This window comes from Meles meles, chromosome 19 (assembly GCF_922984935.1).
Source record: "Meles meles chromosome 19, mMelMel3.1 paternal haplotype, whole genome shotgun sequence".
Lineage (NCBI taxonomy): Eukaryota > Metazoa > Chordata > Mammalia > Carnivora > Mustelidae > Meles > Meles meles.
The window spans coordinates 20,459,177-20,531,265 of NC_060084.1; positions in this window are offsets into that span (position 1 = coordinate 20,459,177).

Sequence of the window (72,089 nt, forward strand, 5' to 3'; positions counted from 1 at the left end):
AAAACAGGCATAAAAATCACACCATCCACTTGAGAATATTGTGTAGGTTGAGCTAATGCCTGCAAAGTGCTTAGTACAGTGGCCGGCACATCCCAAGCATCTTTACTGTTCATGTGTATTTGATGCCCTGCCATACACCTCGGGTCCTTAACCAGTCCCACAGAGGTGTATTTGGTGCCAACAGCAGATATCTATTCAGCTGTGGATTCAGCTGTGGCCATCTGGCAGGCAGTGTCTGGGAGTGCTAGAGAGTGAGGTGGCTTCTGCGTGGGGATCAGCAGCATCTGCTTCTGGGAGAGAGCTTTCCATGCCCCCTGGCATGTGCTCCTCTCACAAATTCTCCCAGAAATGGGGACGCAGCTGAGCCCCACCATTTGTGGAAGCAGCCACACTCCCTTTCTCTCTGCTTTATCTGTTTGGAGCTGGGGCCATGGCACCACTTGGCTTGACATGTGGCTGCTGGCTTGTAATGGCTTTCCCAGCAGAATCTCTGCAGGCATCACTGTCATGGTTCCTAGAGGAGAAGGGAGCCTATTGCTAAAAGACAGCCATAGAGAAAGGAATGTTATTTAAACAGGTGTAGGTAATTTAATTTTCCTCTCTAAAAATATTCAATGACTCCTGTGGTACGCAGAATGGCTTACCAAATGTGTCCATGCCCTAATCCCTGGAAACTATGAATATGTTGCCTTAATAGCACGAGGGACTTTGTTGATATAATTAAGGTTACTTTGAATTTTGAAACAGTGAGGTAACCTGGATTATCCAGGTGGCTCCAATCTAATTACATAAATCTTTAAAAAATGGAGAAATTTTTCTAGTTGGAGCTAGACGTTTCTAACAGAAGGAAAAGCCAGGGTGATTCACAGTATGAGAGGAACTTGGCCCCTTTTGCTGGAGCTGGTTGCTTGGAAAGCAAGAGAAAAAATGCGGACAACATCAAGGACCAAAGATAAGTCCCCCGCCAACAATACCAAGGAAATAGATATTTCAGTGATACAACCTCAAGACTTTGATTCAGCCAACAACCTGAATGAACTTGAGGATAGATCATTCTCTGGCACCAGCAGGTAAGAACCCAGCCCAGGTGACACTGCTTGGCTCTCTCTCTCACTCACTCTATCTCAAATAAATAAAATCTTAAAAAACAAACAAACAATAAACCCCAAAACGAAGACCAAACCAAGTTCAGCTGGACTTACAAATGACAAAATGGTGGGATCATAAAGCTGAGTTATTCTATATTGCTAAATTTGTGGTACTTTGTTATAGCACCAATGGAAACAAATGCAACTTAAAAAATAAATTTCACATTCTTTAGGATGGTGATAAGAAGGCCTGTCCTGGTCTAGCTCTGATTTTCTCTATTGCCTCATTCCATACTATTCCATGCAATGTCAAACTTCTCCCCAGATCACCACCTCTGACTGCCATTCTCTGGCCCTGATTTTTACTGAGGACTTTCTTGGAATTTGGGACAGGACCTTATTCCCATGCATTGCAAAACTTTCAGTATCCTTGATTCCCTGGATTCTAAATGCCAGTGGTGTTGCCCAGTCATTGTGAAAACAACAACAACAACAAAATCTCCTGGGAGCACTCAGTTTGAGCACCACTATTAGCGATACATAAATATTCCATGAGTATGTTTTGAACAAGTACTAAACTCTAGGAAGTCTTGTTATACGGGATAATCTGAGTGAACCAAACAGAGCTCCTGCCTTGAAGGGAGTTACACTGTGATAGATTAAAAAATATATATATGCAGAGAAACAGATGAGCTCTTTTAGCAGTTTTCAACATTACAGAGTTGTGACAGGATGATACAATGGGGAACAAAGGGGTGTAGCGTGTGTTTTCTCTGGGGGGATCAGAAAAGAACTCTCCATGGTTGCATTGATTTGAGACCTAATACTGAAAAGGAATATCCACCTCAAGGTTAAGAGAAAGAAAAATCCCAAGTAGAAGTATAAGCAAGTTCAGAGCCCCTGGAGACAGGGAGAGCTTGGTGTCTACGAAGGACAGAAAGGTGCATGACGCTGGAGCACAGTGAACAATAACGAGAGAGAAGCACACAGAGATGTGGGAAGCAGGATGGGGCCCGATCATCCATGACATTGCAGACTATGGTGGGAAATCTGTATTTCATTCTGGTTTCAGTGGCAATCCACCAGTTGTCGCCCCCCCCCCCGACATTTTTTATGCACAAGGTCAAAGGTAAGTGGGTAAATTCCCCCCCCCCAGACATTTTTTATGCACAAGGTCAAAGGTAAGTGGGTAAAATAGTATAAGTTACCCAGTATTAATGTGATGAATCATCCTGCTTTCCCAGGGAAGCTATTTATTTATTTATTTACTTATTTATTTATTTATCAGAAAGAGAGAGAGAACAAGCAGGGGGAACAGCAGGCAGAGGGAGAAGCAGGCTCCCTGCTGAGCAAGAAGCCTGAGGCAGGGCTTGACCCCAGCATCCTGGGATCAGGACCCGAGCCAAAGGCAGATGCTTAGCCAGCTGAGCCACTCAAGCATGACATCCCCCAGCCCAGTCTTGTCTATACATATCCCCATTCACTTTCTTCACTCTAGATTACTCTGAAACAAATTCCAGGCATACATAAAAAATCATCTCTAAATATTCCTATTTTGAATATTGTTTTTAAAATTTTTTTAATTTTTAAATTTTTTTAGAGAGAGCAGGAGTAGGGGCAGGGGCAAAAAAAAAAAAAAAAAAAAAAAAGAGAGAGAGAGAGCATCTTAAGCAGACTCCATGCCCAGAGTGGAGCCTGATGTGGGGCTCAGTCTCGCGACCCTAAGATCATGACCTGAGCCAAAGTAAAAAGTCAATGCTTAATCAACCAAGATACCCAGAGCCTTTCCTGTTTTGAAGTGTTCTAAATACAACTTCTTTTTAGATGTAACATTAATGTCATTATTTAATCTTTAATGAACAAAACTTAGGTCATGCGATCAACTCTACTACAGGGGTTTAAGCAGGAGAAAAAACTAATTGGAGGTGAGGGGGGGATGGGAGCCTGTGCAGTCCTCGAGGTCAGAGACCATCACAGACTGGATGGAGTGTTAGCAGTGGGTGGTGATGGCTCAGATGTGGACTGAGAAGGAGAACGAGGGGTTGAGGATGACTCCTCTGGTTTTTGGTCTGAGTGACCAGGAGGTCATGGGGATATCCATAGACCAGGAAAGGTGGTTTGGGGGTGGGGCATCAATAATACTAAAACCCTAGCAACACAGGCATTTCTCCATGGGTCACGCACATGCTTGACTGCAATCCTCACTCCCACCATCTCCCACACCATCACTTTAATTCTCCAGGGCAATCTAGGCCAAACTCCCAAGCTTTCTCTTCCTTTGAGTCCCTTTAATTCTCCCATCTAATACTTGATGCTTTTCTGTCTATATCTAAATTAAAAAAAAAAAAGAGCTTAATAAATGCATGTGGTTAAAAATCTTAAGTCGGTGAAAGGCTTGTTATAGAAACCAACGTTGTCCCCATTCCGGCTCTGTTGTGCATTAGCTCTCTGACTGCTCCCACTTGGTGAGCATTTCTCCTCAGCTACACAATGAGATCATTTCTGGCCACCTTACAGGGTGGTCAGAGAACATAACATCTAATTAATACAAGGCTTTTTCATACCTACTGGGCCCTGGTCAGAGATGATGCACCACAGCTGTCATTGTCATAGTTCTCACTGTTACTTGTCACTGAAGAGGGGATAGTGGCTTTCAGCTGGGATGTGCCACTTGTTCTGGGCTCCAAAGGCAATCCAGTGGACTCTGCAATCGCTGTAAGGATGTACTTAGGGAAACAAACTGCCAAGCTCTACACACCTGAATGGCTCTTCAAAGACACTGGGTGGAAGGCTTGAACATAATCCACTTCGGGTCTGAATGAACAAAGGACTGCCATTACTTGAAGCTGTAGACTTTTGTATTAGCCTAATTTTTGTAAACAACCTGCCTCTCCTGCTCCCTGACACACATAGGCCTACCCCCCCCCACCACAACCCCAACACACTTGGCAGTATGGAGCTGTATTTGACCTATCCCCACAGTCATGAAGGCTTTGGTTGGCTATTATTTAAGAGTTCAAGAGAAATCTCAGAATTTTCCTATGCAGACATTTTTATCACAGCCACCCATAAATCCTAATTAGGCAGCTGGTAGCAGGCTGCTAGAAGAAGCACGATTTCTATTTGTTCCCAGTGTCTCATTAATGACATGCCTTCACAATGGGTTACAGATGGCAGTGATGTCTCCAAACAGGATTGTTAGCAGATGGGTGGAGAGTGGGGTCACAGGTTACTCTTTGCTCTGCTGCAAAGTTATGCAAAGGCAGGAGGCTGCCGACCAACCTAAGACTGGAATTTGGGACACACAGACCACAGCTCTCTTCTCTCCTCTCAACACTGATTTCTGACGGAGACCTGATTCTGAACCCAGCCTTTAACACTGACTACTTCAGAACCTCAGCAATGCCTCTGAACCTCTCCAAGCTTTCAGGATTTTCTTTTATGGAAAAAGTGGGGAACATTGCATCTCAGGTGCTATTTTTGTAAAGATTAAGCAACAAAAGGTGAAGCACTTAGCACAGTGTCTGGAACACCATTTTGTAAATAAAAGCAAATTCTCACTATTTTTCCTTTCTTATTCCTGACTTTCTTTGGCTATAAATGAAGGAGCCTGGTTCCAACAATATTATTTGACAAGAGAACCCTATGGTATGAACAAATGAAGTCACACACACACACACACACACACACACACACCCTCTTTCTAAAATGAACTTTGCTATTTTGTAATTTAAAAGTTGTTCTAGAACACTAACTTCTTAGAGACACAGACTTAAACTGTCAAATGAGTACCCATGCGTCAATGTGGAAGTAAAAAACCAAAGACGGGAGCAGTGAAAAAAGACAGTAAACCATATCCGAAATTGAACAACTGGAAAAGAACATTCCACTAGACCACTTTAAACTCCTACTAGACAAATACTTGACTTGACTCCTGCTTTCCTGGGATAGTCCCACCATTCTTTCACAGTTTGCGTAAGAGGCAGTGAAGATGCCAAGAGCCTGAAGTCACGCAGATCAAATGCTAAGAGTGGGCTTGGGACCCAGGTGTGACATGTTCAAGAGAGCAAGTGTTTTTCCATTATACAGAGCTGGCTCCCTTTTAATGATGTGCTATTTTGTATTAATTACCAGGGTTTCTTTGGCCCGAGTCTTTTTGTTGTTAATTAACTAATTAGCTAATAACTGATTCCATGAACATTTGAGTTCCCGCTATGAGTTGGATGCTTCCATGCCCTTCGGGAGCTCCCAGTAAAAGGGAGTGGTATGAACAAATCAACTCAGATCAAGCCTGAGAGATGAGATGACCTAACTGTGACTAAAAGGTGGGACTCTGGGGTGGTTTCAGGAAAAGGTTATGCTTTTACTGCATTCGGAGAGATGAGCTGCCAATCAATGAACAACAGAAGAAATAAACTTCTCTTTTTGTTCCCATAGAGAGAGTCAGAATTGGGGAAGGAAAGTTCCACAGAACATAATCAGTCACTTTTTTTTTCGTACACTAGAACTTTTTGGTATCAATAGTATTATTTTCCTCAACAAAATATCTGTACATTTCATGATGAAAAACTTAGAGAAAGAAAAGAAACATTCTCTTAATTTGATTTCCTAGTAATAGTTACCTTTAACATATTGGTGACTATTTTATCCATGGTTTTCTTTCTGCATATGTGTATGCATACATGTTATTCATGTCATGAAAAATTAGACTCATGCACTACCTAATTTTACCACAATTCTTTCTCACAGGTCTTTAATCATCAGTATTTAATCTCTAAAACCATGTTTTCAGATGTCTTCATTATAATGTCATTGCCATAGTTAATTAACATTCCTCACTGGGACAGAACAGTATGTACTTAGTCAAGGCTATACTTCAGCAAGGTAAAGACCTCACTTCTATCCCCCCCCTTTACCATCGGATCCCCAGCACCTCACTCAAGGCCTTGCACATAGGAGGCACCCAGTGACTGTCTGTTAACTGACTGTAGTTGGATAACGTGATTTTTTTTCCTTATATCCGTACACATGCATGTACATGGCCACAGCCCTACAGTGAAAATTTTTCAACCCAAATCTTAGTCTGGCTTTTCATTTTTTTCTTAAAGTTAATTTACTAGAAGTGGATTTTTTGGATCAAAGGCCAAGGTAAACTTGCAATCCTTTGCCAGATGTTGCCAAATTTGCATTACACTGAGGCTGTAAACATTTTTTCCTCCTACCACTATGTATGACAAAGTCCTTCCCTGTACTCCTGCCAACAGTGAGTATTATTTATTTTTTAATCCTTGCTAATTAGAGAGGTACGAAATGGTATCTTATTTCATTAATGAGAAGTAAGGCTGAACATTTGCTTATGGGTTTATAGTCATTTGTAGCTCCTCAGTGAATTCTGTTCTTTTTTTATGTGACTTTGAGTCCTAGGTTATGAATATTAATGTGAACAGAACTGTGCCTGATATATAGTCATGTTTTATATAAAATATATATTTCATTATATGCATATTTGTGTGTATATAGGTCTGCGTGTGTGTAGTTATATGTGGGTTTGTAGATACATGTTAGCTATTGAGAAAAGCCAAGTTTGTGAATAATTATGTGTAGGTATAAGTTTTAAATAAGGATACAGTGAAATAATGCATGTAAGTAATCCCTGAAATGTCTATTTTCAGTTGCAAGAGAGAAATAATGGCGTGGGAAGCTTATAGGATTACAATTAAGAACACACACTCTGGATCAAGACTTTTTGGGTTCAAATCCTGACTCCTCTACTTAGTTATAAGGCATTGGTAAATAAAACAGTTTCAGTAAATCTGTTACTTGGTCTAGGGAAAAGGTGTGGATTATGCCATCAACTCTATGCTGGTGGAATGAGGATCAAAGGTTTTAATAACTATAAATACACAGAAATTGGTGACACATAATAACTGTTCAATTTTAGCTAGCTTGAAAAGGAAACAAACAGATTAAGCATACCTGGCAGTAATTATACAAAGGAGGTGCTCAGCTTTGTGTCATGGAGAATATTGTCAACGGAATGGGGATTGGGAGAAAAGTAAGGCTTACAGCAGCTGGTTAAGGAAGACACCTCCATGAAGTGGCTAGTTGAGGAGAAAGACAGGTAAACAATGTGGGAAAGGAAGGGTTAGATATAGGAAACAGAATATGCAAATATCCTGCAGTAGAAGGAAGTAAAAGGAGGTCAGAAGAGGGGGGCAAAGGAGCAGGAAAGTGGGCAACATTAAATAGAAAAGGTGGCTTGAGGCCAGACTATTCAGAGTCTTAGAGATCATCATAAAAAATTTTTGATGCAAGTTTATTTAGTAAAAGAATAATATTAATACTTTAGATAAGAAAGTTCAACTTTTAGAGGAGATACAAAGATGATGTTTTGAACTGAATTTAGTATACATATTTGTAGCAAGATAAAGGATGGCATTTTAACACCGATACCCACAAATGTCTTTTAAGTCCTAATGAAGGTACAATCCTGGTTGTGAACTCTCTTTGCAGAGAAAAACTCCAGCCACCTATTAGCAAGCTGAAAGCCTCCCAACCCCTTATCTCCTGGGACAGCGCTTGTGCTGTGTGCTGCCATTGCTCTCCCAGGTTGTAGGCATCTTTTCCACGTTTCCCTCTCCCGCTAAGACTTTGCACCCTCTCCACAACTTGGCCCAACTTTAATCTCCCCTCTCTCGGCATAGTTTAGTCATTGGGATGACATCTATTTTATGTTTGTTGTTTTATATCTTTGGAATCCAAAGGCAGCAGCAAGAAGGTTGGGTCACCATCAAGGTTAATCATAACAGAAAGAAGACAGGACAAAACAAAAACATTGTTTGGGAACAGATGTCTCTTTGAGGAGGCTCAGCCCTAACCAGCTTCTTCTGCTAAACCCATATTTCATTAAGCTTGGAAGGATGGCTTCTAATTTCTTCTTTAATCTCATTTGTTGAGCTGGCCAGCAAGTGGATAATATAATACTTTCATCTTTATCCCAGGATTTGAGAGAGATATTAATCAGTATATTTCTTCTTTAATCCTCGAACATCTGTGTTACAAAGATGTTAATTGACATCTACTGAAAGAGTCGCCATTCCAGGAATACATCCACTAAGGTAATCAAATAATATTGCTGATGTTTATGTTGTGTTTAAAAAACCAGAGCAGCTTACAAGATATGTAGGATACATAATTTATTGACCATAACACATGTATCATGTTCATTTCCACCAGGAATTTAGAGTCAGTTGTAAAATGTTTGAAAATATAACTCAAGGCAATATTGCAAGAGCAACAGAAAGAACTCAGACTTTTCAGATCCACTGGGTTTGAACTCTACGTTTGCCACTTGCTAGATGCAAAGAATTTGAATATCTCATTCTCCTTTATTCTCTCTCTCTGGTCTCCTCATATCATTTCAAATAAAGTTATTGTCAATGCCTCATTTTGGTATTGCTCTAAATAAATATTACTGAGTTCATATTACTGACTGGGCATTGTTTACACATTTCTCATTCAGACCTCACAATAATCCCAGGAAGTTGGTTTCATTTTCAAGTAAGGGAACCGATACTAGATGGCTGGCCCAGAGGAATCAGGGTTGAACTCAAGTCTGACAATCTCCAAATTTCAACCGTCTGCCAATCCAAAGAGCAGACTTACACATGGAACAGTCCTCCCACCATGCCTGCAAATTCCCTCTAGCCTTCCTCCAGGACCAGAAGTTAATCTCTAGCAAACCAGGATGACTGATTATAAACCTAGAAGAGATGTGCACTCTCAAATGCCCTCAGAGGACCATGTTTTTTGCAATCAAACGAGATGGACATCTAATTTCGCTTTTACCCTCTTTGCAGTTGTTGCCCACATCTAAGGAAGTGTGAGCTCCTGTCATGTGTCTCTAAGATATTTCTAACCATTTCCCCTTTGTATGTCTGTCTCAGCTGTTAAATTAATTCTCATATAATCTCTAGTATGGATTAGTAACCTCACCACCCCCAATATTCTCCCCTCAAGAGGATCATGTCACTGCCATCAAGGTGACTTCTGTAATACAGAGCAGGTATGTTCCATTTGTAAAGCTGGAATTACTCCACGAGTGATCCCAAACTTAAACACCAAGGCCTGGCATTCTGTACTCTGGCCCCTCCTCCCCTTTCATGTCTTTCTCCTCCTTAGCACTGTCCCCCTGCAGGTACCAAGTGTCATAGTCTCCTGCTCTCCGCTCCATTCCCACACCTGTTTAATCCATATAGATGCATCTTCCCTTGGTAACCAAATCCTACCTGAGCTGAAAGGCATGGTCTGTACTTTACATGCTCTGCCTTCTACAACTGAGCTCAGATTGAAGAACAAATGGAAATGTATCATTTTTCCTCATTGCATTTAAGTTATTAAGGATGTATACACATTTTTTTCTTTGGTGTTTTATTGCCAAGTCTCTTATAAAGAATGCTTGCCATTTCTCCAGAGATCTCTCATGGTGCTCAGCACCTGAAGGTGAACATGGAACACACACACACACATGTGCGCGTGCACGCACACACACACACACACACACACACACACACACAGAGTAATCCCTAAATGATTGAACCCATGAATGAAAGTTCTTCAAAGAGCAGAGGTCTATTGGAGACTCTCTAGCACAACGCCTGAACTTTTGACACCTAGGACTTATTTAGCCTGGTAACTGCTTCTGAATGTTCCTTTGGAGTGAGAAATCCCCTTTAGTTCATTATAATATCTTTATGTGGGATTCCATCAATCAACATATCATGCTACATGTTTCTAGGGATTATGTGAATGGTTCAGGAATGGGCGGGTCATTCAACTAAAGTCAGTGATTGCCCGAGAGAATCTGATTCTCACGTCCTAACAGGGAAGTGATGGTAATCCCTTTCTAACCATTAGAGGAGACTGTCTCCCATTGTGGATTCAACATAAGAGAAACAGAGCCGAAACATGGAGGGAATCCCGTTCTGATTATACTATTTGTGCCCAGTCACATCCAAACCTAATTCCAGCCAGTACTCCCCTCATGCTTAATTTACTTGAAAAAAAAAAACAGAGTTCTTCTTTCTGCTCAAACCAGTTTGAGTCTAGTTTTCTGTCACTTGCCACCAACCAAACCAACCAAGTCTTATGTGTTAAGTAGGTATTGGTTAATTTGTTGAAGAGATTCTCAAGGCAGTAAACAAAGCTGCCATTCATGGCCCATGGAGGAGCCCTTAACAAGGAGCCTTTGATATTGGAGAGAGGATCTGAATATTAATGCCAGTTCTCCAGTGAGGGCAGTGAATCTTGGTTCTGACCTTCGGTGAAAGCTAAACAAACAAGACTCTATCAACTCCTCACAAGTTCCTGTCAAACACCATTAAAAGCACAACACTGCATAGCAATTGATGTGCAGATCTTTTACAGTGTAGAACTGCTCATCAATGATATATTTAGGGCACCATGGGGTAAAGGCCAGAATGAGGAGTACAAGGTTAGAGGATATGGTTATTTAAATGATACAGTTAAATGGCCAATAAGAACCTAGGTGGACCTGTGACAATGAGAGAGTATTTATTGTCTCTCTGTCTTTACTATTGTATCTCAGTCTCAATGTTGCCATCTATAAGATGGGAATAATAAGCTAATGCTTGTAAACTTTTAGAAAATCATTTGACATCCTGGACTCCCTCATTCAATGATGCTCAAACTTTGATGATAGCCCATCTCCACTCAGGATATACTCTGAAACACAGATTTCAGAAAACAGTCCTTATTCTTATAATGCATAAAGCATTTTCATTTCAAAGGTGATATTCTATTATTAAATATTCAAAATAAAGTAATCAATTATGACTTATTTTTATTTTGAGATGACCATGATCTACTAAACTGATTTCATACCCATCAATGGGTCTTGACCTATAAATTGAAAATTTTGGGATCAACATATACTACGAAATACATTCTAGGTAAATGTCCATTACATCTAAGCTTTGGCCCAACATCCTTATAAAGTCTCTGACCCTAACGAACAAATCTGCACCACAACTGACTTTAACTTATCCTTGGTCTCAGAGTTATATTGGGGTGGAAGGAAGAACCTGTTCCATACTCCCTTTCTCCTCTCACTCTCACTCTTCTCCAGGTCTTTCTTCTCAACTGTTTTGTTGTATGAGAGGGTTCATTCAAAGTGAAGAAATTGCAAGGCCATGAGAGGCTCAGAATCTCACAGTTTAGTTGGTATATGAATCTCTCACGGAGTTCTAAAATACTTTAGGATGCTCGAAGATTGTATTTTGATAAATTTGGCAGGGGTTCTAGGCTCTGAATGTTTAATAAGCACCAAGGGGTTTTTGATGGAAGGGCAGGGACATGCAGTGTTCGGATAAATACTGCCACTAAGAGAGAACACAAGGTTACCCTAAACTCCATTTGAAGCTGGAGATGTAGAATCATGCCATTTGCAGCCAGCAGCAAAAATGGGAAGATTTCCATAAAACTGAGGATGGAGGATGGGGAGGCAGAAGATGCCGGTTGCCTCTGTCTTCAGCACAAACTGAAAATGGAATGGGAGAGACCACACACAGAGCAGTTCCCTGTCCACACACACACACCCTCTTCCCCTTCAGCCCAGCTGGCTTACTTTGTTAAGCCAAACAGGTGGCTGTCTTTATTAAATGATAAGCAGATCTAAGGATGTGAAGAGGTGGCTGGGATGGGGGGCAGTGAAAGCAATACAGCAGTCTTCAGTCTTGTTATTTTTAAATGTGGGTGTTCCATATGTCGGATCCTAGTGGGCGGCAGCTTCTCTGTACCCAGGGGAACTGTATTCTGTATTTGCACCAGCAGGAGAGGCTTACTGTTTCTTCATTATTTCTCCGAACTCCTGCAAATCTATTCAAGTGAGACCTGTTGAGCATTTGTTAGAATCGTGTTTAGAGAAATCACTTGAATAGTCAGAGCAGTAACTCAGTCCCTGGAAAACAGAGAAGAGGGAACTCAGCTTTCTACTCTTCATTCTCTGATTTGGTCACTTAGCTGCAGGTTACTGTGTTATGTCCTTTGGACTGGATGGTTTCCAAGGTCCCCTCCAACACTAAAGTGTCTAGAAGTCTGTGAGTTACCGGGATACAAACACAATTTAGTTCAAAGTCTTAAGTAAGAGGCTGAGGAACACCAGAAATGTGCTCGAAATAAAATTTGGCCAAGGAGTCCCAAGGGTACAGGTGTCTGAGTCAGCCTGAGAAATAGCAACAGATGGAAGAAAAGAAAGTTGTGGGAGGGTGGCAAGAAACTCAGCTTGGAACCAGGACTGACTGAGATAAAAACCAAGTTCTCTAAGCTCTTAGCTGCACGGCCTCAAGGGAGCCACTAAACTTCTCCAACTCGGTTTCATTATCTATAATATGGAAATAATACTGTTCTAAGCTGAAAAAATGTACATGTTCCTTGGACTATGTATCCATTCATGTATTCGCTCATTGAGCAAAGTTAAGTATTTACTATGTCTTATTTCTGAAGTAACATTGTTTGATCCAATGAGGGAAAGTAGGTGAGCATGTCTAGTTTAGGAGAATATATGATAAATTATTGCCTGTGCTTATATGCAAAATTTTCTTCCTCAGTAGCCTTCCTTGTAATGTTCTCTCATACATTCTCCTTGTCCCGAATCTCTACAGGTCTTACAGTCTCCTTTACAATAGAAGTCAATGATTTTAGTATTCCTAATCTGATGCTTTCTTTATCTCCTCCTCTGATCTCTCTTTTTTTTTTTCCTTCAAAGAACCCCACTATTCTTTGAGAAACCATTCTGCCATCACTGCAGGTAGTCCTGGTGAAGCTGTCAATCACAGCACACAAGCCCACCTCACAGAGGTAGGAAAATGACCCAGGCTGTCCAATCAGAGTACTCTTATCTTTCCTGGCCATAGCAGTTGGTCCTGGGAAGACACCTAATCCAGGAAGAGCTGGCCATAGCCTTCTCTAAGATTTATTATATTAATTCCGGCAAAGAAATCTCTCTTTTCTTTGGAATACTGAGTCACAAAATTTTGGACTTAAGTATGGCATGGTTTTCCTGACACAGAGAGGGAGTTAGAACTCAGAAACAAAGATGTCAGAACCTTTAAAACTTCATTTGTGCACCTGGATCCAGTTATCCTTGAAGCCATACTTGAGGTTTCCCTTTTTACCTTAACTTTGCTGAAGATCAGTTTTTCTCACTTGCAAGTCAGAGTCCTGAATACTCCATCCATTAAAATCATACTCCATTTTTACTTTCTCATACCATCTTTGATCTCCTTAGCCAGAGGATACCCGCAGAACTCAATTTTCTTCCCCTTCTATTGAGATTTTCCCTTTTATTAACAGGTTTTATGGTTAATTGCATGCACGCCCGTGCCCTCCTTCTGTCCAGTATTAGATTATCTATTTTCAAGGGAAGTTATCTTAAATATTTACCATTAATATTTTTGTAATTAGTAATTAGTATATAACAATTGTTATATGCCATAACTTGTGCTAAGTGATATATATGTGCTCTCTTACTTAACTACTAAAACATGCTATAAGGTGAGTTTTATTACTACTTTTAAGAGATTAAACAAAAATAAATTCAGGGAAATGACATACCCAGATTCTTTCGGCAAATGAACAGAAAACAGGTTTACAATCCATGTCTTTTCTTACTCAGTAAGTTTTGTGCTTAATCGTCTGTGTGTGTGTGTGTGTGTGTGTGAGAGAGAGAGAGAGAGAGAGAGAGAGAGATTTTTGCTAATATTACAGTGATCTATATTCCTCAATGTTATCCTGTACCGCCATCCTCTCCCAGTTTGGAGAGCCTAGGGTACATATAATGAAATTAAATCAGTGAGTGGAGGATATGAAAATTGATAACGAAATAGACTAAATTACATGCAGGGGCAACCTATGGGACATTCGTGGCAAAATAGAGAGCCGAGCATAGATGGCATTATGACGTTTCTGGTCTCACAACTTACTGCATGGCAAAAACCTTGTAAGGCTACCAATTTCTGAAAGACAAGCCCATTTAGAGAGGAACAAGCTATGATGGATGTGCAATTCCAGCAAATGCATGATGAAGGATAGAAACATTGCTATGCATGATTTTTTAATAACTACAAAAATCCCATGTACAGGATTTCTGCATGTGAAAATTGATAGCGTTGCCAATGCCGCTCATCTCTTTAAACAAGCAAACTCATCTTCCCTCGTGCTGTTACATCAGTAATAAATTGGCTCCTCAGACAGATCTGCTTGCAGGTTAGAACTGAGATTGAGTAGATAATAACTTTTTGGGTAGCAACGCCTGCCATGACAAATAATAAAGAAATTCATGACCTGCAAAGTGCAGGGTGATCATGTTCCAAAAATATATTTCACCTGGTCTCCAAGCAAGTTCATTAGGTATCCAGAAACTGCAAAAAAAAAAAAAAAAAAAAAGAAAGAAAAAGAAAAAAAGAAAAAATTCAGTATCTACGGAAGGTGATTCAAAAAGAATGATCTCAAATGTAGACGAACCAACAGCTATAAAAACATGTAGGTCAATGAGAAGCTTGTTGCTAAATGCCTTTAAAAATAAGACATGAGGGCCGGGCATTGGGGTGGGAGTATGCTTATCTCCCAAGGGGAATCACACTGGATTTCTCTGGTGACCTTACGTAGTGTGGCAGCTTTTGTGAATATCAACCTGGATGCAGGTCACTTTGATGGAGCTTTAGGAAGTGGATTTTCTCTGTTGGGTGATCATTTTTCTCTCTCAGAAAATAATCAGCTGAACCTCCCAACATTGTGCACATAGATATTAAACTGAATGAGGGAGGTGATAGGAAAAGAAAAAAATCCCACACAAAGGTGAAAAGGTGGAATGGAAAAAAGTTTCTCTCAGGAGCTGAGGTCTGGGGCACCTGGATGGCTCAGTGGGTGAAGGAGCTGAGGTCTACATCCAAGTTCTGGGTTTAGTGTCACTGGCTGTGTGGCCCAGGTCATGTCTCTTAACTGCTCTGGACTAAGGCTATTCATCTTTTAACATTAGGACATTATGCCAACTAGTGCCTTTCAGTCTCTGTAAGATGGTGACAGAGATCTTGCAGGTTGGGAGGACTCTGAGGGGAAGACAATTGGGACCATTACAATGACATCGCATTGGACCGAGTTTTATTTTTACTGCTCACAGGCTTTGGGCCTTTCCAATGAGTATAAATACAAAAAGTACTGAGGCAATTGCAGATACTACGTCTGTACAGGAAACATTAGTGCATCGCCCAAACTGATAGTTTTTCCACTGAGTGCCCACTTTGATACCTACCATCAAGCCCTGTCCCTTGCCAGTTATTAAAATATTACTGATCACAGAAGGAGGCACACAAGCAACTTCTACCACATCAGGGTGTGATCCTGGTATCAGCATTTTTGTTTCTTTGACTTTTTCCCCATGGACCTGAGATGGGATGGATAATTGTGAGCCTAAACCACTGATGTGGCATCTCAGACACTGACCTCTCCTCTCCACGTTGTAGGCCCTGTGAAGATAGCTCTTGGGTCATCACCTGGTCCTCCCTGGGCCATTCACAGGTCCTGTCTTCTGCCTTTGTTTTTCCAGAACCTGGACCCTATACCCATTTCCTCTTAGCTTCCTGGCCCTCATTTGGACCTCATTATTGTACAACTCAATCAGAACTCTCTTTTTCCCAACTGACTTGGGAATAATCCAAGATAACTGTAATGTCCTTATGGATGCGTCTCTTCTTTCACATTGTGCTCCTGACCTTTGCATAGTGGACACATAGCACGCCAGCTTGAATATCTGAACTCCTATCCTACGTGCACAGGATGGGTTTTTAAAATCCTGATGTCCTGCATATAGAGTTTTACACAAGAATAAACACACGTAAGCTGCTAAATTTCACATTTTGTTACATTGGCATATTCTGAACCCAGAGGATTTCTCCTTCACTAGCTAAAATATGTTGATATTTTCATGAATGGGAGGAGGAAAAAATCTAACAAAACAAAACAAGACACAAAATGGGTAATTGGTGGTTCGTTTGCTTGATTTTTTTTTTTAAAGATTTTATTTATTTATTTGACAGACAGAGATCACAAGTAGGCAGAGAGGCAGGCAGAGAGAGAGAGGCAGAAGCAGGCTCCCTGCTGAGCAGAGAGCCCGATGTGGGGCTTGATCCCAGGACCCTGAGATCATGACCTGAGCCGAAGGCAGAGGTTTAAGCCACTGAGCCACCCAGGCGCCCCTGCTTGATTTCTTTTAATTTTTTTTTTTTTAATTTGACAGAGAGATCACAAGTAGGCAGAGAGCCAGGCAGAGAGAAAGAGGGTGAAGCGGGCTCCCCGCTGAGCAGAGAGCCAGATGCGGGGCTGGATCCCAGGACCCTGAGATCATGACCTGAGCCGAAGGCAAAGGCTTAACGTACTGAGCCACCCAGGTGCCCCTAAAATATTTTTGGGGATCAATTTTAATTACAAAAAGAAACTAAAAAAGAAATATACATACAGGTCATCCTCTTTAACTCTTTGTTGACAATTATAATCTTCTGCCACAGGGTGACCTCTGTTTGCAATCTGTGTCCTTCCAAATTACTTGTATGCATTTCATAAATCAATGCATAAATAAACATATAAACAAAAATACAGATAAATTCATATGAATACACAAAATTTTTTATGTGTGCACTGAAACATTAGTTTTTGTTTCCCTCAGCAATACTCATCCACACATATCTCATATATTTATGTGAGATATGTGTAATATATTCTTATGGAATACAGTACATATTATATTGTATGTATTTATATAAAAATATACACAAAGTTAAATAACACACACTTGCATATTGATACATACACCTGTAATTTTAATGGAATATAACATATGGCAACAGTAAAGGAAAATACGATGGAAACTATATGGATAATACCACAATTTCCTTACTGCTGTATTGTAGTCAATAGAAAGTTAATGACCAGCCCACTAATGATGGCCATTTAAGCTGTTTCCAAACAATGCGACAAATAATGCAGCCATCAATGCAGGAGTAGATAATTTAGCAGGTTATTTCATTTATAAGAAATTGAAATCCAGTCAAATTACCTCACATAAAAGCAGAGGAATTAAATTCGTATACACTTTTTAAGGAATCAAATAAGAGCTGAAAAATCAGGTCTCAGAAACTATAGGGAATCTCCCCTGGGACAATTAATTGTGGACTGAAAGCTGCTTTCAGGACCTCAGGAACTAGAAGGTCCAGACCTTCCCCTTGGGGCTCTTCCTAGAGCTCAGCCTCTTCTCCTCTCTCCACATTTTCTTGCTCTCATCCTTTTCCTCCACACAGGTATTGTTTATACCTGAGGACTCACTGTCTTAGCCAGGCCCTTCGGGGGCAGCGCTCCCTTGGAAGAATTACATGATTTCTGCATTTCATAGGTTGGACCGCCTAAGAAAGCAGCTGATGGTCCTGGTGTGTGTTGTGTGTTCATCTTCAGGCCATATCATGCACCTTATGCACCACATGCTATATTTTAGTTAGGTGTCCACCAAAAAGGAGAGGGAGGACACACTAAGTAACATGGCCCAGATAGGAGCTGTCCTCAATTTATGGGGTGGTGAGCGGAAAATAGGGACATTTTCCCCATGAAAGTCTAGTTTGCTACTTCACTCCCAGTGCGGGGGCCGGGTTTGGCTCAGGATGGCTACCTGTTAACTATCTGTTCACTTAGATTCTGGAGACCTGAAGGGTAGAATATGCCCCACCTTGAGAGGGATCTCTTTGGCAAAAGGATTATTTTGAGGAACTCTAGACACAGAATCTTTGAAAACAGAGTAGAAGTTATCCTTTTGTGGGGGAAATTTATGTTAGAAAGGTGGCTTTTACCAGGAAGACTGCTATTACCAGAGGTACATTTTTTACCTGAGAGACTCACTAGAATGACATGGCAACCTTTGTTTTTAACAACCATCTCCTCTTCTCATCTTCCCCTTTGAAGTCCCAGACCCTTCTAGCTTTCCTTAGTTCAGCACAGTATATAAACCTCAAATATCTAGCCACCTTTTGGGTCTCATGTCTTTGTGGAGGCCCCATATGTATGCATGTAAATATGTATGCATGTAATTAAGATAACTTTTCTCCTATTAATATGTCTTTTACTACAGAGGAGTCTTAGTCAAGAATCTAGAAGGGTAGAGGGAAAATTACTTTTGCTCCCCTACGGGATCATCACATCACATTCTCCCACATATACGGTATGAAAAGTTATCAGCAGTGCTGGGCTATGATCCAGTGAACCAATCTAGCCTGTACGTGAACTCTGGACTTTACATATTATAATGTCTAAAATGAATCCAACAACACATTTGTTACACAAAGTGAGGGTTAAATGAGATAATGTCTGAATTATTCTTTATAAACTATAAAGCATTATTTTGCCAAATGTGTGAAGCTCTAAAAACAAAACAACAAAACAAAAAAACCACCACCAACAACAACAAAACACAAAAACAAAGTAAATTAATAACGAGGAAAACTTTATACTGTCCCAGCACCATGGCTGTAGCAAGTTTCCCCAAACATGGTCATTCAGTCATTATTCATTTAGCTAGGTGCTAAGTTTAAGGAAGTAGTCAGAAAAAGCTTAATTTCTATCTGGCCACCATTCTAGTTTGGGCAATCCAATTTGGTAATTGAGTAAGCCTAGGTGGTCTTAGTACCGTGATGGCGAGAGCCAAGAAGCAGAAAGTAAGAGCGATATAAAAGTTCTCTGTTTCAAGTACACCGTAGCACATCCTATTTGCTCAGTTGTCCTGCTGCCTCAGATGGCCTCCTCTTTGCTTATCAATGTCTGAGCTTTCCTTGGAGGCTTAGATATAAGCTTCCCTCATCGAGTACCTGGCCTAACCTACAACAGGAGGTGAATGAGGCTTAGAAAAGCTTCCTGTTTGTGTATGACAGCCTTTGCATGGTGTAGATCCCTAGAGAAACCTTAACGCCTGTATGAAGCCTGTTAATACATTAGACTTACATTAGACTTAGAGTTTGAGGTATTTTTGTTTATTCAACAATTTAACATTTGCCAAAAGTTTTACCGTGTGTGGTAGATATCCTCAGGAATATCAGAAGATGTGGACAAAGCCATAGATAAATAAATAAATAGCCTTAGGAAATTCATTTATGTTTACCCACAGTTCTTATTTTATGATTCCCTCAGCAACTACATGAGAACCAAGGATTAGTATTTCCATTTGGTAGATGTGGAAATAAAGTTTTGGAAAGGCTAAATAACTTGCCAAAGGTGAACAGAGCTTAACAATAACTGGTTACCTGTACTCAGTCCAGGTGACTTTCTTCTCCAGCTGATTTTTCATGGGTTGTGTCCTATGCCTTGATTAATGAGCTCTGCATTAGGTTAAATGAAATCCTGCAAGCATCAGCTGCTAGGTAGCACCTGAGCTTTTAGAAACCCTTTCTGTTCACTAAGCAGTGCCATTTATAAACTTCCATTAGAGGGGAACAGGAAAAAAAAAAACTGTTTAAATGGCATTCTGAAAATAATACAGAGGCAATCACCTAGCTAAGCCTCATTTCCAGGTAAAATTAACAAGTCCGTGTCCTAAAAATAAAAAAACTAGAAGCAACCTAAATACTCACCAATAGGGGACTGATGATATAAATCATATTAAATTCATGCCACAGAATATTGTATAATCAATTAAAGTGACAAGTTAGACATATTAACTGACTTGGAAAATTGTAGGTGGTATTAATTATATGTAAAAAGTAAGTCCCCAAATACTTTATAGAATATAATCTTATATACCTAATAAAATTAGGTATATAATCCCATACACCTAATAAAATACATGCATACATGGATACCAAAGGTTAACAGTGGTTTTACATGGTTGCATGGTAAAGTTATATGTGATTTTTTGTTTACATATAAATGAATACTTGTATTTTTTTAAATAAAATTTTCCACTTACTCTAAGAACAAGAGAAGATTTAATCAAGCTTGAACCTAGCATGTAATCTTAGATAGATTAGATGCACAAAGGATAATTCTAATTGAGTTCCCATAATTCTGTAATAGGAGACTTTCATGCTTCCTTGTCAAACTCTTAAGTGGATATCATATTTTTTTTAACTGATGGGAATACATTTTGTGCTGCTCCCCAAACTAAGCATATGAAAGGTTTATCTGATTATTCCCAGGCTCCTACCCCAGTCTGGTTTAGATGCCTCTGTTCGTACTTCTACCCAGACAGTTACTGCATTATCGTTTTTGTGCCTCTCCCAATATGGCCTTCTCTAGGAGTGATCATGTATGATCTCCTTCTGTCTCCCTGACACCTCGCTTCTGGACTCCGTGTGCAGCAAGAGTCCAATCCATTCTGTGAAATACAAACTGTTATAAGTTGGTTGGTGCCTGGGACACAGATGAATACGAAGCCTCCACAAGCATTGCCTCCATAATAATAAATAGATATAAATCTAATAATAAATGTGGGTTTCAGGTCAATGAACAAAAAAAGTGTTGGGTAAAGGTTTGAGAAGAAGAAGAGGGCAGGGTACAGGTGCTGTCTCAGGGTTTCAGATTGGAGAATTCCTGCCAGAGGATGGAAAGGTAGGCTCACCCCAAAGAGTGGCATCTTTGGAGAAGAATGCCGTAGTTCCTAGGTCACTTTATTCAGCTCTTCCTTTACTCATTCTATAATCACTGAACATCGAACTTCAGAATCAAGCAATTTGGCTGAAAGCAGGAAGCTCTTTTGCTTTCATTTATCTGGAGTGAAGTCATTTCTGCCCAAAGCAGGGAGAAGTTCCTTTCTCAAGGTGGAATTCCAATTAATTAATTTATTTTTTACTATAAATTAGCTTTTCTCGTTCATGTACTTCATTTCAATAAATTTACACAGGAATACATTCATTCTTTTGTGTCTGGCTTCTTGTACTGAGTACAGTGGGTTGGGGATTTATCTATGTTATTCTATGCTTTGGTAGCTTGTTGCTTTTTAATGGTACGTTCCATTGTATGAATATACCACTTTTATTCCCCCATTGATTTACCTGTTGATGTATAACTGGGATGTTCCTAGTTTGGAGTATTATCAATAAAGCTGCCATAAATTTTCTCAGACAAATCTTTTTGTGGATATGTTTTCATTTCTCTTGGATAAATACTTAGAGTTGGAATGACTGGTTGCCTGTTAAGGGGGAGGGCATTCATGCAGTTTAATAGCAAAAAAGCAAACTACCCAGTTAAAAAATGGGTAAACACCTTGAATAGATATTTTTCCAAAGAAAACATATAAATTGCCAATAGGTAAATGGAAAGGTGCTCAACATCACTGATCTTCAGGGAAATGAAATTCAAAGCCACCAAGGGATATCACCTCACACTGGTTTAGATGGTTATTATCAAAAAGGTAAGACAACACATGCAGGTGAGGATACTGAGAAAAAGGGACACGGGTAGACTGTTGGGTTACACTGTTAGTTTACACTGATCATAAACTGGTACAGCTACTATGGGAAACATCATGAAGATTACACAAATAATTAAAAATAGAACTATGATATGACCCAGATATTATACTTCTGGCTATATCTCTAAAGGAAACAAAATCATTATCTCAAAAAGATATGTGCATCTCGGGGCACCTGGGTGGCTCAGTGGGTTAAAACCTCTGCCTTCGGCTCAGATCATGATCCCAGGGTCCTGGGATCAAGCCCCACATCGGGCTCTCTGCTCAGCGGGGAGCCTGCTTCCTCTTCTCTCTCTCTTTGCCTGTCTCTCTGCCTACTTGTGATCTCTGTCTGTCAAATAAATAAATAAAATCTTTAAAAAAAATATGGGCATCTCATGTTCATAACAGCATTATTCACAATAGCCAAGGTATGGAAATTAGCTAAGTGTCCATTATTGAACAAATGTCTCTCTCTCTCTCACACACACACACACACACACACAAGGAACACACACACAAAGGAATATATTCAGCCTTAAAAAAGAAGGCCATTTGTCACAAAATGGGTGGACCCAGAGGGCATTGAGCTAAGTGAAATAAGTCAGTCAGAGAACAACAAATCCCACACGGTATCACTTACATGCAGAATCTGAAAGAAAAAAGTTGAAATGATAGAAGCAGACTGGAATACTGGTTGTCAGAGGCTGCAGCGTGGGAGAAACAGGGAGCAGTTGATAAAATTTATGAACTTTCCAGTTATAAGATAAGTTATAAGATAAGGTCTGAGGAGCTAATACATAATGTGGTGATTATACCCTGTATAATTGAAATTTGCTAAAAGAATAGAACTTAAATGTTCTCAATGAGAACAACAACAAAAAGAAAAGGTAAGGGGCGCCTGGGTGGCTCAGTGGGTTAAAGCCTCTGCCTTCGGCTCAGGTCATGATCCCAGAGTCCTGGGATCGAGCCCCGCATCAGGCTCTCTGCTCTGCAGGGAGCCTGCTTCCTCCTCTCTCTCTGCCTGCCTCTCTGCCTAGTTGTGATTTCTCTCTGTCAAATAAATAAAAAATATTAAAAAAAAAAAAGAAAAGGTAAATATATGAGGTGATAGACCTGTTAATTAACTTGATGGGGGGGGGAGTCATTTCACAATGCCTATGTGCATCAAATCATCACAGTGTGAACTTTAAATATCTTATAATTTCCTCAATTGTAACTCAATAAATCTGGGTGGGGATGAAGATGGGCTGGGTAGGGTTTGAGATAATTTTCTGGGGTGATTAATATTCTGTATCTTAAAAGGGGTTTGATGCACAGGTGTGCACATTTGTCAGGGCTTATGGAATGGATATACTTAAGTTTTGTGCTTTTAATATGTGTAAATTTTATTCCAAATACAAAATACCATAAACAAATGGTGAACTTTAGTTAATGATATTATGCGGAAACACTTGCGAGGAATTGCACTGATGTCTGAAGCTTAATTTGAAGGGCGTCAAAAAGTAACATGGATTGATGGGTGAATGGACAGATGGAAAGATAGATATGTGCTAAAACAACTATGGCAAAACAATTATAGAATCTAAGTGATGGTTACCTGTGTAGTCACTGTAAAATTTATTCAGCTGTTTGGTATGATTGACGTTTTTCATAGTGAAATAGTGGGAAATGGAAATATCATCTCTCTCTCCTGCACAAACTCCTCTCTCTAAAGTCTTCCCAGCATACTCAGAAGAATAGCCCAAGTAGTTGTTTTCGAGGATCAAGTCCCGCGCAATATGGCATCTGGCTACCTCTCACTTCACCTGCTCACATTCTGAACCCCCTTAGCTTTTTTCCAGTGACAGTGGGTTCCTTCCTGTTCCTAGCGGAGACCTGTTCTGGTCTCCGAGCTCTCACACTTACTGTTACCTCTGCCTTGGATGTTCTCATCCGAGGTATTTGCATGGCCACCTTCATCCTCATCCCATCCCATTTGTGCTTGTCTGTTCAAGGAACCCTCTCCCAAGAGGTATTGTCCATTTTGCCAATTTCTCTCCCCTGTAATTCTGTGCTGGTTCTTTTTTTCATAGCATTTAGTCTCACACAATATAATTTTATATTTACATTTTATTTTCCTTCCCTTACTGACGTGTAAACTCTACGGGGGAGGCCTAGGACTTTATTGGTTCATCATTCTATCACCAGCTCCTAGAACAGTGTGTTTGGCACAGGTAGCCACCCACTGCATATGTGTTGGCTAAATCAATGAATGAGTATTTTCCATAATGCTGTTGAAAATTTTTTTAAAGATTTATTTACTTATTTGAGAGAGAGAAGAGGGGAGGGGCAAGAGAGGAAGGAGAGTGACAAACAGACTCTCACTGAGCATGGAGCCCCATGCGGTGTTTGATCTCACCACCGGGAGATCATGACCTGGGCAGAAACCAAAAGTCAGCCACTTAACCAGCTGAGCCACCCAGATGCCCCAACAGAAATATTTTTTTTAAAGTTTTAGATTTTTAGAAATATTATGAAGATCTAGGGGTGCCTGGGTGGCTCAGTGGGTTAAAGCCTCTGCCTTCGGCTCAGGTCATGATCCCAGGGTCCTGGGATTGAGCCCCGCATCGGGCTCTCTGCTCAGCAGGGAGCCTGCTTCTGCCCACCCCCACCCCCACCGTTGCCTGCCTCTCTGCCTACTTGTGATCTCTGTCTGTCAAATAAATAAATAAAATCTTAAAAAAAAAAAAAGAAATATTATGAAGATCTAGACTTCCCATATACTCTACAACTGATTTGCTCTATTATTAACATCTTATGTTATGGTACATATGCTAAAGTGAATGAACCAACATTGAGGCACTATTACTAAGTAAAATGCTAGGTTTCCTTGGTTTTTATCTCATGACCTGTTTCTTTCCCAGGATCTCATATAGGCTATCACAGAACATTTAGTCATCACCTCTCCTTAAGCTACTCTTACTATAATAATTCATCAGGCTTTCCTTGTTTTTGATGAGCTTGGCACTTTTGAAAACTGGTTAGGTATTTTGCAGAATGGCCTCAACTGGGAGTCATTCATAGCACAAATTTACAGTTCAATGAATTAGCTTGGAAAATCCTGCTCTCTCAGGAACTCTGACTTAAACCCAATGATCCAAAACTTTTGTACTACTTTTAGAGCATGACGACATTTTATAGGTCTCTTGTTGTTTGATGTTGCTATAAACCCTCTGACAGGAACATGTTTCTATGTACACCTTACCAATGAGCAAACTAAGCTTTCGTAATGGTAACTATGAAAGACCACATAAAATACATCACTGAAAATTCAAATCTAGCATTCCAACTGTAGATCCAGCTCTCTCTCTGCCTCCTACTTCTACCTATTATCACCATCACAACCTGCCCTTTGCAGAAAGCTGCTCAAACCGGAAACGATTTACACATGTATAGTATCAAGCATCATTTTTCTCCATTGCTTTCTACCAAAATAGTAGCTATGAAGCTAACAGTCCTGCTTAACCAGGAAAAGGAGTGTTCTGGGATAATACCTAAATTTAAATAGATACATTTATCAAATATCCTGTTCTGGGCTTGTCATTAGGTGGAATGCTTTTAAGATATTTCATTTGAAAAGAAACGATAGTGGGGCACTTGGTTGGCTCAGTCAGTTAAGTGGCCAACTCTGGATTTCAGCTCACGTTGTGATCTCAGGGTCCTGAGACTGATCCCAGGGTTGGGCTCCCTGCTCAGCTCAGTTGAGATTATTTTCCCTCCTCCCACTCCCTCCCCGTCTGCTCTTTGACCTGTGCTCTCTCCCTCTCTCTCTTAAATAATTAAATAAATAGAATCTTTAAAAAAAAAATGAAAAGAACCAATAGTGACTAGACTGATAGAACCTGAACCTGTGTGGTACCTTCTCTAGGGCTTCCTGGTCCACACTGAACATTGAGGACCTTCCCCATCACTGTTTACCTGAGGCATCTTGCGGTGAGAAGAGCAATGGCCTGGCCTTTACATACCTCATTCCGCCCTCCCAGAGCACACACAATAGGCCCAAATTAGTATTATCAGTCTCAAAGATCCTACTTCCCTTATGAATATAGACTCTAAATTGATTTGTTTCACTCCATGATAAAATGCTTCATTCTGCAGTTTAAGGGTAATTTATTATGCTGACTCCAGAAGAAAGAAAGATATATTAGCTTTACTAACTCCTATTTCACCCTCCAGGCAGCCTTCCTTCACTCTGCCATATGGTCCCATCACCCTGGGCTTTGATTGTCACATCTCTTAGAAGAATCTATTGCCCATCTTCTCTAGTTGTCTGTCTTAAGGGTGGATCTGTGTCCGTCTTATTCAAAACTGCAGCCAAAGAGCTGAATTCCCCCCCACCCACAGCTATTGCACAGACCTAATAAATACATATTAAATAAGATAAACTTGCCTAAATTATTGGTATTCTTTATAATTTTTGTTCCTTGTGTATACTTGAAATCTTTCATAATTTAAAACTATTTGAAACAATTTACAAATTTTTCTTAGCTCAAAGGATGAAAAACCATACATATTGGTGACAAGCATTTTTGAACAAATGGGTACATGTTGTATTGTGAAGAGTGTAAGAATTTTAAGCCTAGAAAAAGGCAAATCAACCCTGGGAGCCATCCTGCTGTGTGAACATATGCCCACAAGCGTGGGAGAGTCTGAAGGTCCTTTTCAAATGCACAATTTTATTAGAGAAGAAATAGTATTGTGTGCTCTCACTCAATAATGGGTACACTTGTTGATAGTGCTCCTTATTTCTGAATAGGGAATTAAATTAATTTTATGTGAGTATAACATGTATGTCCATGAAGAGGCTGGTTAGAGGCCATGAATCAGAGATTGTGAATGCTTACATCTTATTCCCAGGAGAACGTCTTCCTTGGATTCACTTCTTAGGTGGGATCCAGGAGAGCCATCTTGGTCTAAGGGGGGGTATTTGCACAGGTCATGACTGACATAAATTGAGCCTTGCCTTTTACTGATACATGGGCTAATCCTGTTACTCATGTGTCCTTTGCTTAAAAGCCACACATTTCCTTTACGTGTAAATGATATGCAGTTGGGAAAAAGTCTACTCACCTAGAACATCATCTTTTAGTTGTTGGGTAGTGGCCAAAGAGATCTATGATTTTGAGGAAGTACAAAGAGACTCAAAGAGGCCACATTTGCAAAGTTGTTTAACATACATCTAATGTATTAATCACGCTTTATCTGATCTAGGACATTTCCCTCTCTAAATCTGGAACTTCCATGGAAGCTTACCCCTCTTTAAATTCTCTCGACATTGATTTGACTGCGATATTCTATCCTGATCTCTGTTTTCTTACAACATCTGTACCAGCTGGGTTACTATCTTGTGCAATATTTGTCAAATTTCAATTCCATTTTCCTCCCATTTTATATGGTTTGCTATTTTCTCTATTTAACTCTTTCTTCCATCTGGATCATAAGCACATTAGAATTTTACTATCCTTGTATGCAGTAAATTATACATTAATAGGATAGTTATAGCTTGTGAGAAGAAGTTATTTGTGATTTGCACTTAGAGAGATTTTAATCAAGTTTACCATTCTCAAAAAGTCTGTTTTGCATATAAATAAGGACCCCTAAAAATCGATCTGTTTTGCTCAATTATAAAATGCTTCATTTAAGAGCCTAAGGGTAATTTATTATACTGAATTGGGAGGAAAGGAAGATGTATTGCATTATGCTTAATCTTATCAAATGGCTGCTATATTTAATGACAATGTCTGTTTATCATAATTATTATAAGTTGTCTGTGTTAATAAAATCAGAAGACCTATGTGAGGTTTTCAAATGCTAACTTTATTATTTATATACTGTCTCAGATACCAGCTGTCCCCCATGGATGTGCAGTCAACCCATGTGTTTGATTTCTGCTGAGGTTTCTAGAGAGATTTGTGTCTGCCAAACAAAGTAGACGATAAAATCAGGTCCTTAGAAACTTCTACAATTAAGTATATAAAAGATAAAAATAAAGAAGAGGAAGGAAATAGCATGTACTAGTTTTCAGGTATATGATAAGTGTTTTACATATTCATTTCTTCCATCACTGAAGATGTCCTTTCCAGACATAGCAGGCTCAACAGGAACCAAAGCAAAATCCATGCTTTATCAGAATTTCATAAATGATGGAGTGTATGTGTGGAAGGATGAAGGCTGGGGTATTGTGACATCTTATATCTTATTCTATCTCCACAAGTATCCCTGGTATGTATATCTTCTTCCAAATTTAAAAGTGAGCAAACCGAGCTCTGACTGGTGAGGAAGGAGCTCCAGGTCACACTGATGGGGGAGTCCTGTTTTCAACTCATCATTCTTATTTCAACTCCAAACTCTTCCCATGATGGTCTGCATGTTTGTGTCCCCCAAAGTTCCCAAGTTGAAATCCTACTGCCCAGGGTGATGGTATTAGGAGGTGAAGCCTTTGAGAGGTGATTAGGTCATGAAGGAGGGGATCTCATGAACGAGATCAATGCCCTTATACAACAGACTCGAGAGAGAGATCTTTTGCCCTTTCACAGTTGAAGATATGGTGAAAAGTCTGCCACTCTGAAGAGGACCTTCATCCAACCATGACCTCCTGAGCTCAGATGCCAACCTCCAGAGCTATAACACGTGTTTATTATTTATAAGACACTCAGTCCATGCTCCAGCAGCCCTAATGTGTGAAGACAGGCTGCTGATGACTTTAAGATAGAGGTAAAGGGGTAGGTGAACAAAAGTTTTTAGGACTTAGAATTTGAAACCTATGGTTTTGTTCTTGGCTTCCCAGATTTGTGATGCTAGATGAGCCAGATTTTCTGTCATTCAAAAAAGATAATCCCTACATGTCTACCTCTTGGGTTTTTGTGAAGGTAAAAGTTGACAATATTACTACAACAACAGAATTAACGGGTATATCGACACAAACTCATTACTTCTGAAAAAAAATTAATAGCATTAATAGCATGGGAGAAGCACAGTCCATTTATGCAATGGCTAGATCACAATTACAAGGCAATGCACCCCCATTCTGTGTTTTCTATACCTTTATCTCAGTAGACATTGATTTACAGAAAAGAAGACATTTGTTCACTCTTAAATATTTAGAACTCCCTTTAGAGACATTGTCTTCCAATTTTCCAAGCTCTCCAGTCTCCTGAAACAATGTTGGCCTATGCTGGGTGTTTGGCAGCTGACATTTTGACAAATAGGGATATTAAACCATGCATTAAATTTCAGTAAGGACTTTGCCTGCCATTTTTTTTTCCAGATGTAGATGTACTTTAAAATAGAAGGGGGGAATATCACCATAACAGCCTCACTTTAATGTAAATGCTGTCATTCCCAAAAGTAGTTATTTCCCATAAAAAATAGAACTGGTTTTTAAACTTGAAGGAAAATTCTATAACATGTTGCTCAGGACCTCAGTAGTAAGGTGATTGCTCTAGGGAGATGACCGGGCCTGGAATACGGGAAGGCAATGTCTTGCTCAATTTGTACGTGGTTCATAGAACTTGTCCAGGGAAACACTATCGAATTGAAAAGAAGGGAAAGCTAAATGATGTGCGGCCCAGGCAGTGACTTGGGGATTCTCTTGGTCCCTTCCAAGCTCCTTGTCCAATGCTTTCAACAGACATCTCATTCTGTAATCCCTACCTCTTTGACATTCCCGTTATAGCTCATTCTTCTCCACTTCAACTGCAACTACCAAATTTAGGACTTCACACAAACCTTCTTATTGCCGCCCCCCCCCCCACCCCACCCCGCTTTTAGTTTGTCAGCTCTCATCAGCCCTTGAACCAGAATGCCAGATCATCTTGACTATTAGCAAATATGATAGTATAATTTGTCCATTCTCACCCATCACTGGATAGGAGAACCACGAGGAAAGCGATCAAAAAAAATCCTGATGACCATCCTCTAGAGATTCCCATTTCATTAATTTAGAGTAGGGCCTATGTGCTGGTTTTGTTCTGCAGATCTCCAAGTGATTCTGAGGTTAGGGCCAAGTGCCACCGATATAACCCCCTGCACACAATCCTTTAGTATCTGTCTATTACCTTCGCATGGCCTAAGAGGATCTCTGACATAGGAACTCATCTTCTTTCTCTTCATAGATAAGCAACAGTCTTTGCTGCTTGACCATAGGTTTCTTTTCATTCTACGACTTTATTTTTGCAGTTACCTCTTCTGGGATAATTCCCTTCAACTAGGTCAACTTACACACCTTTAAATGCTAAATTATATGAAAGCTTCTCTGATCTTTCCCAACATCTGACATCTTTATTGACCACTCCTGTATACTTCATTGTACTAATATTTAAATATGTGTGCAATACCGCATAAGTATGCATTTATTTAGGTGGTATAGCCTTAAAAAACTGATTTTCATGTTGTCCTCTCAGTGCCCTGTACAGTGCGGAGTCAGTTTTCAAAGCAATGGTAAATGGATAATTAATGAATGATTCTTGTTAATTTGTATTTATAATTAATTGAATGACTTAGAATAATTTAATCAATGTCCATTCAGATAATGAGAGATATGGAAAGAGATGGTATGACGGTATGATGAGTCCTACCTAGTACACTATCTTAGAAAGACAAAAGATAGTGTACTAGGACTCATTTCAAAAGAAATGCACCAAGTGTTAGCAACACCAACCATGTTAGTTCCATTTAAGACATGTCTGATCAGAAGACTGCAGGTTCAGTAATGCCCCACATTGTGCAATAGAACTGTTTTACATGCATCAACCATTTCCTTTTCCACTGACTTTTCTTCTTCCTCCTCCTCTGTAGGAGCTATTACTCCTTTCCTCCAGGATCACCATCATGAGTTTGCCTTTAGAAGCCTTTTCCAATTATTGTTCCATGAGAGAGAATGAGCTCTAATCTCTTACAGGTATGATTCTCAAAATGTGGTTCCTGAGTCAGCAGCACTGGAATCGCCAGGGGACTTACCAGAAATGCAAATTCTCAGGGCTCCACTGATATCTATGGACTCAGAAACCCTGAAGGTGAGTCCAGCAAGCTGTATTTTAACAAGCCCTCCGGATGATTCTGATGGATGCTCCAGGGTGATCACAGTCATGGATCGAGCCCTTAGAACAACAGACCCAGTGCAGGTGTGTCTATATGAGAAACAGCCAAGAAGAGGTTTAAAAATAAAGGTTCCAGGGGATATTTCTTACATATTCAGTGGGTTTGGAAGGGGCTTTGAAACCTGAATTTTAGAAGTTCCCTTGTTGTTGTTGCTCTTTTTAAAAAAAAAATTTATTTATTTATTTGACAGAGAGAGAGAGATACAGTGAGAGAGGGAACACAAGCAGGGGGAGTGAGAGAAGGAGAAGCAGGTCTTCTACTGAGGAGGGAGCATGATGTGGGGCTCAAACCCAGGACTCTGGGATCATAACCTGAGCTGAAAGTAGACGCTTAACAACTGAGCCACCCAGGGACCCCAGAACAGGTTTCCTTGGTTAACCTGCACTCAAGTATAGGAATAAAGGAGCTGGACAACCTCTGAGTTGTCAATCAAGAGATGTTTTCTTCTTTCAATCATTACTCCTTTCCTCTCCCTTAACTTCTGCTGGAGGTAGCATTATTACAGACAAATGGACGGGTCCCAGCCCTACCCACACTAAGTGCATCATGTCTGGGGGAAGGGTCTGAGTACAGATATTTTTTAAAAGCTACCTTAGTAACAGCAAAGACAACGTAAGTAGGAACCCAGGCAATGTGGACACCATGTCATGCATGAACCACAGTTGATTATGAGACTCCTAAGAATTTGGCCAGAGGCCATTGCTCTGCTAATCCCAAGTCATAGACTTGAGATGCAGGGCAGACACACCTATCAATCAAGCTCAGCCAATCATACTTTCCCCTGTTGGAACTAGAAGCTTAAGAATGGAGTGGACCACATCAGCTGAAGCAGAGTCTCCTTATGGCCTTATTCTGGAGAGAAGATCTGACAACTGCTGTTCCTACAGCTATCCTGGTTTCTTTCTACCTACATTTTGGTTGTTAAACTTTTCTTTTGAGGGGCACCTGGGTGGCTCAGCCGAAGCCCCTGTCTTCGGCTCGCGTCATGATCTCAGGGTCCTGGGATCGAGCCCCACATTGGGCTCTCTGCTGTGCGGGGAGCCTGTTTCCCCATCTTTCTCTGCCTGCCTCTCTGCCTACTAGTGATCTCTGTCTGTCGAATAAATAAATAAAATGTTTAAAAAAAAAACAAAAACAAAAAAACTTTTCTTTTGATTCTGTGGGCTACTCTAGTATCCTCCCAAGGATGTTGGTTGTCATTTTTTTTTCTTGAGTAGGTTAAAATTGGTTTCCTTAGCTTGCAACTCAAATAATTTTTATTAACACGTTCTGCCACTAATTGATGATGGGACCTTGGGTGGGTCAACTTACATCTTTAGGTCCCACTTGTCCTCAGCTGCAAAATGAGGCTAGTGATTCAGATCCATATTTTTTAACAACACTTATAATAAAACTCTTTCTTAAAAAAAATGAGTTTTGGAAAACTTGAATAAATAAAACATAGGGACGTGATGAATGGTTTCCCCAGCTCAAATCCTTACTGTTTTGTTAAACTTATTTTACTCTGAATGGAGTCTCAGCAAACATCTGAAAAGAGCTAAATTTCCTTGCAGCACAGAGGATCTGTGCTATCTACAGTGCTATCTTTCTATAGTTTTGTGACTCTGGATTCAGAGACTTCAGTCTAGGGACAACGGGAGTTTTTACTTTTAGTGCCATGTGTTCGTAGATGTAAAAGGCTTTGTAATAATATTTAATGGAACACACAAAGTGGTAAATGTCATGCAAACTCAAATGTAAAAACTGCTGGTCCAGAAGGCCTTTTAAAAGAGATCTGATAGAATAATCTAATTTTTAGTTATAGCAAATGTTATCTAAAAATAGGAATGCTATTATTCTGGAATGTTTGGTCACCTGTGGAGTGTTGTCTCTGAAGTCTTTTAGGACACAGAGTTTAAAATCCATGAAAAGGTCAAGGCAGCTCTCAATTTCCAAATTAAATTGCTTGGAAACACACTTCAGTAGGAAGTTCGGTTTGGGGAGGCCTGCTGTGAAAGTTAGCAAATGAAATGTAAAATGTGTGAAGTTTTCAGTTTTAGAAAAAAGTACCAATCTTTAAAAGATTGTGGCATTTTTGCTTTACCAAATGAAGCTCTTTTGGTGGACTTAAATATACCTCTTGCATATTCTGAGGCTTAAATTTTTAAAAATCTTCAAAATGTGATTCCATTAAAACATGACCCCACTGCTAAAAATTTAGAGGTCACAGTCTAGATTATTTTTTGGAGCATCTGTGCATGAAAATTTCTGTATGATACTCTAAGCTCAGGCTCCACAGCAAAAAAAGAAATTGTATGAACATAATAATGCTTATTATGATCACACTGTGTGTAAAAAAGCAGGTGCTGGGCATTCTTATCATCTTAGCCCAGTAAAACCCCACAATTCTTCCTGTCAACCCATTTCCCACCTATATAATTTTAACTTGCTCCAATCCTCTACTAGGACTGTCCTTGGAGTAGGTTGGAAAGTGTCTTCTAAGCATCCGCACCCAATAAACGTGCTATTCCTTTTCTTACAACAAACTGCTCTGCTGTATGCTGCAGATGTTTCATTTTCTATTTGTCGAAACTACCTACCACCCTTGACATCAGTTACTCTGAATTCTCTGACTCCTCTTCTCTTTCTGCGAACGTTGCTTTTCTGTCTCATTACTGCATTTTCTCCTTCCTGAATGGTGATATTTCTCAGCACTGCATTTGTGCACCACTGCTTTAAACATGCTCTTGCCCCTTGGTTAACTCTACCAAATGCCAAAACTCATCCCCACGGAGATTCTGAGTCTCATATCCAACATACTGTTGGACATTTCCACCTAGATGAGTGTAGGCATCATGAAGTCCGCATGCCCGAAAAGGTGATGTTTATTAACAAGGTGATCTCTGGCATCAGAATGCCTGTCCATGAATCTCTTCTCAGCACTTATTATAGGTATGGCCTTTGGCAAGTTTCTTACCCTCCCTGGATCTCAGTTTCCTTATCTCTAACAAGTTTTGTGGATTAAATGGAATAGCATAGGAAAATGAATTTCATACTGTTTATGACACATCCTAAATCTTCAATGAAACTTAGCTATATTTAACCATCGCCTTTGAACCTGCTAATTCTTTTACATTGCTAATCTTTGACTTACCATGTTTGCTCAAATCTGTTCTCTTTTCCATCACCATTAAATTGTCCTTAGCTCTTGTATTTTTATGGTTCCATTCATCATCTCTATCTTTCTTATCTATCCTACCATGTATCTATCATCTCTTTCCCTCTCTCATTCTCTGTGTCTTAACCTCGCAAAACAGGGTGCTTAAGGGTTAAGGTAGAGAGGAAATGAAAAGAACAGGTTGAGAGAGACAGAGAGAGATTGAGGATAGAGATATTACTTGTCTTGAAAAATATAGGACATGTTTTTACCAAAGTTTTGTGATATTGGGTAAAATGCAGAAAAAGAAAAATCTATTAATAAGCACACTTGGACCTGGTGCCGTACTTAAGGAGGTTGGTAAGCCAATGCTAATCGAATAGAACCACAGAACCATACTGTTGATGTGACTGTTAAAATAACCTTTCCTTCCTCTAGGGCTGTTTAATAAAAATGCAGTGTTTTTATGTACATCCTAAATGTTGCTTTATTGAGGACCTTAAAAGCAAGTTAATAACAGCATTCTTAGGGTTTAGGTGGAAGACTACAATAATGGCATATTTGAAAAGAAAAATTACATAGTAAACCCAGTCACACACTGGAGGTGATTTTACAGATCAGATTTGGAATTCTAAGCAATCAAATGCAGGCACTGCTCAAGGTTAGCCTATCTAGTAAAGTTTAATGAACACAAGGAAACATTCAAAGCAAATAATACCTTCAATATTTTAACCACCGTGGGGCTACTTTCTTATGTTTTTCTGATACTTGCATGAATCTTAAATAAACACCATTTTTAAAGACTAATAATGTTGAAAATCATATTTGAAAAATGGGATAAAAAATTTAAAAAATACTTATTTTTTATGGGCTATTTTGTTTTCTAAAATAAAAATTGGAGACTCTGCTCACATTCTACAGCTTATGCATGCTTTCTCATTCTCATATAACCAACCATATTAGGGTCATGAAAGAATTTTCTAGGTTTCTAATCTGGTGTCTTTATCTGAGTTGTGTTAATTCTAGTATAAAATCTTTTTGGTACCTTTTAGTAACACAACAAAGTTGCTATCTAGGAATACCATTAATTGTACTTTTAAAAAAATATCTTGAAACATTTGTCACAATGTTTTAGTTACCGCAGATAGAATACATGATCAATCCCTTTATGGCTATAAGTAATGCAGACTGAAGCTTCCAAGTTGTGACCTGCATACAATAAAATGAGATTAAATGCCAAATCTAATATGTGGAACTCAACAAGAATTTATGAATTTTTTGATTTATTTTTCTCCTTTGGAATTTAAATCAAAATAATTTCTCTCTCTCCCTCTTTTTGTTGTTGCCTAAACCTACAGTAATATTCCAAAGTGTATAGCACTAAAACTGTTTCATTAATTTTTAACCATATTATCCATTTATTTACAAGAAAGACACACTTAAATCAGAGATGTTGTATTTGTTTTACATTTTAATTTATAATTTAATGTAGTGTTGCTTTACATTTTGAGAAAGGCAGAATAGGGGCAAGGAGATCATTAGATTGTATGCTTAACCCTCCTTGTGGAAGAATGGAGAGAACTAAAAGGAGAGTTAAAATAAAATGTAAATATTATGATCAGATTCTTAAAGCCAGGAATTTATGAAGCTAGTGGAAAAGAAAAATATGGCATGCCCCACTTCTGGAATAAATTTTAGTCAGAATGGGAAAAAGACTCTATCTAAGACCAAGGTGATACTTTCTAAGTACATGACAGGAATATGTAGCAAATTTTGGCTAAACATAATCCTTTAAAACATAAGCAATGAACTTAATTTGAAACATTTTCCATGGCTGAGTATGATTATCACATGAAAGTCATTATTAAAAAAAAATAACAAAAACAGAATGTAGTGAGGACTTAGAAGCTTTCCCGAAAAGCTCAGGAACAAGGCAAAAATAGGCACTCTTAGCATACATTTTCAGCATATTACTGGAAGTCCTAGCTAATACAGTGAGACCAGAAAAGCAAAGAAAAGATATACAGATTGGGAAGGAAGAAATAAAACTCCTTTGTTTGGAGATGACATAATCATCCATGTAGAAAATCCAAAGGACCCACAAAACCCCTCATAACTAGTAAGCGAGAATAACAAGGTTGTAGGATACAAGGTTAAAATAGAAAAGTCAGTTGCTTTCCTGTGCTCCAGAAGTAAACAAATGGAGTTTGGAGTTATAAACAAAATACTATTGACATTAGCACCCCCAAAATGAAATGCTTATGTATAAATCTATCAAAATATGTCTAATATCTGTAGAAGGAAAACTACAAAAATCTGATGAAAGAAATCAAAGAACTAAATAAGTAAGGCGATAGTTCATAGTCATGAAGATGGTTCAATATGGTCAAGGTGCCGGTTCTTCCCAACATGATCTACAGATTCAACGCAATCTCAGCCAAAGCCCCAGCAAGTTATTCTGCGGATACTGATAAACTGATTCCAACGTTCATATGGAGAGTAAGAAGATCCAGAGTATCCAGTACAATATTGAGGAGGAAGACCCAGAGTATCCAATACAATACTGAGGTAGGACTGATACTACTCCACTTCAAGACTTACGCTAAAGCTATAGTAATCTAAACAGCGTGCCATCAGCAAAACAATACACATATAGATCAGTGGAACAGAACTGAGAGTGTAGAAATAGAGAACCATATGGATACAGTCAGCTGACCTTTGACAAAGTACTAAAGGCAATGTGATGAAGAAAAGACAGTATTCAACAAGCAGTGCTGGGACAAGACATCCACAGACAAAAGAAAAAAAAAAAGAAGAGGAAGAGGAAGAGGGAGAAGGAGAAGGAAAAGAAAGAAAGAAGAAAGAAAGAGAAAGAAAGAGAAAGGAAGGAAGGAAGGAAGGAAGGAAGGAAGGAAGGAAGAAAGAAAGAAAGAAAGAAAGAAAGAAAGAAAGAAAAAAAATGTAATCTAGACAAAATCCAGACATAGACTTTACAACCTGCATTATTAGTCAGATAGGGCTGCCACGGTACAGACCAGGTGGCTGCAAGTCCAAAATCAAGGTATCGAGAGACGTAACTCTTCTAAGACCTCTCTCCCTGGCTTACTGACTACTTCTTGCTGCATCTTCACATGGGTTTTTCTCTTGTGTGTACATCTCTGATGGCTCTTCCTCTTCTCACAAGGACATGATTCGTGTTGAATTAAGGCCCCACCCTTTAATATCGTTTAATTTTAATTACATCTTACAAGGTCCTGTCTCTAAATATAGCTATACTGAGGGTTACAGGTTCAAACTGAATTCAGGGAAGACACGACTCTGTGCCTAACATGCCCTTCACAAAAATTAGCTCAAAATGGAGGTTGCTAGCAGTGGGTCAATCAGTCTGCTAGAATGAGTGGAGGTTACCTCTATTATCAATCATCTCTATTCATCCACCATTTGTTAAGTATTTAAAATAAATCTTCAAAGCTGATGAATATTTATTTATTTATTCAAAGCCAGGTCACCATGGAAGTGTGAAGGTATTTCAGACAGAGCAAACAGCATGCTCCAAGAGATGATTTGAAACAAGACAGTATATTTTAATAATTTTTACTTCAAATGATGTAAGTTGGATGTACAGATAATACTGATGATGATATTAATAATAATAACAATTCTGTATGTCAAGTGCTTTCTATGTGTCAAGCATCATAGTTTGTATTTAAATCTCATACCAACTCTACAATAACCATTATATCACTTTTATTTAATAAGCAACTCAGGGTAGAGAGATTATATGGCTTTCTCAAGTTCATATTGTTACCATGCAATGTAGCTGGAATTCAGCCTTGGTTTTCCCTTAATTCTGAGTCTGCCCTTATTATCTACATTTTGCTCCAGACCAGCCAATGGTCAGGAATGTCATGGCCCTATACCTGTTGTGTGCGATTTACCTTTTTGGTATCAGTGCAAGAGTGTCCTACTGTTCTCTGTCATCCTGCTGAAGAATTACGCCAGGGCCACTAGTTCTCGCTAAAATGAACACTCACTCAACAGGGAAAACAGTATTCTAAATGAAACTTATTCATCAAAGTTGTCTGAAGATGCTGAGAAATGAACAGAAGTGTCAGGAAATGGCTACCTATATTGGACAAACACAAAAATAAACTTATGATTTAACAAGTTGCGAATGGTTGCCAATAAGCACCTAAGTAACAAGATATAAAAGTTACTGCATTTTACAATTTAATATTTTGCAGACTTTTTTTTTTCCCTTTTAAATTAAATGATATCTTTGGTGGTACTAGAAGCAAATGGTGTGATTTCTTTGTCACACAGCTGGTTGCGAAACATCCATCCCTCTTTAGCCAAGAAATACGTAAAAAAACAAACCAAACCAAACCAAAGCACCACTTCTGTTTCTCAAACAGCAGAAAAACAGACCAAACTCTTCAGGTTCCAACAAGAAGTACTAGTTGAACTTGTGAAGATAATTTTCTTGCAGTGATTGATTTAGTAGTCTCAAAGATAACATGGTTTTTATGGCCACAAGAAGGCTGTAATCTAATTTTGTAGAAATTCTTATCTCATTGGCACTGTTATCACTTTTAATCTTAGCGTTTTCATTTGAATTAGCCTAGAAAAATTCAATGGGCTGCCTTCCTGACAGCTCAACCCTCGGACAGGTCTTGTGCACTAAATTTTCTGGTGTCGACGTTATGTTTTAAATCATGTTATCATTACTTTCAACAGTCAATTAGGAGTTATTTTTGCAGACTATTATAGGCTGGAATTGCTGGGTATAATTTCTTCCACACAGTAAGAACAATTCTTTTTAACAATAGACACTGTAAACTTAATTAGAATGGCATGGCTAGCTCCATGATGAATTTCAGCAAGGGATAGTTTTCAAGTATCTAGATCTTTGTGAAAGAAGACATAAATTTTTCTTACTCCTCTGCATATGCCATATGGTTAGTAAGCCCCAAATGATGAACTAATTTCCCCAAAGCTTATAACTGGCTATATCTTAAATTTGGAGTCTAACGTACCTTTACAACAATGACAATGAAGACAAGTGTCAGCAGGCGCCATAGTGATAGGTGTAAGAGTGTGGTCTAAAAAACGTGCCAGGCATCCTACCCCCTTCAAAGCTAGGTTAGCTTTTGTAAACATTTCCTCTGGTAGGAGAATACATTTATCATCATGGGTTGATATCAACCCTTGTCATTCTTGATTTCATGTCACCAACTTTTCAGAACAGACCACACTGACAGAAGTTTAGACAAAAAGGAGAGGAAGGCAAGTGTTTTCTTTAAAGAATTCCACTGGATTTTAGCTACCTGCTCACTCATGTGTTTTCTTCCTGACCTGGTAGTTCAGGTCATACGCTGCACACCAGGAAGCAGCCCTTGGAATGGTCCCATGAGCACCTGCCTTTAAAATTCCATGAAATGGTCTTTGGAAACCCTTTGTGGTCAGACTACTCACTGCATAGCCTAAAAGAAGTTGAAGGGCCAATAATCATGCTTCTCCACTTTGAGGTCACATTCAGCTTCATGTCTGTATGTACACAGTTAGTGAAATTTTGCCAAAAGAGCATGACCTCTCCAACACCAGTAAAACTACCATCTGATGGATGAGTTCAGTTATTTCTAGAAAATGACTGAGGGAGCACCTGGGTGGCTCAGTCAGTTAATTGTCTGCCTTCAGCTCAGGTCATGATCTCAGGGTCCTGGATTGAGCCAGGTGTCAGGCTCCCCACTCAGCAGGGAGTCTGCTTGTCCCTCTGCTCCTCTCCCCACTCCCTCACCCCCACTTTCCTATAAATAAATAAATAAAATATTTTTAAAAAGTATCCTAAAAAGACACACTGATGCTCAAACTCTAGTCTAATTGATTTCATTCACATCTTAATTGGGAATGTGATAAGAGAATAGGAGTGGTCAGGGCAGAAAATATAGACATATGTGCTTAATATATGCAGACTTGGGAATCTTCTTTCTTTTCCAGGAAGCCTGACCAGAGTACTTTTTTATCTTTGAAAATGGAGGCATAAATGCACAAGGGTTCTGTAGTTGAGAAGTCAATGCCTTTATACTTGCTTGACTATAAAGTGGTATGGCTCACCCAGCATTATGTCATGTACTACTTTTTGTACATTTGCACAGATACAATTTTACAATACTTTGTGTAATTGCTAATGTACATCGATCATTTTCACTAGTCTGTAAACCTCAGAAAGACAAGCACCAAGGAGGATATCTATTTATGCTAAAATTGTATCCCAAGTACATATCTCAATGTCTTGAATGAATGAATAAATTAATATACCTCTTATTTATTATTTGAAAGAATTACCATAATCAGAGAATTGAATTTACTAACTCAAATGCTTGCATTTAAGACTCCTTGGCAATGATAATTCTCTGTAGTTAATATATAATGGAGTATTTTTTTCTGTTGGTGTTTTCGGCGTTTGGTTAGTGAGAGACAGTCCTCTAGAGTCTAATTATATTTGAATGCACTACTAAGATGGTTTTATGCCAACTTTGGAGTAAGAATCACCAATATCACCAGTAACACTATCTGGCTTCTTGTCTTAGCAACCACTTTGTCCCAGATGATTTCTATGACTCTCCTTTAAAGGCAACATCACAAATGCTATCCACATTTCAGAGTGACAGTTAATACCATTCAAATCACATGCAGACAGCTATAAACATCTCCCTCGGATTTCCCATGGTGAATATAAAAGTAAATATACAATACTTTCAATACTTTCCTCTGTAAGTGAATCAATGCGAAATTCTATCCAGTTTCTTTATGTGAGCCAATAAGGAGAAGCACTTTTCCTAAGAGGAGAAATGAGTTGGGGGAAATTGGAGAGGGAGACAAACCATGAGAGGACTCTGAGAAACAAACTGAGGGTTTTGGAGGGGGGAGGGGTTGGGAGTTGGGTGAGCCTGGTGGTGGGTATTATGGAGGGCACGTATTGCATGGAGCACTGGGTGTGGTGCATAAACAATGAATGCTGGAACACTGAAAAGAAATAAAAGAAAATAAAATGGAAAAAAATAAAGTATATACTTTAGAAGTATAGACCACTAATATCTAGATATTAAGTGCTTGCTAGTAAAATAAAGATATTATAATGCATAATGTGAAATGTCTTGAGAAACACATATGAGAAAACGTATTTAAGATTTTGTTAACTCCCTTCTCCTTTCCATCTCCCTATGTCCTCCATATTATTTGTTATGCTCACAATGGAAGGGGAGGTGAACCATGAGAGACTATGGACTCTGAAAAACAACCTGAGGGTTTTGAAGGGGCGGGGGGTGGGAGGTTGGGGGAATCAGGTGGTGGGTATTAAGGAGGGCATGTATTGCATGGAGCACTGGGTGTGGTGCAAAAACAATGAATTCTGTTACGCTGAAAAGAAATTAAAAAAAAAAAATTTAAAAAAAAGATTTAGTTAAATATAAAAGCCACAGACTAAAGGATCTGAAGATCTCTTTTTCTTTCTTGCCAAATTCAATTTCAGATTCAGATTAACATTTACTCAGAACCTAGTATGCTCCTGGGTGAAACAATGGAACATGTTTTATTTGCTTAAAACCCAGATACTTCACAGAGGTGGAGACAGAGGCCAGAGGAATCATGTAATCTATGAAGGTCAGAAAATGAGTGGAAGAAACAGCATTGGAAACCAGGACCTTCTCCATCCAGGTTAGGGAAATACAATCCCTTAGCTTCCTTATCTTTGAAGGAATTGATATTAGTATCAACTCCCTGGATACAAGTGAGGAATTTGAAGGTTTATGTGATAGTTAACAAATGTACACAAAGTACTTAGGACAGCATGTGGTTCCTAATCAATGCTACATGCGTAGCAGATGTTTATGCATTCATTCACTTATTATAGTCCTGAATCTGTGAGTACATTTACCTAATGCACTGAAAACTGATCTTTATTGTAGTTTAATTTTTTATTTATTTTTGTATTATTTTGTTTTTATTTTAAATATGTGACTGGATGGTATTTGCTAGTAATCCATTTAATGTATTAATAGTTGTTGATAAAAGTAGAAATGTCGCACTAAATGAGAATTTCCTGGGGCGTCTTTAGTAGTTTTTAAAGAAGTTTGACTAACAAGCAGCTCTTCGTGAGTTCTAAAGATCCTGTTGTACACATTTAGAAACAGATTTTGAGAATTCTACAACTTGATCAAAAAGGCTTTTTCACTAACATAACACCAGGTTTGCCTTGAATTGGTGAGGGGCTTTTTGCTGCTTTTCCTTTCCACTGCAAGTACTATAAGTTCAATTTCTTCACTAGCAATTTATTGTGTTCAGTTGTTCTTAGAAGAAGAATAATGCATATTTGTGAAACATGTTTGTAATATTATCTTAACTGGACTTTAAAATGTGTATGAACTGGAGCTTAAATATATGATTACTTATACCCATTTCTAAAGCATATGTCTATAATTACGCTAAATATGCCTGTGCAGTGATTCTTCATTAATGGGCTACTTCTGAAATTTTACTACTTAAATAATTTGTGTCATATAATCAATAAAGCTAATTGATTATTTTAAAGCCTGAATCTCTTTGTTTTGCAGTTTAAAACCATATACACAACTGCATCTTTTTTTTTTTTTCAGCTCTATCTTAGGATAGCCACTGTAAACAATGAGGGCTATTTCCCTCCAATTGTTGGTTGTAACAACGGTCTGGTCTTCCAAACAGGGATGAAGTGGAGAAGTAGGGTTAGAGGTTTTTGCTCTACTGAGTGCACAGTGGTCAAAAAGTTTGCAGGCCACTTCTCCATTCCTTGCTAAGTTCCTAATGGTAAAGATGCATACAAATTGTTAGTGTTCATATCCTGCAAGTGTCTGGCCCATATTTCCTGCTCAGCGCTGGACTTCCTTAATAAACCTTCTCAATTTATTATTTTCTATGTAGGGCTCCATTAGGAGTTAACAAAATACAGAGAGAGTGTGTGCATCAGGTTTATTGTAAGCCTGTTCATCGCCCTTTAATTTTATGGAGTATTTCAATCTCTTTCCTGAACCCAAATCCTACTTGGACTAGGTTTGACATTATGTTTTCATTTGAGCTTTAGATCCTTAATCTTATTACTTCCTGTTTTCCTAAAACTAGAGTGAATAAGCTACTTACGAGTCCATAAGCTGAATCTGTTCAAAGCCGTTTAACTGTATTTACTCTGCTCTTTGGTTGATCCCCAGTTCCTTGTTTTGTAAAAATTTCAGAAAAATTACAAAGTCCAAAAACACAGTCCTGATTAGGACATGACTTGCCTGGATATCTAACTCACTGCTACTTAAATTGATTCGTCTTCTCTGAATGTCAGAGTCAGACACACACACATGCAGAGGCAAGAATGTTGTTCCAACTTGGTGCCTTGTCATGGTTTTAGTTAATATTTGTAAGGATTCTGAGAGAAAGTGAGAAACTGTTGCCCCCATTTTATAGAGAAGATGCCTTAGCTGCAAAAGGGTTAACCCACTTGTCCTAAAGCACAGAGCTAATAAGTGGAAGAGGCTGGTTTCAAATCCAGACCCGATGGAGTCCAAAGTTCATCTTTTGGGCCATTGGACGCACTACCTTCTGTTTTCAGTGCTCCAGACATTCATAGACTGCAAGCATGCATATGTGCTGATAAAGAAAACTTTTGGCTTGGTTATAGGTGGTGTTACCCTTGGCTAGGCCATCAAGTTCAGGGTGAAATTTTTGGGATTCATGCAGTCCTGGAGGTGGTACTTAACAGTGAGCTCTGCCCAGGGAGTGCTATAGGGTCCCAGACCCTTGTGCTGAAGGTGAGAGCATTTCTTGTGTGCTTTCTCAGCCACACAACCCACAGCTGGCAAAGTTCTTTATTGCGAAGGCATTAAAGCCAATGGATTGCTCTCTGTTTCTAAAGAAACCACATTAATGTAATCTCTTTGTTTTGCAATTGCTCATTCAGTAAGCCATTGTTCATTAGACTCCTGGGAGTTTGCAACCCTGGAACAATTGTTTCTCTGCTGATCTGGTCTCATTTGTCATTTTGCAGACAGGGAAATTTATTTGCTTATAACACAACCAAAATAATTAGCTGTTTACCTGGCAGTTTGGCCATGATTATGTATGACTAATGACCATAAATGAATAAATTCAGGCTTTGTTGAAAGAAAAGGACTGTGCCATTAGGCATGACTTTGATCATTGATTTTCCTCTGGGACTGACAGTCTTAAACTAAGCATATCTGTCTCTAGTTACGGAGTATTTACCTGGCTTCCCATGTAGTGCCTTGGCAGAATCAGGCACTACATGGATTCTATTCCTCTGCCATTTATAACTGTGATTTTTGGGCAAGTTTCTCAAACTCTGTGAAATTCAATTTCCTAATGTGTAAAATGGATGTGGTGATGCTTAAGTCATGGATTGTGATGATCACATGAGACAATGACGACAAAGTAACTAGTGCATTCTGGCTTCTCAGTATATACCAAGTAATCTCCATACTTCCCACATTTCAATCACAAGCCCTTGGAGATGAGTGCTCCATTGAGATTCATCTGATTTATCTGCAGCATGTGAATAATATTTACCTTAAATGGTTCCCATGAAGAGTACACTGGCTAACATGTTAGCAGTGTCTAACACAATAAGTACTTGGTAATTGTTACTTGTGTCGTTTTATATATTGGGGACAAAAAAAAATCAATAGGCTGGTTTATGCTGATGTTGACAGCAATAATGGTAGTGTGGATGGTGAAATATTCCCTGAGATTTTCCACGAACTTTTCCAGCCTGTTTCAGGAAACTTTATGTAACGTCTCTTTCCTCTTACCCAAGTTGAATTATCCTACTGAAATAACCACAGGACAGTTTTCATATTCTTTCTCATCTCCCAAAATGTACTTAACCTCTCATCCAAACTTCTCCACTACTCTTCCTTTTAGGAGACTGTGTTGTAATTCTGCATCTCCGACTGGTGATTACAGTCAATTCCTGATACCCGTAATTGCCTTGTTTTCTGCTCTATTGCAAATGCAGAAACATTTTCCACTCATTTCCTAACAAGATTTTTTTAAATTAAATATAGTGTTCAACAGCATATTCGATTCCATTTCTGTTTTATACAAATGAGTATGATAATCATCATTTTGCTTTAACAAAGAAAGAGAGGAACATTTATAAAATTCCTACTATGTGCCAGTCACTCCACCAAGGTCTTTGAAAACTATTGCCTTAATCCAATAACAAACAAGCCCAGGATGTAAAATCAGTATCCCTTTTATTTATTATATTTCTATGTTAACTCCTCGGACTCTAAGTACACTACAGTGATGACCATGCCCTGCTACCTTTCTGAAGATGATTTGACAGAGAAAAGACAACTTAATCACACTCAAGACATCTGACAATAACAGAATCACACTTTGCATGCCAGGACATGGCCAATTATCTGCTCAACACTGACAGAAGAAAAATTTTATCTAAAGCAAATTAAAAGTTAACTCCCCCTTTTTACATTAAGGTTGGGGAAGACAAATTAGAACCTATGACTCTAGCCAACGCTAAGTAGAACCAAGGTTTATGTCCCAGGAGGAGACTGCAGATCTTTGCATTTTCCATACTGGGATTTACAAGTAGGTCCTTAACTCTGAAGCCTGAACCAACTTGGGTGAATCTGAGTCTGTTGGGAACACCATAGTGATTTAAGATGTAATTTTCAGAATCCAGGGACTTTAATTTGAATTTTGGCTTTGCATTTTACTTTCCACAAGATTTGGGCAAGTTACTTCTCAAGTAATTTGATATGTGCCCTAGTTTCCACGTCTTAAAAACAGGGAAAATGACACCTATCTTACCAGGGGTAAGGATTCAATGAAAAACAACAACAACAACAACAACAACAACAACAAATACATAAGGCACTCCACCTAGTGCCGCTATCCGACACTTGGTATTTTTTTTTTAAATTTTATTTATTTATTAGTTAGAGTGAGAGAGAAAGAGAGCACAGGCAGGCAGAGGCAGTGGGAGAAGCAGGCTCCCCGCAGAGCAAGGAGCCCAATGCAGGACTTGATCCCAGGACACTGGGATCATGACCTGAACCAAAGGTAGCCGCTTAACCAACTGAGCCACCCAGGGGTCCTGCAACACTTGGTATTTCTTATCAATAGTGCCTGAGTAGGTAGACCCATTCTATTTTTCACAAGTAAACACTTTGTATCCCCCTCAACTCTTGTAAGTGAACACTACTTATCACTCCCTTCCCTCCCTCCCCTCTCTTTCTTATTAAAATAGAGACGAAGCAAAGGATGGTTCATAGCTGGAAATTGTATTATTTCTAAATGTCAGTCAGTGATATTTTCTCAGGAGAGATGATTCTTCCAAATACTCCCAAAAGAACATTATTTGAGAGGAAAAACAACTGAAGGATGAATTCAGTTTCGAGTTGATATTTCTGATGATTAGACTTGTCTTCCGTCTTTGTATAACTTTGGTGAGCTTTGCAAGCAGACAAGGCATTTCTGGATCTGTGAGCAAGTGTCTCCTATACCTGATTATCTGTGGTGCACTGAGTTTTACACACTTCTTAATTATTTTGTTTAATAAGAGGTCTTCTGAGCTTTTATGAAAACAATGCAGATGTATTTGATGCATGTTCTCATCTTTACTGGAAACAATTTTGGACAGAGATTATATATTTATTTGATTCTATAGTTAATGAGAGATGTTTACTGAGCAATCCTTAACAGCAGAACTGTGTTGGGAGTTATGCCTCTTTTTATGGTGGCAGGTGACCCTGAGCCCTGGACGCCTACTGGCTGAGGAGTCACTTCAATCTGGAGACCTTGCTCCTGCTGGCAGTTGATTATCTCCTTCTTTGTGCATGAAGTGACTCATTAATTTCTCTATTGTGAAATGGACACTAACTCTGTGTTTAATTGTTTCCAATTCTCACATGGCAGGACTGTTTCTTATTTATTAATAATAGCAAACACATTCTGAACACTCGCTATATGGCGGGACTCCCTAAATCCTTTTCATTCTGCACCTCATGCATTTAAATCTTATAAAACAACAACAACAACAACAACAACAACAACCCTATCCTCATGTTAGAGATGAGAACACAGAGGCACAGCAAGCTTAAGCACACTGCTTGGGATCACACAGTAGGGTATGAACTCAGGTGGTGTCCTTCTTCATCAGCCTATCTTTGTATTCCCTGTATGAACCCTGGCTATACGGAAGATACATCCAGAACTTCTCAGAGTCTTGATGGTCTCATTTATAACATGGAGATAATAACCCCATCTGCTCTGGTCATTATGAGCATTAAATAAGTTCATGGACCTGAAGACAGCTCGTGGAGGTCAGACATGTAATAGATGGCATGTTAAGTGTTCACTTTATGAACAAGGCACAATTTCTCTTAAGAAAGATACTAATATGTTGTGTGGCTCTGAATCTGTCTTTTTAGGTTATGGTCACTGGCTCCCACTGAAGGGTGGGCATGAGGAGCATTTAGGATTGTGGGTTGTGTTTAACAGTGAAATGCTCCCTAGGGAAATGGGGGAAGGTATCCCAGGGCTATTGTGAGTCTGGTGCTAAAGTATGCAGAGTACACAGAGTAAAAGTTTTAATCTCGGAGCATTCAGTTGTGAGGATGGACCCAGCTTGATCCTCTTTGTGGGACTGGGCATAAAGTGGTACAGAGGGCATCATTAAGGGAACAGATATGTATAGAATGCATGCTGTGTGCTGCTCTCTCTCTTATGTGTCTAACATATCTGGAATGGAGATTAATAGCCCATTATACAGAAGAGGAAACTGGCTCATAGGAGGCCAGTGGCTCATCCAAGAGCACATGGAATGTAAATGGAAAAATGCAGGTTGTGCCTGAGGGTCCCACCTGCCATCTTTGCCCCTTTGGGAGGTGGCAAGTCACAGTGAAGCCAAAGCAAAGGTCAACAGTGAAGCCAAAGCTAAGGTCAACCTTTAATTCTTCTTCTATTTTTGTTCTGATTGTTTCCAGTATGTCACTGAAAAAAACCATCATCCCCCAAGTAAAAGCCCCAGACATAGTCTGGGAGCATTCCTGAAAACAGAAAATGCCACCGTGCTTTGTGGAGAGGTGCTTGAGACAGGGAGGGATTTATCAGATGATTGATTTAATAACTATTTATTGTTGCCCTCCTGTGCCAGCCACCGGGGAAGCATGCATAAGGCCTTTTAGGAACTGAGAGGAAAACTAACACAGCTTTGGATTCAGAAACATTTGGGTTTTAATCATGACTTGTGGCTTTTACTAACTTTGGCAAAACTCCTAACTTCTCTGAGCCTCAATTTCTTCTCCTACAGATTGAGAATAACACACTTACCTCACAGCAAAATAATGAGGCCACGATGAACCTGGGAGTAGCCGATGCTGTTCTTTCCATTTTTTTTTTAAAATCACCAAAAAGGAAGATAGAAAATTTGATAATGTTAACTGAGCAAGGCTCATAGATGAACATATTTTCATCTTCAACTCAGTACTCTGAATTAGGTATTACAGAAACTGAGGAACAGAGAAGTTAATTAACAGCTGAAAGTGCCCAGGATATACTTTGAATTCAGAATGTAGTCCATGCATATAATTACATGGTTTTACTCCTGTTCTTGGGTTGGTCAAGAATTTGGGACTCACAGAGAAAGTGCAAAGGGGGCCTGAAAAGGTGATTGAGGCAACAATGCTTGAACTGCTAGTGTGTGTTGGAGAAACGGTAAAATGTTCCACGTGTCACCATTTGGTAGTGCTTGCAGAGCAATATTGCATGCACATTGTTTCAAGGAGGAGACGGGAAGAGCTATGCTTTAAGCCAGAGCTTTTGGCAGATAATTAAAAAGATCAGAGCCAGTATAGACCTCCAGTGACTCAAACAGCTGATGCCGGGATCTCACACCGGGGGTCCCATGGGGGTCCTCAGGGCCTCCCACTTGCTCTCACTCTGTCAGCAAATGCACAAGGAACGGAGAATCTGCTTCTTTTTTCTTGAAAGCACTAATATAATGAATATCACAAACCTAAGTCCTCATGAGGAGAAAATGTTTCTTAGTATATTGAATGTGAATCTCCTCAATTTGCCATCTGTTTGGGGAGGAAAAAAGTAGAAACATTTCTTCGGGTTTTCAGCTATTTCCTCAATACATACATCCGCCTTCTATCCAAGTCCAAATAATTAAATGTTAAAGGCTCAAGAAGATAAGTGAGGCAGGACAGGAAAAGTGTTAGTGGGAATGTGAGGCCTGCACTTAGAACTAGCTTAGGGATTGTTAAGAGGGATACCTTCAATTTATATCTGGGAAAACACCATAAGGAGAAGGAAGAACATGCAACAGAATTCAGTTTACTTCCATTTACTAACATTTGTCGGTGGCTTCTCTGTGGCAGATGCTATAATAGGCCCTAGGGGCACAGGGGAAATTTGGGTAAGTTCTGGATTCCTAAGGCAATTTTTGATTTATTCATATAAAGTATTCATACATATAAGAATGTAATTTTATAGTCACTATCTCAGATGTGCATCAAACCACACTGAGAACGCAGAGTAGTTTCCTAAATCAAACTAGATAGAGGCCTCTGGATAGTTTCCTGATATTATCTGAGCTACATTTTGAAAGATTACAAATAAAGTACAGAATTTGGAAGGGTATTATAGGAAGAGGGAACAGAATAAATAAGAATCCTATATAATGAAACAGGCTTTTGTGTTCAGGGACCCATAGACAGTTCAGTATGACTGGAGTCAATTGTACAAGGTCTAGAATTTCTATTCCCTAAATAAATAAAGGGCATTTCTCCAACTTCATCAGTGTGTGAAAGAAATGATAACATGAGGAGAGGAAATTTTACTTAAGGAAAGCTCCTCAAAGTGAGGAAGAAAAAACAGAGTTAAAGCAGGCTATTCAAGGGTATCATTAGTGTATACAAGATACATCTAGGGGGAATATCTGTAAGATAAATTGGATGAGCAGGGTTTAATTTTAATATATATTTGAATGTATATTAGAACAATATAAAGCAGCACGAACCCTGCAATTTTACCGAAATTATTGTTTAGAGCAAGACTAAAGCCATTTAAGTAAAAATGAGTTCCTTGAAATAAAGTTATTAAAGCTATTGGTTGGGTAATCCAAACTGTGTTGACCTAAAGTGTGATCCTACATTGAAGGAGGCAAAGGAATCAATGTTGGTTTGACATTTATAAAAGGAGTTTAGATATTAAGTTTAGAGTTCAAAGAGAGCTTGGAAGTTATAACAACCAGAAGAAGTGGAAGGGGTAAGGAAGGGGGGAGGAGGAGGAGGAGAAGGGGGGAGGGGAGGAGGATGAGGAGAGGGGAGGGGAAAAGGGGGAGGGGAGGAGGAAAAGAAGAAAGATGACAATGGTGGAGGAGCAGGAGAGGAAGAAGAAGAATTTGGGGGAGAAAGAAGAGGAGAGAAAGAAGGAGAGAAGAAGAAAAAAGAAAGAGAATTTACTAGAATTCACATTCTTGCCATTATATGCAAGAGCTAAGATAAGAACATGGTTGGTGTCTCTCCATACAGTAATGAATTCTCAGCAAAACCCAAGCAGAGCGGTACCCCTCCTTGTTTCCCAGGCAACGGCCAGCCTCCTCCATCATGCTAATGATATAATGATAAAAAACCCATGTGTAAAAAAATGGTAACGGAAGGGAAGCCATTCCTGTATGACTTGTACCACTGGAAGGGAGTACTTGAGAAGATGTAGAGGTAATTGGGGAGCCGTGCACGTAGTCTCGATGGGGATAGTCCATGCTGTGCTCAAGAGTGAATGGGAACTGTGTGCTTTAGACTATGGAGAAAGTTCAGTTACTAGTTGTTGCTATTACAAGTGATATTAATTAAAAAGAGCATGTATTTACTCTGAGAAAAGGAGCTGCCATTGAGATCTTATTAACGGAAAATGAGCTCTGGAAATAGAAGGTGTTTGCCGGACCTGAGTCCAGGCCTCATCATTCTTGGGCAGACAGCAGCCTCCCCTTTTCTGACTCCAGAAAATAGTCTACCTGAAGAGTCACTAGGGCAGGAAAGTGAGAGTCTGGGTGTTTTAGGCATTCTACTCTCAACTTCCCAAAGCGATCAGACAAATGAAACCAAATTATGGGGAAAGAGTGATGATTTTCCTCAACTTTTTCCTGGTTGGAGTTGAGGGTGGATATTGAAGTGGGTGAGTTTCCAAGACTTTACAATCTATTATCAACCTTGCATTTTACTCATATCTGTGTTTACTTCCTTAGAAAATCTGTGCTTTAAATCTGCACTAGCTATTCCAATTTTGTGTTGACTTCTTCTGCCCCACACCTTCACAATGTGAACTCTTTGGGGCAAAGATTCATTGCTCCTCAATCTAGCGCACAATTTTGACGTAAAGCATACTTCAGTAAATGAGCATTTAATTAAGTCATTTCTTTTGAAACATTTAGAAACTTCTATGTGAAAAGACCTACTGGCGGGCAACAGGGTGACTCAATAAATGCTTGACATAAGTTTATGAACTATAAAGATTCATGAGGAATGGATGCAATTATCTATTATTAGGGAAAGAAAAGAAAGAAAAGGATAAGGTCAGAAAGAGGGAGAAAGCAAGAAAGTAGAGCCCTGGGGAATACCATTCCCATTTAAGAAAAAGTATGTTGGAAAAGTACATCAAAGTGGCAAGAGATTTAAAAAAAGAAAATGAAAAATAGGAGAAGAGACTAAAGGGATAGGGAAAGATTAATGGTGTCAAAAGCTGTATTGTCTTTTTGAAAGGAATGTGAGCTCCCTGAAGGTGTGCAAGCTACAGACGGATCAGGAACAACCCATGTGCTGTTTATTTATCAGTGCTTTTCTAGAATCTATCACAATTTATTTCATGTGACAAGCCCTTGATAAATGCTTATTTATTTGTGTTTGATGACTAGTACCAAGCACAGTGCCTGGCAAGTCATAAATGCTTTCTCATTGCTGTTCATGAAATGAGGAAGTAGTCAATTATTTTAAGAACTCGAAATTGCATGTGACAATTATACCTTTATCAGCTCCTTGAGAAATCTCAACTTCAAGTATGAGTGTGGTTTCCCCCTTCCTGTCTATTTGCCTTTTAGAGAAGCTTCACAGCTCCACCAAGTGAAAGAACTATGGGAAATATAAATGAATAACAACTCTGGAAATTGTTTTATAGCAGTGTCTTCCAAAAATGTGTTTTTTGGAAAGAGTCATATGAGATACTTAAAAAAAAAACTTAAAATACTTAAAAAATTAAAGTGTTTTAATACTTAAAATACTTTAAAAAAAAGTCCATTCTGTTTGGGAAACTGTAGCTACTAGGTGTATGTTGTGGCATAATATTAGATATGGTCCTTAATCACATAGTGCTTAGATTCTAATGGGAAAGAAAAAATTAGTCTACTCACAAAAAAATATTAAATTATAATCAGTTTATAATCAGTTAGTATTATATATTTAATTATAACTGTGATGTTATGAAAAAATATGAGCAGATATGGTCTAGAATTCTGTATCACTCTTGAGCATTTAAAATGTACTCTGTCCTCAACAAAATATTAGAAAACCACATTTAGCAATACATTAAAATGATCATTCACACATTCAAATGGGATTTATTCCTAGGATGCAAGGGTGGTTCAATACTCCCAAGTCAAAGTTATAGACCACATTAACAAAATGAAGGATAAAAATCATATGATCATCTCAATAGATGAAGAAAGAGTATATGACAAAATTCAAAATCTATGTTTATGACAAAAATTTCAACAAAGTGAGTTTAGAGGGAATATAACTTAACATAATAAGATGATATGTGACAAATACATAGCTAACATCACACTGATGGTGAAAAACTTGAGTTTTTCCTCTAAGGTCAAAAATAAGACAAGGCTATTCACTCTCACCACTCATAGTCAACATAGTACTGGAAGTCCTAGCCAGAGCAATCAGACAAGAAAAAGAAATAAAAGGCATCCAAGTTGGTAAGGAAGAAATAAAACTGTCACTACTTGAAGATGACATGAAACTATACTATACTACATCTCTCAGGCAAAGGAAACAAAGTAAAAATAATTTATTAGGACTACACAAAAATAAAAACCTTTTGCACGGTTAAGGAAATCAGCAAAATGAAAAGGCAACATACTGAATGGGAGAAGATATTTGCAAATGATATATCTGATAAGGAGTTAATTTTCAAAACATATGAAGAATCTATACAACTCAACACCCAAAACAAAATCTGATTAAAAAATGGGCAGAGGACCCAAACAGATATTTTTCCGAAGCAGACCTACAGAGAGACAACAAACACATGAAAAGATGCTCACATTAATAATCATCTGGGAAATGCATTTCAAAACCACAATGAGATATCACCTTACACCTGTCAGATTGGCCAGTACCAAACTGATAGGAAATAACAAGTGTTGGCAAGATGTAAAGAAAAAGAAATCCTTATGCACTGTTGGTAAGAATGCAAAATGGTGCAGCCACTGTGAAAAACAGAATGGCAATTCCTCAAAATATTAAAAATAGAAATACCATACAATCTGGTAATTCAACTACTAGGTATTTACTCAAAGAAAACAAAATCACTATTTCAAAAAGATATATGTACCTCTGTTTACTGCAGCATTATTTATAATAGCTAAGATATGGAAACAGCCTACGTTTCCATTGATAGACAGATGGATAAGGAAGAAGTGGTGTGTGTGTGTGTGTGTGTGTGTGTGTATATATATATATATATATATATATATATATATGCAGTGGAATATTAATCAGCCATAAAAAAGAATGAGATCTTGCCATTTGCAATAACATGGATGGACCTAGAGGGTATTATGTTAAGTGAAATAAGTCACACAGAGAAAGACAAATGCCTTACAATTTCAGTTACATGTGGAATCTACAACAAAACAAAACAAATGAACAAACAAACAAAGGAAAGGGCAGAAACAGACCCATAAGTACAGAGAACAGACTGGTGGTTGCCCAAGGGGAGGAGTGTGGGGACTGAGCCAAATGGGTGAAGGAGAGTGGGAGATACAGGCTTCCAGTTACAGAATGAATAAGTCAAGGGGATAAAAGGTACCATATAGGGAATACAGTCAATAGTATTATAATAGCATTGTAAAAACAAAAAATAAAAATAAATAAATTGTACTCTAGCCCACTAAGTGCTCTGAGAAACCCCTGGGATGCAGATAGTCTATACCCATCTCCACTAGCTTAGCATATCCACCAGAAATGGGGAACTCAGTTCTGACTTCATTTTCTCACTTGGAGAGCCTGAAGAACATACACGTATGAGAGCCCCTCTGGGGACAAATGAGCCCAAATCTGTGAAACAGAACCCCAGCTGATTCTCACGTATAGGGAGGGTGAAAAATTTCTTCCCAAACTTAATAGAGTTTGGCACCAGATTACCCCTGTTTAATTCACACAAAAGTAACATCCTGGACAGCTCTGCTCTCAGTGCTGGTCTTATTATGTCCCTCTTCCCCAGACTCAGTAGTCAGTGTCCTACAGGCACATTTTGCCTGTATATTCTATCTATAGAATATGTATATCTATATATAGATATGTATATCTATCTAATATATCTATTCATTGCTATGTTCCCATGGTAGGGACTCAGTGAATACTTGCTAAATGATGAAGCAGCATTTTTGGGGGTCATTTTTAATAAGGAAACGTGTATTCAGACAATTTTTGAAGTTTTGGTCAGTATCATAAAATATGACACAAAAATATAGTAGAAAAGGAAAATGTTTTACAGATGTCATGTCCCACAGATTATTTGTACACAATCCAAATAATTAAATAGAAACTACTGAATGACAGTATTATTAGGTCTCTCAGTGGGTTGGGCCACTGCCTTTGGCTCGGGTCGTGGTCTCGGGGTCCTGGAATCGAGTCCCGCGTCGGGCTCTCTGCTCGGCGGGGAGCCTGCTTCCCTCTCTCTCTCTTTCTCTGCCTGCCTTTCTATCTACTTGTGATCTCTCTCTGTCAAATAAATAAATTTTAAAAAAAAATCTTTAAAAAAAAAAAACTGAAACCGACTGAGTCTTACTATCATATGTCTATTTAATATGGTTATATTTTAAGTTCTCATTGAATCAATGGTGTATTTTACAATAAAAGCTATTTTAAATTTTAGTAAAATGTCACTCGAATCAATAAATGGTTATTATACTGGCTGAGTACAAGATAAATAAAAACAACTGTTTTTCTGCAAAGAGCAGTAATCTGTTACATGATAAAACAAAAAGTTAAATCCTATCTTCAATGATGAAAACAAAGTAATTTTAAAGTAAACATAACAAAATACCTGTGACCTATATTTGCAAGTAAAATACATAATAGGAAATTTATATAAAAGGGAAACACTCAGTGTTTCCACATGGGAAAGCTGAACAACATTAAGAATGTTTTCCAAGGGGCTCCTGGGTGGTTCAGTGGGTTAAAGCCTCTGCCTTCGGCTCAGGTCATGATCTTAGGGTCCTGGGATCAAGCCCCGCATCGGGCTCTCTGCTCTGCAGGGAGCCTGCTTCCTCCTCTCTCTCTGCCTAGTTGTGATTTCTCTCTGTCAAATAAATAAAATATTTAAAAAAAAAGAATGCTTTTCCAAGTTAATTTTTCAGATATAGATGTGGTTGACTAAAATGTACCAGATCATCTATTCATTCATAAAGTATTTTGAGCCCTTAGTGGATGCCATATCTTATGCTGAGTGCTGGGGATTCAGTAGGAGAAATCCATGGGGGTCCCCACAAGAGTTTAAATGTAACATGTAATCTTTAGTACAAAATTCATGGATAAATGAGATACATAATTTTATTTTTTTTAAAGATTTTATTTATTTATTTGACAGACAGAGATCACATGTAGGCAGAGAGGCAGGCAGAGAGAGGAGGAAGCAGGCTCCCTGCTGAGCAGAGAGCCCGATGCGGGGCTCGATCCCAGGACCCCAGGCTCATGACCTGAGCTGAAGGCAGAGGCTTTAACCCACTGAGCCACCCAGGTGCCCCAAGACACATAATTTTAAATACTTGTGTATTAAATTAAATAATAGCAAAAATACAAGAGGCTTATTCTTCTGAACTAATCAAGAAATGTATTTATCAAATATCATTTTGATAAAGATATCCCCAGCAGAAATCCTTTGCTAATAGCAATAACAACTAGGGTTGTGCCTCCTTCAACTACAAGAATCTTGATCAAAGGAGCAAAATACACCCAGAGAAAATATTTGATGGAATAGGATTATATGATGGAGTAGGATTTCATAGTAGTGGGGACAAGTGTAGTCATTTAATGATGTGGGGGAAAATGGTTACCAGTTGAAGAATGAAAGTTAGTTCTATTTACTTTTTTTAAAGTGGAGAACTCTCTTTTTAAAAATATTTATTTATTTAAATTTAAATTCAGTTACCCAACATATAGTACATCATTAGTTTCAGATGTAGTGGTCAACAATTCATCAGTTACTTCTGTGTTTCTTAAATGATCTCTATGCTCAATGTGGGGCTTGAACACATGATCCCAAGATAGTCACATGCTCTACTGACTCCTTTAGGAGCCAAGCACTCCTAAAAGTTAATTTATATCCAAATCTTACAGCTTATGCCAAAACAAACGATAAATGGATTCATTAGGTATAGGTATTCATTAAGTATATGTGTATACACACATACACACACATTCATACATAATAAAATAGAAGTAGTCAGATTTTATGAAGTGTAACAACTTCCTAAGCTTTAAATCAATAGGGAAAATCAGGAAGAAAGTGATGAATTTAATAGCACAAATATTAAACATTCATCTATGGGAAAATAATATGATGAAAAATTAAAAAATACAAAGCAAGAAAAAACACTGACACCAAATAAAACTGACATAATATGACTTTCATATCTGATGAGAAACTAATTCAGACAACTTGATGAAGAAAAAAAAAATCAAATCCCCAACACAATTAGAAATAGAAAATAAAGGTAAAATTCATAAGAGAGAAACTACGTTTAGATAAAACAGATATATTCTGTCTAGATAATCACAGAAATGCATAATGAAGACATTAAATGCATAATCTATATATATTAATAGAAACAGGGACAGCATTACTGTGAAATATCTATATTAAAATGTAGTGGTTTCTTTGTAATTGACAAGAGTCATTAACCAATAACCCCCTTCACCTGACCTATGCCTTACGTTCTTAAGGCACTGTTAATTCTGCTCCCAAAATATATCTTGGATCTGACCAATTCTCTTCTTAACTGTCTTAGTTTTAAGCCACATCAACTTTTGTTTGGAAGACTTTTGTAGCATCCTCCCCGGCCACTCTATTTTGACTGTTTTTATTCTGCACCCTAAAGACATTGGGATCATTAAAAAATAAACTGTGCTAAGTTCTTCTGCATAAACTGGCTTATTATTACATCTAGAACAAACCCCATCCTTTTAATTGTGGCCCACACAACCACAGCATAATCTGGACCTCATTGGTCTTCAACCTCATTTCCTGACATCCCTATTTTCTCACAATGCCCTGGCTACTCTGTCCTCTTTCTATTGCTTTTCCAAACTCTAGATATTCTTTGAGCATGCTGTTCCTTCTGCAAAGAATTCCATTCTCTCTTCATATTCTGGTTTTTCCCAGTCCTTGACTTCTCTAACACCATGCCCACATCAAACTCCCCACTTCCCACTTTTACCCACTGCCACCCTTCACATTCCTTTTCTTCTTTGCAGTACACACAACTGTGATTACTTTTGCTTTTTTCTTTTCTTTCTTTCTTTCTTTTCTTTTTGGGGGGTCAATCTCTTCACTAAATTCCAAGTTTCATGAATAGAGTCTTTTTTGTTCTTTAAGAATAATGCACATAGCTAATGAGCTACTAAATTGATTTATAAAAATATTTATTTATTTATATAATATATTGTACAAATGATAACTGTTTGGAGAATGAATAAATGAATGACATCTCTCTGCCCTAGTTATTCTCATCTGTCTACTTCCACACTGGCTTTTCATCCAGTGTAATTTTTCAAAATGACCATTTTCTGTCTCATTTTAAGCATGCAGTGGTTGCTTACTGTACTCATGATAAAGTACAAATCTTTTAACCAGTTTATTGATTTCCTAGAGCTGCCATAATAAACTACATGGAAACACTGAAAATATTTATAGCATATCTTAGTCAAAAAAGAAATCAAAATTATACCTACATTATGTATACAATAAAAATGTGAACGGATATAGAGAAGGACTCAAATGAAATATAGAAAGATAGAAACTGCCTAAAAACCAACTGAGGAAAGTAGGAGGGGTAATAATGTGGGGTCTTTTTCCTATTTCTTTTAGTGTTGTTCAAATGTTACTTGTATAATAGAGCCATTTGTAGGCAAAACCCTTATGAAATTTGAAACTCACCAATATGAAAAATACTAACAGCACCTCTTACATGGTTCTTGGTTAGAAGTGGAAATGCCTGGCTTTGAGCTTGCCTTGGGATGGCAATGAAGATAAAGATGATGATGATGATGACGACAAAGATGATGATGGTGATGATGATGATTTTCAAGAGAAAAGAGTAGAAGTAAAGTAACCCATGTCATCTTAATTTTGGACCTTGCCCAAGTTCATTAACTCTAACATGTCCTCATTTTCATTTTCTATAAAATATAGTAAGTTGGATAAGAAAATTGTTTTTCTTTTTCTCCTCACCAAATCTCATACACACACGTGGCATTCTGTAGATAACTCTTTGCTTACTGATGTGTTTACTGTCTTAAGCATTCCACCCGCTGCTGAACACCTGCAGAAGAGCTCCTCAACCCTCACTGCATTATCTTTATCTGGAGAACTTTGAAAAATGTTGATATCCAGTCCCTCCCAACCAACATGTTTTCTCATATAGACTAAGGGGGAGACCAGGTGTCCATATTTTAAAGTGTGCAGGCAGTCAGGGTGGAGACCGACTCTCTTGGAAAGAAATTTCTGCTTCTGAGCCACAACTATTGCCAAACACTTCTCAAGACATACAGGGTATATGCAGGTCTGCATTGGCTTGGTTTAAACATGCAGGTGTTGAAAAGACATGTTCCTGGAATGGTTGTCAAAAGTTTGCATTTTGGAGGATGTATCATATTTCAGGTCTCAATCATGACCCATAAGATAAACTTCTCTGATCATGTCATTGAAAGTCAATCTCCATTCCTCGCTGTCGTAAAATCCTCTTGGTCGCATATCCAAAACCATTTTGTAAGGAGGAAAAACCACAATGGTGGGGACAACAGGGAGAGAAACTACTAGGACTCTTCCTTTCTGTGAGTGAAACAAGACAGGTCACTCACTTAAACTATCTCAGAGACCCTCAGGGAACTCAGAGACAAAGATATTGGTATGACACTGCATTTCCCACCACTCTGTTAAATTTAATTCCATAAATTAACATTTGTAAGTAGCAGAGGGGCATAAGCTAAGCTATTCAAGTAACAGAAATAGAAGAGAAACATGTCAGAAAAATGAATGTTGCTTCTAATTAAAGAGGGTTATTTTTTTTTTCCTTCTTCATAGACCTTAGGGGTTTTCTCTACTGACTACATGTTACTTTAACAAACAGCAAAATAACGGTAATAATAATATGTTTTCCTTCAGAAAAAAATTGCTGATGTGAGTCACAAGTGAGTTTGGCTTTAAAGCAAACTTTAAAGTTTGCTTTGGGGGAGAAGCGACTCCCCCCCACCCAGGTTCCTTTCAAAATCCAGCATCAATAGTCTAACACTCCCAAATATTTGCATTTGCAATTTTATTGCTTTCACCCAATATACTCTGTTTCTATAATTTCTCCGTTCTGCAGAATTTAAAATGTGTTTCTCTCTTTTAGCCGAAATCAGGTCAATTTTATTGGCTCCTAAAACTGGGTAGTTAGTTGGTTAGCAGGACTATGAAGAGGTATCAAATGACTCCAGGTTTATGGAAATAGCTTTAAATAGATTCCAAGTTTATGGAAAGATTGAACCTCAACCATGCTGACTGCAGCAGAAAGTGGAAATTAAGTCTTCCCTGAGGATGGTCGACTGTTTAATATAATTTTTAATGATGAAACATCTTTAAATTAGGAGGAGGGCAGCTATTTTGACCACAGAGGGAAATATATAATGTAAACCCCTGAAAGAATGAAGAATGAAAGTGAATTGAATAAGAAAAGATGAGAAGCAAAATAGCATCTCAAATCCTAAGATGATAAAAGTCTGTCCTCCGGGGACCAGTTTTCAAAAGTGTCCTCTACAATAACATCTATCCCCAAACAGCAGTGGTGTTTGAAAATAGGTCCCAATACATGATTGGTTACAGATTTAAACCAGTGTCTTATGCACTGACTAGACTAAATGACCTTTCTTCTACCTCTCTGCCCTTGCAGTGTGGGATGAAGGGCAGCTTCACAGAATTGCCAATAATTTTCTCATAGGTAGTGTAAGGGAGGGATTTTTTTTTCTTCTACCCTTATAGGTTCTTTTAGCTGGTGTATTAATTAAATTGACATGAGACAGATTAGCAGGAGAAAAAATTAATTTTGTACATTTGGGAGCCCCACAAAGACAGGAGAGGCTCCAAGAGCGTCTGTCAGTGGGCTTCTATGCCATCCTGAGATAAGAAGGGGGTAGGAGTCAGGAGCTTCAAAGGGAATGAAGACAGTTCACAGTAAGATGGGAAGAGCAAGTCTTTGATAAATAAATTGTTGTCATACGGTGCGGAGACAATGGGACACAGAGAGCAGTTTGAATAGACATGCCCTGAGGAACTCCCTCCATTTTACCATACCTAGCCCCACTCCTTCCCATCTGTAGCCATCTCTGGTGATCGCTTTCTTCCTGGACCAGTCTCCCCGTCTACATTCTTAGAGGCTGTCAAGGAGGAGGGAAAAACCTCTTCCTGAGTCTTTTGGACCTTGACTTTGGCTCAAAATAATAATATGTGTCACATTTGGGGGAAGTGTATTCTTAACCCCTTCAGTGAGAAAACAGAGAAACACATCTCCAAGGTGATAAATGTTATAAGAACTGTCAGAGGGGGTGAAGTTTGCTGCTTTCTCATCTAGCTTGCATGACAAAGTTACTGACAATTGGGGTGTGTGTGTGTGTGTGTGTGTGGATTAGTTTTGCAGTCTCATCAAAGTTCAATAACATTCAAAAAGCATTATGTGCATATTATTTGCCATATACAGTTAAGACCAGGGTTTGATTTTGTTCGTCCCCAACGCATCTGACCTTTCCAGCAACAGCAGGTGAAAACACACCTGTTTTAGGGAAAAGAAAACCATAGCATTTAGAGTTCTTATTTGTTTGTAAGAAGAAGAAGAGACTAGAAGGTCAGTCTCCTGACTCCTAAATAAGTGCTCTTTCCACCAATCAGCACTTCCTAAACATGGGGATGCACAGGAATCACATGAGGTCTTATTTAAACGCTGACTCTGGTTACTCTGGTCTAGAATGAAGCCTCAGAGTCTGTCATTTTTAATAAGACCCAATGCACCTGGGCCAAGCACCACACTTTGAGAAGCTAAGTATTAAATCACAGTAGTCAGCTGGAGCACATTACTTAATCATACTTTGGCCTGAACATGCTGAAGTGAACTCGTTTTTTCCAGGATAATTTTTCTTTCTTCTGGTGAGAGGGTCCCAATTAAGGTAAGGAGAAAATGAAGGAGTAGGGGATAGTTAAAGTTTCTCAGGCCCTTAATATGTGCTAAGAATTATGCTAGGTTCTGCCGCTGACATCTGTTCATCCATTATATCCTTCAGTTCTCACAGAAACAATGTGCTGTTTTCTCTTTTATATCCGCCATGAAATATCCTCAGACCGATTAGGAGGGCTTTCCCAACATAGATGAGAAAAATAACAGAGTAGAGGTATAACCTATAATCCCACCTGTGGTTTTCATTATAGCCTGTTAAACGTGGCATCTTTGAACTAATTGAAACACAACTTGGTGCCCTTTGTTTCGTAATGGGTTTTAATAATTCCAAGACTGAAGGTGTGTGACGCTCATAGCAACTGCTTTACCAGCGGCTGCGGATCCCGACACAGGAGTTCTCCGCTTGGAGGAGGTGCAGGGAGTTTGCAACACTGTCCTAAGGTATGATTTTGGATGGATACCAAAATAACTTTTACTTTCATCCTTCCTATGTCAAGGATGAAAATCTTTTTAAAAGCTGGAGCCCAGAGAAATGTAAATACAGCTTATTCAGGCCTGACATTTCAAAAGAGGTCACCCCCACCAGCAGCGCCAGCCCCTTGTCCATTATCAGGTTTTCTGTCACTCATGTTGATTAAGGTTGATAAACTGTGCGAAGCACTGGGTGTAGGCCAGAGGGCACAAAGAGAGATGGAGCTGACTTGAAAAGGACTGCATTTCCTGAGACTAGAAAAGCCCATCCTCCCCTCTATACCTTTGCCTCCAAAGAGGAAATTCTGTTCTTTCAGAGAGCAGCATCTCACAGAGTCCTGCTAGAAGGCCGACTGAGGGGACAGTTAACCAACCTAGGAACCTACTGGAGGGAAGAATAGCAAGCAGTTCTAATCATCTCGCTCCCATTGTGATCCCCATTCCATTCCCTTAGACTGGTTCTACAGGGGCTTTGAAGTCAAAGGCAACTGGGATGCAGGAAAACTTTTGTAGGATAAAGGATGTATTTTTGTCAGTGGTGTCTCATCTCTATCTGTACCAGGATCCTATCATATCCCGGGATAATTCTGGTACCAGTTCTAAGGTGTGGGGTTTTCTTCCAGCAGCAAGCAACGGTCTGACATCATCTGTGTGTCCTACAATTCAACACAATTTTGACATTATCTGCCTGGAGATAGCACCAGATATGACAGGTTAAGAGCTCCATCTGTCCCTGACCCAGGCATAACTTTGTCCGCATCTCCAACTCCCAAATACACACACCCACTACAGACAAAAGTTTAGGGTATCACCTGTAATTCTGACTGATTGGTTATGTATGGAACAGAGGTTCCAATAATCCCCTACTTTGGTTCAGTTAATTTCCTCAAGAGGGTCATAGAACTCAGAAAAACATTTCACTTACTAGATTACTCATTTATTATAAAAGGATATAACTCAAGAACAGCCAATCGACAGAGACCTACAGGGCAAGGTCTGGAGAAAGGCTACAGAGTTACCATGTCCTTTCTGATCATGCCGCTCTCCCCCCATCTCCACATGCTCACCAACCTGGAAGCTCTCCAAATCCAGTTTCTTGGGGTTTTATCGAAGTCTCATTACACACCACAACTGATTAAATCATTGACCACTGATGCCTGATTTAACCTCCAGCCCCTCTCCTTTCCCAGAGGTCACGGTGTGGTCCTGAAAATTCCAAACTTCTAATCACATGTTTGGGATTTTCCTGTCAACCAGCCCCCATGCTTAGGTGGACTCCACAATCACTCCATGAACATAACAAAACGTACCTTTCTTGTTCTCATCGCTTAGGAAATTCCAAGAGTTTTAGGAACTTGGAGCTAGAACAGCAGACAATGCCTATATATTTCCTGTTATGAATCACAATATCACATCCAACATTGGAGACAACCCCATGGGTTATGGTATCTACCACATAGTCTTTCCTCCATCTGAAAGAATAGCACACTTGCTTTCGGGTGTGGCCTCTTCTGCCTTCGTATCAACTGAGAAGCAAGCACATCCCAAGCAAGCCTAGGACCCCAAGTGTCCAGGCCAGTCCTGTCTCCTGATTTGGGTAATCTCCACTCTCTTTCCTCCCCCACTTTCCCTTTAAAACACATAGCATTTTCTTTTCAGTATTTAGGAATAGACTTTGGATGCAAGCGATTGTTTTCTGTTTTACAAAGTCTCCAAGGCGAGGAAATAGAAAGGAAAAGGAGCTACAAGGGGGGCGTACTCAAATTTGTATCTAGGTAAATTAGAGCAGTAATTAATTTTCTTTTAGTTTGCTTGTTTTCCCCTCAGAAACACACTGAGGAAATATGATAAAGGCACTGGACACAAATGGTCTGAAATTTCTATGCCCCAAAATATTACAGAATACTGTGTGAATTTGGGCAAACCTAGGTTTCATCCACTGCAGAACAGTCTCATAATATCCTATCAGGTTGGCATAAGAATATGTCAAAAGTTCTAATGCTGAACTGTCTTATGCTGCCTCACAAATCAGATCTCTGTTGCCTAGGATGTGTTTAATCAAACCAGAGGACATAGTCCAGAGAAATAATGCTATTTATACTTACCACATTCGGAAAGACTCGAAAGGAAACTTTACGCTAATTTGAAATTATCCTGAAGCTGTAACATTCTAAAGTAAGATTAACTTTCAGACTGATACACCACAACATTAACGATCTAAACAAAAATAAATAAATAAATAAAAAGGAAAGAAAGAAAGATTTGAGTACCTACTTCATGGGTAAATTAATTTTTGGTTCTTTCTTCTAAAATATAAAAGTTTGGCTCTATCATATAAAATATGGAAAATATTTCCTAGTCACTTTTATATAATGATAAACAGAGACTGTGATCATTTTTGCACAGTACTCTGGATTAAACAGATGAAGTTGCTTGCTGTGGAAAACAATGGAAATGGGGGCCCAGACAGCCTCGCGTCCCATTTGGCAGGATCTGGGGATAACAGAATCAATCTTTTGGCTGTTTGCAATCCGTTCAGGAATATTAGAATTCAGAAGTTGGGAAACTCTGAGCTAGAACACAGAAAATGAGTTTCATACATGTATGGAATCTGAAGCATATAGCTATACTGAGGAGTGAAGTATAACTTAAAATAAGTAATAACAGTTAATCAGTATATCTAAGGATTCATTTTATAATCATAAGTGCCTTCTGGCCTACTCACTGGATATGTGGAAAGAAACAGGACTCAATTCCTGCTTTTGAGGGGCTACAGTTTAGAATGGGTCTAATAAAAATAAAATGCAAGCTTGAAAAGAGAGCCACATATATAATTTACAAATTTAGAAAGATTAAAAAAAAAGATGATATTAGTTCTAAAATATATTTAACCCAATATATCAAATACAGTATCATTTCAACATGTAATTAATATGAGTCATTAAGATTTTTTGCATATGTGTTTGTTTTTTGTACCAAATCTCTGAAATCCAATATCCACATCTCAATTTGTGCTAGCCACAGTTCCATTAATGCAATTGCAATGTGTAGCAAATTGTTACCATATTAAACAGTTCAGGTCTAGAAAGATAAGACATGCGTGTAGACAGATAAGAGTACTAGAAAAGGGGATAGAGGTGAGTGAGGAGATAAAAGGGAAAAGGGTCAAACCCACCTTTCAAGAGCATTCAGCAGCAAAATATGCACATTCCTATCTCCTGTGATGATGGAGAATAGGCTCACTTTCATTATTCATTTATGTAGGAAGATACTGAGCCAGAGTCTTCTTTTAATTGCTCTAGGAGTTATGAAGAAAAAATCATTTTAAGTATGTTTATTTGCTCTTTTTTTGTTTTCTTCTTTGCTTTTTATAGATGCCAACTGCATTTTAATAATTATGTATGAATTAAAGGTACATTATTTTTCATCAAGGAGAGGTCTGTGCGCAACAATTTCCCTACCCCTATCCAGGAATGGGGCAGTGGGAGCTGCCCAGTGTCCATCCTTGATTGAAGTACGTAAAATCAGGCAACAAAAATATGGACCTCCATGAGCAGGAGGAGATCTATCTGTGGGGAAAAGGGGGTGGAGGAAAGACAGAGAGAAGGAGAAAAGGAGAGAGCTTTAAAATCATTAAGCCCAAATCCCACAGTTATTTGACTTTCAAATGATTTGGGGATGTTGCCTAGTCTGGGAAAAAAAAGTGACTTACTCATGGTCTTTAAGAAGGGACAGCCTCTAGAACCAGACTAGGCAGTAAAATAAAGCATAATTGACTAAAGGGCTCAAAGGAAGGGGAGAGATGTAATTCAATAAGTAAAAGTACTAAAGAGATATGCAAAATTCGTGGGTTTCTTATGCCTGGCATTTTAGGATAAGACGGTTCCTTACTTTAAAATTGGACTCTTTGGCAGGATTACTCAATATCAGCAGCATTGAAGTTGGCTTTAGAGCCATAATTTAAGGTGTAAATTAAGGTGACCTCAACTAGGATGAAATACCTTTAAAAAAGCTGAGTTATAAAATATGAGCCATTTTCAGGAAATGGAAGACAATTGGGAGCTGTTGAAAATGGACCAACAAAAGTGAAAAGGGGAAATAAAGAAACAGATTACAGGACAAAAGCCTGAGCACCTAATTTAAAACAAAAATGGTTTTCTATGGTTTATGATGAGTGATAAACAGAGTCCACTGTGTGACCATAAAAATATATCTTTAGCTCAGAAAATATGAGTCTCACTGTCAGCTTAATGTAGTGATTTAAGTTCATAGCCTTTCTCCTTGAAAGAGTTACAAGGCTGAAGTTACCATTCTAAATGATGTGCATTTGGAAATTATGAACTATGACTGAGAGGCATTAGTTTTTAGTGCAACTTAATCATGAATTTACCTATTTCCAGTTATTGTTTAGTTATATATTTCTTAGAGCAGCTAGAGTGGTAGAGTATTAATAGCTATAAAACTTCATTAAACTGGCATTAGACTTCAGAGAAAAACCCATAAAACTGTAAAGAAAGCCCAGCACTGGAGTTCTGCCTCCTCTGGCTCCAAGTCAACTTTGTTATAATAAAGTCGTTCAAAAGCCTCAACAAGGAGCCAAGAGGGTTTATTGAGAAACCTTGTGGTGTTATAGCAGGAAATCTCTGATTCACCTAGAAGACTAATGGGCATAAAAACCATAGGAAATCTGAGATGAAGCTTCCTAAGAAACATTATAATGGCAAATGGGGATGCTGACTCTATTGGCATATAAAGACAAGGAAAAAAAAAAAAAAAAGAAAGAAAAAAGGAAAGAAAAAAAAAGAAAATATGAAAAGGGAAAAATAGAAAAAAAAAAAAGAGGATAATAAAATGTCCATTCACAGGTCTCCCATAGAAAGTCTATTCCCTGTGTCTGGGCAGCAGTTTCCAATACCAAGGTCATCTTCTTATAAACATACTCAGGAAAGAGGAGAATCACAAATCACTGATTGTCAAGCAGAATTAAACAAAGTGTAGGAGCCATAATATTTTAAATGAGAAGCACAACTGAGAAACCATCAAAATGCAGATTCTGAACAAAAACAAAAATCCATTTCTGTCTTCTGGAAATTTCTAAAGGGAAGCTGGAAGCAGTGGAGACCAGGAACCAACATTTCTGAGTGTGTATTGTTATTAGATGCTCTGCAGCCTTGTTATTCAAGCTGTGGTCCATGGGCCTCTGGCACCTATCTCATCTGGGAGGTTATTAGAAATGCAGAATCACAGACCCTCCACCTTTGTACAAGATTCCAGGCGATTCTTAATCACATGAGCCCTTACTCAAGAAGCAAAGTTTCACATCACTTTTGTCATTAAAGACTGACAATAATTCTGCCAGTTGTTACTGTATGCAAAGGCAGGAGGTCCCAAGATGGGCCACATTAGCATCAACATTGAGTGAAAAGCCATCCAAACCTATCAGATTCAGAAAAAGCTCCTGACCTCCCTTTCAACTGCCTGCTTTACCAGAAAGAGAGCTATTAACAGAGACTCCTCTTTACCTAAGAAAATTATCTGGGCCCCCATATCCATGTGTTTTCCAAACATCTCTCACCTTCCGGCTAATGGTCTTTCTCCCCTTTGTATCCTCAAATTCCTACTCTACTCCTTAGCTCATATAAGCATTACATTGCCTGACTGTCTTTGGAATTTCCATGTCGTGTGCATTTCCTGTACATATGCTATTAAATTTTATTTTCTCCTGTTAATCTAACTCATTTCAATTTGATTCTGAGTCCATCTAGAAGTACCTTGAAGCGAAGAAGAATTTCTTCTTCTTCAACATAACCCTCATTTTGGAGACAGGAAAATAGAAACTCTAAGAACTGTCCAAAGTTGCTCTGCTAGTCCAATATAGAGATGCAATTCCAACTTAAATCATTCAAATTCCTCTGCAAACAAAAACTAAAATAAGTAGAAATGCAATTCCAACTTAACTCATTCACATTCCTCTAAAATAAAAAAAAAATAATGTTTTTTTGCTTTGCAATATACTTACATATATTACATATATTTTATAGTTATCAGTAAACTAAAACAAACAAAAAAAGATTCATCAGATTGAGTTTCATCTGTTCTCATTTGCTTTTCTTATTTGCATAGAGTGCCTACCAATTGTTTAATAAATTGGTGTTGGATTATGAGTTTATTTGTGGAGTACTTGTTCTGTGTCCAGTGCTTTCTAAAATAGTCTCCCAGGATGGGAGCCTCCCAAGATGGCTTGAAATCTAAAATCAAAGTGAGACTAACACATTAAAAAAAAAAGATTGAAAAATAAAATATTTAAAATCAATAAAAATCACCAAAACACTTTTCTTTTTACAGAACCATGGGGGGGGAAATTATCATTGTCCAAAGCAATCTGTCAGTCTGAAAATGGAGGTGGGGATCTCAAAGGGGAAAAAAACCCAAACAGACAAAAAAGACTATGATAAACTTCCTCCGCCAAATTTCAAATCTTTTTTTAAGCAAGACATTGACTTGTTGATTTCCCTAAAGCAGCAAGATGGCTGGCAATTAAGGGAATGCAAGTCCCATTGTAGACTATCTGGATAATAGCTAGTTAACTAATCATCTCCTCTCTCCCCACCAGAGTCTTGCTGAAAATTCTAGCACAAAGCATAGAAGCTTGAGGTGATGACAGTAAAATGACTTGTTAATGGAGCTTCTGAAGAGTTAGATTGTGTTAGGGTGGCAGATTAATTCCAGACATAGACCCACGTTCCTCCTCTCTTCATAAGGTGTGTCTAGTTTCCCTCACTCTGAGGTGACCTTAGCTGTTTGTTTGACCAAGAGCAAGTGATGTTCTGGGACTCTGACACTAGGTTGTAGAACTTTTGCAGCTTGTAACAGGGGCCTTGGAAGTCTCAGAGACCTGAATGGGCAAGGAAGAGGGTGCACTGCCTCATACTGCCTGCTGGGGAGGCCACAGGCAGGTGCTTTGATTGACAGTCCCAGGTAAGCCCAGCTTTCTGTCACTTCCCCTCCTGGCCCCAAAGCACCAAATATCAGGGTGAAGGTATAATGTACCCTGGAGTCTGGTAGCTGATTACCAATAAAGGGCTTTTACAAAATGGCGCCCGCATTTCAACTCCTGACCCACAAATTTATGAAATACAAACCACGCCTATTGTTTTAAACCAGTTACTGAGTCTGGGAGTAATGGTTTTGTTTTGTTTTTGTTTGTTTGTCTTTATGCAACTAGAACATCTGGAATAACCAGATCTATTTATAAAGAAGCTTTTATTCTAGATCCGGTTTCATCATTATGTTCATAGCAAAAGAAATCAAATAAATTTGCCACGGAATAGATTTACTTTGCAAACATGTCAGGAAATTTCAGAAATGTGTGAATTGATTATGCAGTAAATAACTAGTCAAGAAACCCAACCTCTGTTCATTGCCAAGTGTGCATTTAAAGTGAGAGATGATGGCCCTCCCTCCCCCAAAAATGGAGCAACGCAAGATTCAATGCAAGAAGCTACTCGTCTATGCAGATGATTTAAAGCTCCCAACACTTCCTTTGTGCACAGAGCACCTTGAGTGCTCCAGAGCAATTACTGCAAGATAACTGCAGATGAAATGAACCAGAATGTTGGATTTATCTTCATGTACAGTTTTCCATGTAGTAAAATCTCTCCCATTTGTCTCTGCTCCTTTGACACGAGATTGATCAGTTAACTAGCTTTAGAAGCAAAAGATCAACCGGTTGACAAATTGTTTGCCTTGACTTCAGAGCACACCGAGGCCTACATTTTAGGCCTAATGATTTTAAATCACCCGTCTCGTTACAACAAAATGCATGATGTGACTTAATCAAATCTTTAAGCAGTTTGTAAAACATAGTTTGTTTGTGTATGTCGGAGGCATTAGGGTAATAAATGCATATGGAGTGGATGCGGGTCGTAACGTCTTCTACGTGCGCCAGGCCCATGCAGGATTCTATTGAATTAAACAGACATCCCTGCTAACCAGGAGACCACGTAAATGGACTCAGCTATAAATTAAGCAGAGCTCATTAGCCTGCCTTTCTGGGGGAAATGCTTCCTTTTTGTGGAACAGAGTGAAATAAGATCTTAAGGGCTCACATAATAAGAAAATGGAAGAGTCTACCTGGTAAAAGCAAAGCACCCAATGATTTAAATACGATTCAGCTACCAATTTTGGCTCACATTCAAGGAATTGAATGTTAATAATCATAATAGTATAATTTGTTTATAGTGAAATATTAGTAATGTTATCATGGGTATAATTATTATTATTAACACCAGCAATTACAGTTCTCTTTAAGTCAGTTTTCTTAAAATCATAGGGAATGCAGACAACTTTTAGAATCTAATAAGAGTTAGGCACTTTTTACCAAGGAAAAGAATGATCACATGCAGAAAAACACACCTCAAAGTATTTACATATCCCTAAACTTCACATAAGGACTTCCTGGGAGGGGCTTTTGGTTTCTAAGGTAAGGATCTCAGGATAGGGGCACCTGGGTGGCTCAGTGGGTTCAGCTTCTGCCTTGTCTCAGGTCATGATCTCAGGGTCCTGGGATCGAGCCCCACATCGGGCTCTCTGCTCAGAGGGGAGCCTGCTTTCCCCTCTCTCTCTGCCTGCCTCTCTGCCTACTTGTGATCTTTGTCTGTCAAATAAATAAATAAAACCTAAAAAAAAAAAAAGAATCTCAGGATATGTGCATAAATGGAGCTGGGCTTTTAATATAATCTTTCTTTCATTAATCAACTCCACATGTTAGATGTTACTATCCTCATATTAGTGCCAGGAAAACTGAGTCTCTAAGACTGAGTAAACAGGTGAAGGAACTGCGTTTGAATGTCATGCTTGTCTGTTTCCAAAGCCCTTGGTCTGTGCACTAATGTTAATTAAATTGGGGCAGTCATCTTTCTTTGAATCACTGTTTTGTGTGTGTGTGTTTTTAAAAGATTTTATTTTTATTTATTTGACAGAGATCACAAGTAGGCAGAGAGGTAGGCAGAGAGAGAGGAAGGGAAGCAGACTTCCTGCTGAGCAGAGAGCACTATGCGGGGCTGGATCCCAGGACCCTGGGACCATGACCTGAGCTGAAGGCAGAGGCTTTAACCCCCTGAGCCACCCAGATGCCCTGAATCACTGTTTTATAGGAAATTCTACCTCTTTATCTTTGTTGAGATTGAGAAAGAATGGAGATTGGTAACGTACTTTTTCTAATTCCCAGATACTGGAAAATTGTCACTTGTTTCAATCAGTGAAAAAAATGAGAAAAATATATATATACTCGCTCCTATCTTAATATATATATAAGCCATCAGTAGTCAGTAGATGATTATAACCTATCAATTATTTGTTTGTATTGGCTAAGTTGTTCTTTTTTTCCTTTTTCTATAGATCTGATCTTTCTCATCTATAAAGAAGATGCTAAATATTTTAACCTCTGTGAAGTCATAACACTTCCAGAGTTTTGAAATATAAATTGGGGTACAGGAGTAGGGGAGAAAGGAAGAAAGGAGGAGGTGGAGGTAGGGAGAAAGAGGGGGAGAAAGAAAGAGAGAGGGAGAGAATGCAAAAGAGAAAGAGAATAACCAGGGAATATAGTGAGATTTATCCCAGGTTTGTGCTGTAGGGTTTCCTTCAGACAAAAACCCCTAGTCTCAGGCATTGCCATTACCATTGCAAGCATCTGTTTTTTTGCTGACAAGGCTGTATCCTCTCTGAATAACAGCAATATAATTTTTTTATTATGTTCAGTTAGCCACTGCATAGTACATTGACGTAATGTTCAATGATTCATTAGTTATGTATAACACCCAGTGCTCATCACAACACGTGCGGTTTTCTTTTTTAAACTTTTTTTCTCCCTTATGCTATTGTAACTTGCATGTGAACCAGTGCAAACACTCTCTCCTACATTTTTCAATACTATTAGCACATATAAATCTACATGGTGGGGAATCTCATGATTAA